Raw genomic sequence first — 60,948 nt, 5'->3', positions numbered from 1 at the left:
TTTTCCCAGTCTGTGGGCTGCCGTTTGGTCGTGTCGACTGTGTCCTTTGCCTTGCAGAAGCTTCTAAGTTTGAAGAGGTCCCATATATTAATTGTTTCTTTCAGTGTCTGTGCCCCTGGAGTTATGTTCAAGAAGCAGTCTCCTATACCAATTTGTTCAAGGGTACCTCCTACTTTCTCTTCTAAGAGGTTCAATGTGGCTGGATTGATGTTGAGGTCTTTGATCCATTTGGACTTGAGTTTTGTGCATGGCGACAGACATGGGTCTATCTGCAGTCTTCTACACACCCTCATCCAATTGTGCCAGCACCATTTGTTGAAGATGCTCTCTTGGCCCCATTGTATAATTTTAGCTGTTTTGTCGAAAATCAGGTGTTCATAGGTGCGTGGATTAATATCAGGATTTTCAATTCGATTCCATTGGTCTACCTGTCTATTTTTATGCCAATACCAGGCTGTTTTCAGAACTATAGCTCTGTAGTAGAGCTTAAAGTCAGGAATGGTGATGCCTCCTGATGTTCTTTTATTGTATAGGGTTGTTTTGGCTATCCTGGGTCTTTTGTTTTTCCATATAAAGTTGATTATTATCCTTTCAAGGTCAGTGAAGAATTGTGGTGGGATTTTAATGGGGATTGCATTGAATCTGTAGATTGCTTTTGGTAAGATTGCCATTTTTACTATGTTAATCCTACCTAACCAAGAGCATGGGAGATCTTTCCATTTTCTGGTATCTTCTTTAATTTCTTTCTTTAGAGTCACAAAGTTCTTATTATATAGGTCTTTTACTTGTTTGGGAAGCGTTACACCAAGATATTTTATGTTGCTTGTGGCTATTGTAATGGGTGATGTTTCTCTGATTTCTTTCTCTGTCTCTTTGTCGTCTGAAAAAAGTAGTGCTACTGATTTTTTTGAGTGTATCTTGTATCCTGCTAGTTTGCTGAAGGTGTTTATCAGCTGTAGGAGTTCCCTGGTAGAGTTTATTGGGTTGCTTATGTAAACTATCATATCATCTGCAAATATAGACAGTTTGACTTCTTCCTTTCCAATTTGGATCCCCTTGATCTCCTTTTGTTGTCTTATAGCATTAGCTAGAACTTCTAGTACGATATTGAAGAGATATGGAGAGAGAGGACAGCCTTGTCTTGTTCCTGATTTTAGAGGAATTGGCTTAAGTTTCTCTCCATTCAGTTTGATGTTGGCAGTCGGTTTGCTGTATATTGCTCTTATTATGTTTAGGTATGTTCCTGTTATCCCTGACCTCTCCAAGACCTTTATCATAAAAGGGTGTTGAATTTTGTTGAAGGCTTTTTCCGCATCTAGGGAGATAATCATATGGTTTTTCTTTTTCAGTTTGTTTATATGGTGGATCACGTTGATAGATTTTCGTATGTTAAACCATCCCTGCATTCCAGGTATGAAGCCTACTTGGTCATGGTGGATGATTTCTCTGATGTATTCTTGAATTCCGTTTGCCAGTATTTTATTGAGTATTTTTGCATCGATGTTCATCAGGGATATTGGTCTGTAGTTTTCTTTCTTAGTTATGTCTTTGTGAGGTTTGGGTACCAAAGTTATTGTGGCCTCATAAAAAGAGTTTGGCAATGAACCTTCTGTTTCTATCTTGTGGAACAGTTTGAGGAGTAGTGGTATTAGTTCTTCCTTAAATGTCTGGTAGTATTCTGCGCTGAATCCATCTGGCCCTGGACTTTTTTTTGTTGGAAGGCTTTTGATGACTGCTTCTATTTCATTGCGGGTTATAGGTCTATTTAAGTTGTTTGTCTGTTCTTGATTTAATTTTGGTAAGTGATAGTTATACAGAAACTTGCCCATTTCCTTTGAGTTTTCAATTTTTGTGGAATACAGATTTTCAAAGTATGACCTGAAAATTGTCTGGATTTCCTCTGTGTCTGTTGTTATGTTCCCCATTTCATTTCTGATTTCGTTAATTTGCATGTTCTGTCTCTGCTTTTTCATTAATTTGGATAAAGGTTTGTCTATCCTGTTGATTTTCTCAAAAAACCAACTCTTTGTTGCATTGATTTTTTTGTATTGTTTTCCTGGTTTCTATTTTGTTGATTTCAGCCCTCAAGTTGATTACTTCCTGGCGTCTACTCCTGTGGAGTGAATTTGCTTCTCTCTGTTCTAAGATTTTCAGTTGGGCTGTTAATTTTCTTATGTGACTATCCTCTGTTTTCTTCATATGGGCACTTAGTGCAATGAACTTCCCTCATAGCACTGCTTTCAAGGTGTCCCATAAGTTCGGGTATGTTGTATCCTCATTCTCGTTGAATATTAGAAAGTCTTTAATTTCTTTCTTTATTTCTTCTTTGACCCAGGAGTGGTGCAATTGCACATTGTTCATTTTCCATGAGTTTGCAGGTTTTCTGCTATTTGTGTTGTTGTTGAATTCCAATTTTAAAGCATGGTGGTCCGATAAGATACAGGAGACTATTCCTATTCTCTTGTATCTGTTGAGGTTTGTTATGTCACCTAGTATGTGGTCGATTTTAGAGAAGGTTCCATGTGGAGCAGAGAAGAAGGTATATTCTTTTGTCTTTGGATGGTATGTTCTATAGATGTCTGTTAACCCCAGTTGAGACATAAATTCTGGTAATTCTTTTGTTTCTTTGTTGAGTTTCTGATTTGTGGTTCTGTCTAGTGTTGAGAGTGGTGTATTGAAATCTCCCACTATAAGTGTGTGAGGTTTTATATGAGCTTTGAGTTTTAGTAGTGTTTCTTTTACGAATGTGGGTGATTTTGTATTAGGGGCATAGATGTTCAGAACTGAGACTTTGTGTTGATGGATTTCTCCTGAGATGAACATGAAATGACCGTCTTCATCTCTTTTGACTAATTTTGGTTTGAAGTCTAACTTGTTAGATATTAGGATAGCTACGCCTGCTTGCTTCTTATTTCCTTTTGATTGGAAAATCTTTTCCCAACCCTTTACCCTGAGGTAATGTCTTATCTTTGAAGCTAAGATGTGTTTCTTGTATGCAGCAGAAGGATGGATTCTGTCTTCATATCCATTCTGTTATCCTGTGTCTTTTTATAGGTGAGTTAAGACCATTAATGTTGAGGGTGAGTAAGGACCATCGATTGTTGATGCTTGTTTGATTTAGGTTTGTTGTTGGCAGTGGTATTGTGAATATATTTGTTCTGCTTCACCCTTGGTTTCTGGTGTAGTTGGATTATCTGTTGCCTACATTTTTGTGGGCATAGTTACCTTCCTTGGGTTGGAGTTTTCCTTTCAATACTTTCTGCAGGGCTGGATTTGTAGATACATATTGGGAAAATCTGGTTTTGTCATTAAATATCTTGTTCTCTCCATCTATATTGATTGAGAGTTTTGCTGGATATAGTAGCCTAGGCTGGCATCCGTGTTCTCTTAATACTTTCAGAACGTCTATCCAGGACCTTCTGGCCTTGAGGGTTTCCATGGAGAAGTCAGGTGTAATTTTGATAGGCCTGCCTTTATATGTTACCTGTCCTTTTTCCTTCGCTGCTCTTAATATTCTCTCTTTATTCTGTATGCTAGGTGTTTTGATTATTATATGTCGAGGGGTCTTTTTTCTTTGGTCCAGCCTATTTGGGGTTCGGTATGCTTGTACTTTCATGGGCATGTCCTTCTTCAGAGTTGGAAAGTTTTCCTCGATGATTTTGTGGAATATGTTTTTGGCACCTTTGAGCTGGGCTTCCTCACCTTCATCTATGCCTATTATTCTTAGGTTTGGCCTTTTCATGGTGTCCCACATTTCCTGGATGTTTTGTGTTAAGGATTTGTTGGATTTATGATTTTCTTTTGTCGATGAATCTATTTCTTCTAGTTTATCTTCTGTGCCTGAGATTCTCTCTTCCATCTCTTGAATTCTATTGGTTATGCTTGTGTCCGTAGTTGCCGATTTTCTGCCCAGCTTTTCAATTTACAGCATTCCTTCCGTTTGTGTTGCCTTTAATTTTCTCAATTTCAGTTTTCAAGTCTTGAACCGTTTCCTTCACCTGGTTAATTGCTTTTTCTTGGCTTTCTGTACTTTCCTTAAGGAATTTTTTATTTGTTTTTTCCTCCATTTCTTTAAGGGATTTTCTCACATCTCCTTTGAGGGCCTGTATCATTTTTATGATGGTAATTTTTAAGTCGTACCCTTCTGCTTCCTCTGCTTTGTTGTTGTGTTCCATTCTAGTTGGTGTAGATTCCCTAGATTCTGGTGGTGTCATGTTTGTCTTTCTGTTGTTAGGTGTTCTCTTGTATTGCCTTCTTCCCATAGCTTCTTCCAGGAGGTGTTAGTGGTGTCTCCCCCCTCTTTCTATGGTACTTCCCCGTTGGGCTTATGTGGGTCTGAGATTCAATAGCTGTAGCTCTGTGTGGTCCAAGCTCTCTAGGAGGTTTCTCCGCAGACAGAGATCCAGGGATGGGGATCCAGAAGAAGATGCCAGCAGGTACTCATCAGTGGTCCTCTGGCCAATAGCTCTGGTCAATAGCTGGCGGAAGAGGGCAAGGGCTGAGCTTGAACTTGAGAAGGTTTTGCAGGATAGTGGGATCTCACTGGAAACTGGCGCTCTCCAGCTGAGACCTCATTCTTTGGCAGAGGCCAGGATTTGGGAGGTCAAGGCAATAAAAAATATTTTTAAAAAAGAAGAAAAGATGGGAGGCTGGAGAAATGTGTGACAATGACGAGAAGCATGGTTCTTCTGGAGGACCTGAGCCTGACTTCCAGTCCTAGAGGGTCTGACACCTTCTTCTGGCCTTTTCACGTACCCACATGTATGGTACACATTCACACATCTAGACACATTTACACATACAGATAAATCTTTAAAGATAGGGCCTCACTGTATAGACCATGCTGGCATGGAGCTTACAGAGATCCATCGATTTCTGACTCCTGACTAGTAGAATTAAAGATGTGCATCACCTCACCTGGCCAAAAATAAATCTTTAAAGCAAACAAAGCAGCAGCAAAATATGGTGGTTAAGCCTGCTGTGGTGACAAGCACCCTTAGCCATGCATTTGGAGGCAGAGGCAAGTGGATCTCTGTGAGTTGTAGGCCATCCTGATGGACTTAGAAAGCTCCTGGTCCCATCTCAAAAACAAAAACACAAACAAAAGCAAACAAAAGATGACTGGAGAGTTGTGTGCTTGCTATTAACTTTGATGAGCTCAGTTCAATCCTTGAGACCTACATATCAGTCCTCTGACCTCTCCACATATGCTTTTCATGGCAATACATATCCCCACACATACATATACAAATAAATAAAAGCAAAACCAAGAAGCAATGTTTTCTAGCACATTAATTTCTCAATTTATTTGAGCACTTGAACACACACACACACACACACACACACACACACACACAAACACACACCATAGAGAGAGAGAGAGGGAGAGAAAGAGGGAGAGGGAGAGAGAGAGGCCTTTTCAAAGGGAAATTTGGATAGAAGGACAACAGAGAGATGATGTAGAGATACGATGGGAAATCATGCCATGTCTAAAAACCAAGAATGCTGGAGGCTTCCTTGATAGAAGCTAGGAGGCAGTTGTAAACAGTTCCCACCCAGAACCATCAGAAGGAGCAAGACTTTATTAATATTTTATAAATACTGGCCTCTGGGACTATGACACTGAAGTTTTGTTGGTTTAAACCACCTAGTTTGTAGTTCTATATTATAGTCCCAGAAAGCTAACGAAGTCTTCTTCTGGTGATGACAAACTATAGTGATACAAGATACAATAGCACAGGCCGAGGAAAAAATGAACAACAGTTTAATCTCTAGGACACCAGACAACAGATGTGTGTGATCCATTCCTATAGGGATGAGCTGTATTCCCTAATATGGTCAGAAAGAGGTTTGTTCACATATAACAGACCTAGCTTAGTAACACATAGTATGTGCTTAAGCATGAGTGTACGCCATACACACCACTCCGTTTTCTCCATGCTTGCAGTAAGTTTCTACACAATCTTTTTTTCCTGCAATCTAGGTGGAGCAAGTGCTGTGCTTGTTAGTTTTGGAGTCTGTTCACATTTCAGGACCACATATTGTCCTAGGGATACAGATGATGCTGAGACTCTCCCAGGAAGTGCTTCTTATGAAGTCTGAGAGGGGGATGGTGAGTTCCTGCAGCCCTGTATTTCAGAGGTTGTTCTCAAGGGTCCGTGAGCCAGGCTTTCCCCCAGGGATTCAGCAGCTAGGACAGGAGTAGAGATCGGTGATGCTTCTGGAGGAGAACCTCATGCAGAACAGTGTGGGATTCAGCAGAAGTTCTTTTTATGTCAAACGCTTGTCAGGATCCAGCTTTATAAATAAAGCTAAACCAACAAAATAGTAGATGATAGTAAGTCAACTGTTTTCCATTTGATTAGACCAAGCAGGAAGACACTAGAAAGGGAGTTCTTGTATCTCTCTATCTTTCTATTATCATTTCTCAGAAGACTTAAGAACCAACTTTTGGCTGGGGGTGGTGGTGCACACATTTAATACCAGCACACGGGAGGGAGGCAGAGGCAGGTGGATCTCTGTGAGTTCAAGGCCAGTCTGGTCTATATAGTGAGTTCTATGCAACCAGACCCTGTCTCTAAAATAAATAAATCAACTTTTGACTGTCAAAGTCATTACCTTCCCTCACCTCTACCAGGTCCTCAACTACTTCATGATTCATTACTACTTCTATCGAGAGGTAGCCTAGGAAATGAGAAGTGCAGTTACACCTGAGTCAACTGATATGGAAAGTTTAGTGAACACACTAATAAGCTTTAACTGTCAACCTGACAGCCTTGGTACCGAAAAAGGGTGTCTCATTTGAGGGACTGCCCACATCAGATTGGTCTGTGGGAGCAGGCAGTTCTAGGTTGTCAAAGGCAGCTAGGTATGAGCCTGCTTACTGAAGCAGTGACCCTCCACAATTTCTGCCTTGAGTTCTTGCCCTGAGTTCCCTTAATGGTGGACAGTGACCTGAAGTATATATAAGCTGAAATAAACTTTTTCTTTCTCTAAACTGCATTTTGTCAGCGTGTTTTTATCATAGCGACAGAAGCAATCCAAAACAGAAAGCCTTGGCATGGAGCTGCAAACTGACTGTGGATTCAGACCATTAATGCCATCCTCCTGCTCCCTTACCCATTGTTCTTGTAAGAAGCTGATGCTAAGGGGGAAAGTGGATTTCTTAAACAGGGTATGAAAAGCACTACTCATAAAGGGAAAAAAATTGACCAAATGTGACTACATTAACATTAAAAACTCCTGTCCATAAAGAGATGCTTTAAAGCAAATGAAACCATCTTACACACTAAAAGATGCATGGAGTTTCTACCTATCCAACAAAGGCTTAACTGAAAATAAGAAAGAAAAGATGAACCAACAAGAATTTCACAGAATGGGAAACAAATGTGGTCAGTGAACATATGAAGGGATATTCAACTCTATAGGTTACCCGGGAAATGCAAATCTAAATGACATCAAGATGCGATTTTAGCCAGGCATGGTGACACAGAACTTTAGTCCTAGCATTTGGGAAGCAGAGGCAGGTGGATCTTTGTGAGTTTGAGATCAGCCTGGTCTACATAGTAAGACTTTGTCTTAAAAAATTTCTATTAAAAACCCATTTATTGGTAAAAATTTAGAAATCTGACTGACAATTGCTAGAGAAGACAGGGATCAAAAGAATGCCATATATTTGGGGACAGTGTTTGAAGTTCAAGGTGGGCTCCTGTGCAAGCACATCTCACAAGCAGAAACTCTGCTTCTAAGCAGATGCCAAGCTTCTGCCATGCAGAGGACATAAGCAAGAATAGGCAGAGCAGCAGCAGAATCAGAACCCATCATCAGGCAAGCAAAGTCACTGTGGTGTGGTGGCTCATGGAGTATCACTTGGAAGCAAAAACAAGAGACTCACACAGCCCAGAATGTGAATGAACCTCAGCAACATGCAGTTAAGTGAAAACCAAACCCAGAAAAAAGTCACATGTCATACTTTCCTACAGGGTGAAAAAAATGAACTGAAGAATATACCCTTAGATGTGTGCTATTCTTTTCTTTTTTGAGTGAGAGTCTTATTATCATAGCTCATGCTGGTCACAGCCTCCCTATCAAAGGGATTATGGGCATGAACCATTTCACTCAACCATTTTCTTTTCTTTCTTTTCTTTTCGAGTCAGGTTTTTTTTTTTTTTTTTTTTTTTTTTTTTTTTATGGCTGTCTTGGAACTCACTCTTTAGACTTAGACTGGCCTCAAACTTACATAGATCTGTCTGCCTCTGTCACCTGATTGCTGGGGCTAAAGGTGTGTGCTCCTACTCCTGACATACTCAACCATTCTTAAGGAAAATTTAAAAATAAAAGCTAGAAGATACAAAATAATACAGACTACTAAATTCAAGATCAGAGTTATCATTAAGCAGGAAGAAAGATGAGGATAGCAGTTATGCAGAGATAAAATATGATAAAGAATCTGGTTCCTATTTGGTGGTAGGCCTTAGGCTATTATTTATTATTTAGTAGATAAACAGTTATATATCAGTGAGGCTCATGTCATAACTCAAGAACTGTGATTAATATAAACATGTACATCTGAGGTACACTAAGTAAAAATTTAAAATGTAACTAGTGCTGTGTAAGCTATCTGCATCTGAAGCTGAGGCTTCCAGGGCTCTGGCCTGAAAAATCCCTGTTGGATGCATTGCTCAAAGTATATACAGGAGACATCTCTAGGTGAGATTTATGGCAAGCTGCCTATAGAGATTTCAGCAGGAAGTTGCATCTCTAAGTCAGCAGAAATAAGTTATGCTTTCTTTTCTTATCATAACTAAGTTTTCATGTTTATAACCACTATTGAATCCTTTTTTTCTTAAATTGGGCTTCTTTTAAGTTTTGGGACTCACAAAATTCAACTCCCTCCTTGGTAATCATTTCCCATGTCTTCACTTTCAGGATGCACAAAGGGTCTACAGTGAACTGCCCACCCAGTTCCTTTCCAGAACAGTCACCCATGCACCTTTCAAGACCTAGCTTATGCATATGCAAAAAATCTGTACACAGTTGCCTTTCCTCCAATTTTGTATTTTTTACTCTGAAATAATTTCAAGCTTACAGAAAAATAGTGAGATTGCTACAATGGTATATCTCTCTCTAGACTATTAGAAAATAACTTAGCAAAGTGTGTATAAAATGATTTCTCAAAAGTTCTTACACTATTCGAAAGAACTACAGAATGGGAAAACACACATGTCTGTGACTGTGTCTGAGTGAGCATGCTCCCATGAATGAGCATGCTGCCATGCTCCAGGGACATCTTCCTTGGGCTTTGGCATCCTGTGGTGGGCTACTCCCTTGTGCATATACCCTCCTTATCCTGTCTAGTCTCTGACACTGCTGGCCACTGCTGCTGCTCTTCCCTGGTGTGTGTGTGGGTCTCCATGTTCCTGGGCTTATCACATCTAAGTCTACATAATGACTCTCACAATAAATACAGGGAGGATGGGGAGGAGGGAGGCAAGTACAGATGAAGGGGAGGAAAGGAAAGAAATGGAAGGACTTCTGCTTTTCATTCTAAGCCAGTGATACATCTTAGATTTCTGACTTGCCCTCTGTAGTTCTCACCCTGTATATGCTAATGAGCTCACTTCACATCAAAGACTTTCCTCACTTTTGCCTATGGCATTAAAACTGTCTACAGTATTTTTATGGCATAAATTACAGAAGAAATATGGTTCTTTTGTCAGTTTTCTACTGAAGTGAGTCAATGCTTTGCTCATTCTTTTGCAATTGCAAGTGAGGGATGCACCAATACTTGAACCACAGCAACCTCCTATGTTACCTATGAAATACAGTTCTGGGATTGGATCAAATATTATCTCACTTCCAATAATGGATATTGGCAAACAGGTCCTTCACTAGCAATATGTAAGAATGCCTTTAGTCATGGGTCTGGGTATGTAGCTCAGTGACAGGAATGCTTGCCCAATGTGTACAAAGTTTTAGGGTTGGATCCAGCACTGACAGCCCCCCAACAAAACCAAAACCAAACCCCAACCAACCTAAGCCAGGTGTGGCAGGATGATTCAAGCCAGTAACTTTAGCACTCAGCAAGTAGAGGCAGGAGGGTCAGGAGTTCAGGGTTATCCATAGTAGTTTCAAGGCCACCCCTGTCTGCATGAAACCTTGTCTCAAACACTCAAACTAAAATCCAACTTCAAAACATTTGTTTTGTGTGTTATGAAATGAAAGCAAATGTAATCCTAACCTAGGCTAACCCCCCAGAAACAGTGAATTTCTCACCTGTTGCCTCCGTGTGTAAAGTCTTCTCATCAACACTCTGAATACTACAGGAAACAAAAAGTTTCCTTCCTTCAGTCTTACTAATTTGGCAGTTTACCACCACAACGGAACAAAGGGGTATAGGTCTGCAGAAGGGAGAAAAACAAACAAACAAACAATTTTTTGTTAAATCTATGTAATACTGAAAGACCATCAGACTTAAGAAGCTAGTGAGTGCTGACTATCTTAGATGGAACACATCTTAAGGGCTCTGACATCAACAATCTCTCCTGCTTCTTTTCTCTCACACTCCTGCCTGCATATGGGCATGATCCAAGAATGCCCTTCTATTGGTGTCTATTCAAAATTTGCCAACATCCTGGGGACATCTGGTGTTCTTACCTGTTCAACATCTCCTTTTCTTTTTAAAAAATTCTGTTTCAGATCTTAAAATTGTGTTTACCTGTGTGATAATATGTGCAGGTAAGTGCAGTTTCCCAACGAACCACAAGAGGACACTAGATCCCCTGGGACCTGGAATTACAGGTAGCCATGTGGATGCTGAGAAGTGAACTCAGATCCTTGGCAACAGCAGTAAGTGCTCTTAATCTTTAAAACTTCTATTTATTTGTTTATCTACTAGTTTGTAAGCATGTGTAGATGTGTAAGGGAGGGCAGAGGACAATTGAGAGTTGTTTCTCTCCTCTTGCTTTGCTAAAGTAGAACTTTAGTTGTTTCTCTCCTCCTGCCTTGTTAAGGTAGAATCTATTCCAGGCTAGTTGGCCTGTGCACAGCTGGGTAAGTATCTCTGCCTCCTGTTTTAATGGAGCAGTTCTGGAATTACAGATGTTTGCCATGCCCAGCTTGATTATTTTGAAGCTGTTCTCTCTGTACCTACTACTAAATTTTTGGGGGTACAAACTGCTTTTTTGCTGATCTGTTTTTCTTCTGGTTGGCTTTTTTTTCATGCATTTTCCTTTCTTTAAAACTTTTCTGTGTCAGGCTAGGCATGGTGGCACATAGCTTTGATCTTAGCCCTGAGAAGGCAAAGGTTGGAGGATCTTTGTGAGTTCAAGGCCAGCCTGGTCTATATATGGTGTTCTAGGCCATCCAGGGCTACAACAGAGAGATTTTTGTCTCAAAAACAAACTTTTTTTCCTATCATTTTTTAAAATGTTTCACACATTTCTCAGCTTTTTACATTAAATTCAATCTTATAATCTGTCTTTGGACTGATGGTTTGGTCAGTGTACTGATTTACTTCGGCACTATCTTACTTTGCTTTCAATTTGATTCACATTCTTGGAACTTATTTTGTCTTAAAAACTGAGTTTTTTTTCTCTTTACTTATATTTTCCTACTGTATTAATTGTGTATTAATTACCATTCATTTTAATCCCCTCCCTACTGAAAAAAATACAAGGAATTCTGTTTGCCTTCTCCCCAACTCTATCATTATTTGAGTGTTTCAGCTTCTTGCTGTTCTCCAGGATGGGGACATTAGCCTTGATGTTGACAGCCATGTTTTGCACACGAGCCAGTCAGTTGCTCACTGCCTTCTTCCATCATCCTGCCTATGATCATTCTGTCATTGCTTTCCTTCCTCTGGCAGTCTGCTCTACATTACATAGGCATTGCCCTATTTTTCTATAACCGTTCTCAACTGTTGGCTCAATGAAAACAACTTGACTTTGCCCCCTGACAGCCCTTCAGCAGGTTGGGAGCATGGTTCCAGGCTGGCCTGGTCTCTGAGCCTCTTCTGCTGCTGTGGAGGTTTATTGCTAGGGTAATGGCGCCCCCTTGCTTCTGAAACAGCTCTCTTATGAATACTCTTTTGTGTCTGATGCTTTTAAGAGCTCTATATCCTCTCTAGAATTACAGTCATTTATACTGACTGATATTTATTGTATTTTATGTGGATTTGTGTTGTTCTTTCATGCTAGATCAGAACATACTTACCCACCATTTTTAAACTATTTTTTCCCCCCACTGCTCTGGGGTTCTTATTTGAGCTTTGATCTATTTCTTTTATATCTCAACTCCTTTTCTCTCTGGATTCAAAGTATCTACCCCCCACCCTCCTTGTTCTCAAAACGATTCCAAGCCACCATTCGACATATTAAATGGTCATCTCTGAATACATCAGTAGTTCCAACACTGTTCTAGAGGAAGTGTTCTCATCTCTTACTGAGCCACCTGAGGGTCAGAGTGTAGTCAGTGCTGTATCACTGAATCCATGTCAATCTGACTGAAATTCTGCTTCTCCTTTGCATTTAAGCTTGGTATATCTGCCATTGGTCTAACTGTAGTGGGCATGTTAATAAAAATGTTGCATATACTTGAATATCTCATTGAAATAATTGAGTGAGCTGGGCGTTGGTGGCACACACCTTTAATCCCAGCACTCAGGAGGCAGAGGCAGGTGGATCTCTGTGAGTGTGAAGCCAGCCTAAGTTCTAGGATAGCCAGGACTGTTACACAGAGAAACCCTGACTCAAAAATCCAATAATAATAACAATAATGATGATGATAATGATAAAAGTAAGAACAACAACAATGAGCAGGAGCAAAGCGTTGCTCTAAATGACTGCAGTGGACTAGCAATAGAGTGATTTCCCAAACACTGAGGCTTCACATTCATAATCTTCATGTGGCAGTGTTATACACATACACCACAGGCGAGGCAGGTATAACAGGAAAATGAAAAGAAAGCTTGGGCCATGGTTTTGAGCTTCCCTTCCTCCTCCTTCCTCCTTCCTCCTCCTTCCTTCTTCCTTTTTTTTGGTGGGGGGAGGGATGTGAGACAGAGTTTCTCTGGGTAGTCCTAGCTGTCCTGAAACTCACTCTGTAGACCAGACTGGCCTTGACCTCAGAGACCTCTGCCTTTGAGTCCTGAGTACTGGGATTAAAGGTGTGTGTAAACTTTTCTGTAGGATAGCCTTAGTACAATACACTTAAGTATTGTCTATAGATAATAGACCTATACTCTATGAAGCATGGCTTCCAAAAACTAGTACTCAAGTAATCCAGGCTTTGTGATATATAAAGTGGAGTCTCCCTTGGAGACTTTATATTTTGAAGCCTTTGTTCTTACACTCTTTTATTTTTTTTTTTCTGCCATACAGTTCATTCTTTATTTCTTGCTAGAAGCTTTAGCAAGATGGTAAAGATCATACTTTTGATGAATATCAAACTCATTTCCACTCTATTTCTGTGTGAAGTTATGAGAAATCTTTCTCTCTCTCTCTTTAAAGACATGTAGGAAATATATGGGCTCCATTTAGTTCTTACTGAATACTTTTTATAACTTAAAAATGTATTTGCCTAGGCCAGTGAGATGCTGAGCTTGATGGACTGTGTTTAATATGTGGGACCCACATGTTAGAAGGAGACAGCTGATCTGTAGGGGTTGTCCTTTGACCCTATATATACATACAACATAGCACATACCCTTCTCTCACATATATACAAGTTAATAAAAAATAAAAATGAATTATTTCCCTAGATAATGCTTTACTCAAACACAGAAATCCAGGGCAGTCCCCATCCTATAACTGGCATAGATTCCAGCTTCCTTACTGATGGAAGAATGACTCTGAAGCATGAATTCACTTCCCAGAATTTCTTTGTGTGGTTTGGCAGAGACTACTCTTTGCAGAACTTTGAGAGTTCAAGCCTGGTGGCTTCCTCACTGTCCTGCTTCTCCATCTCCCTTGTTAGTCCTTTGGGAGCACCTCCTTGACAGTAATAGACACACTCCTTGACAGTAATAGACTCAGGGTCTGCTGCTGGAGAATCTGACTTAAGAACATAAGGAAAACATCTTAGAACTGAGGGTCCGCAAGGAACCCCGTGGCCACTGCAATGCAGAAATATGAGAAACTAGAGAAGACTGGGGAAGGCACCTATGGAACTGTGTTCAAGGCCAAAACCTGGCAAGACCATGAGATTGTGGCTCCTGAAGCATGTCAGGCTGGATGACGACAAAGAGGGTGTGCCAAGTTCAGCCCTCCTGGAGATCTGTCTACTCAAGTAACTGAAGAATAAAAATGTCGTCAGGCTTCATGATGTCCTGCATAGTGCCAAGAAGCTGACATTGGTTTATGAGTTCTGTAACCAGGACCTGAAGAAATATTTTGACAGCTGCAATGGTGACCTGGACCCTGAGATTGTGAAGTCATTCCTCTTCCAGCTGCTAAAAGGCCTGGGATTCTGTCACAGCCACAATGTGCTGCATAGGGACCCAAAGACCCAGAACCTGCTCATAAACAGGAATGGGGAGTTGAAATTGGCTGATTTTGGCAGCCTCTCTTCCCTGGCAATGATGTGGATGACCAGCTGAAGAGGATTTTTCGACTGTTAGGGACAATGGCCTGCCATGACCAAGACGCCAGGCTATAAGCCCTACCCAATGTACCTAGCTACGACATCCTTAGTGAACATTGTACCCAAGCTCGATGCCACAGGGAGAGACCTGTTGTACAACCTATTGAAGTGTAACCCTGAGCAGCACATCTTAGCAGAGGAGGCCTTTCAGCACCCCTACTTCTCTGACTTCTGTCCCCCAGGTGGCCAGGCTGGGGCTTGGCCTATTTAAGCCTCCCTCACAGAAGGGTGGAAAAGTGGGGTGTGGGATGCTGAGCACCAGCTGTATTGGGCCCAGCCACGGTAGAGTTACTCTGGCCTGTGGTTTTCACTCCCTCCATGAACTTTATGTAATTTCATAAATTGGCTCCCCCCCCCCCCACACACAAAAGAACATAAGGAGAATTATCACAGGCTTACTTTTTATAGTCAATATTGAGGTTGGCAGTCATGGCAATTCCCTCAGCAAGTGCACACATGCCAGTCGTGATATCAACGATGGTTGCAATGGCACCTCCATGAACATACCTAGTCACAACAGCAGCAGAAGAGAAAGTTTCAGAAGTTCAGGAAATAGCATCTCAAGATATAGACTATTCAAGTGTCTTTTTACATTTACCTCATGTTCAGTATATTTAATGTTAAATAATATCCATATCCTTAACTTTGTTCACAGCAGAAGGGTTACTTGTAATCAAACTGGGGCTCAGTAGTAATCATATTACAGCATGAAAAAGCTAAAATTTAATTAAGAAACATTATGCTTGTATATATACAGCACCCAAATTCAGTTCCCAGCATCCATGTTGGGTGGCTCAAACCACCTGCAACTCCAGCTCCGGGAGGACCTGACACCTCCAGATTCTTTGGGCTCCGACATACGCACGCACGCACGCACGCACGCACGCACGCACGCACGCACGCACGCACGCACGCACGCAGTTTAAAATAATAATAAAAGGAATCTTTAAAGTTTAGGAAGTACAGACAAATAGAAGGAAGAAACAGTAAGGCCTTTAATACTACCATCAAGTCCTGGCCAAATCACTGCAAACATGTCAATCATACTCTGTTGCTCTATGTCCTATAATAATGTATTATATGCATCATTCAATATTATGTTAAAATATCCATTATCGTGTTATAAACATCTTCCTCAACTAACAAATATATATCTATATTGCCATTTTAATGTTGTCTTTGTAGTCTTTGGATATGTCCAGTGTATTCAATGTTAAATAATATTTATAAAAAGAGTAAACTCTTTGGACTCCATGATGCTAAGATAATTCTTACCCAGGGACCCCTTGCAAGTGAAGACCTGCTTGAAACAAGCAAACTGTCCTCTTCTCCACTTTATTATAGAACATCACATATTCAAAGCCCAAGCCTTCCTCAAAGCTTCTGCTGAACTGTTGGGCCTTTGACATTTGTTCTTCTTTTGTAAAACTGGGGTCTGTATAGAAATAGAGGTATGGGGACAGGAGAGCAAAACACAGATATAAGAAAACGCTATGACAGAACTAAGCATCCGTATCCTGATAAAATCATATGTGGATAGATAACTGATTGAAATGCCAAAGAAAGGAATGGAAAGAAACAGTACAGTGGCTAGGGATGTAGTTTGTCAGAATACTTGCCCGGCAGACACAAAACCCTGGGTTCCCAAGCCCCAGCACTGTGCGTGGTAGTACATGACTGACTGCAATGTTGGCCCTTGGTAGGTAGAAGCAGAAAGATTAGGAGTTCAAGGCCATTTTTGGATACATGGTGAGTTTGAGGCCAGTATGGACTAATGAAACCCTGTTTCAAAACAAACTAAAACAAAACAAACAAAACCTAAACAGAATATGACAGAACACAAATTCTCTAGAACAGCAAAAATACACATGTAAACATACATAGACAGAGGAAAATAAAGTGCCTATATACACATGTGAATTAGTGAATATGGTGTAGGAATGCTAACAGTAAACTGAGTGAAATATTGAGGTGCAGAGAGAAATTCTTCTGGGTATAAGTCTGGTTTAAGTGGACTTTAATGAGAATGAGTAATCCAGTAGTAAGGAAATGGTTTTCCTGGCAGATGTGAATTTACCCTGCTATCCTGAATTAGAAACAGAGCTAGTTCAGCCTAATAAGTTACCATCTTGGGTTAGAACCATTGTGACTCCTGAAATCAATTTAAGAGTTCAACATTTCTTGTCAAGATTACCAAATTGTACTCATAAAAATGAGAAAAATAAGTACAACAAATTTGTTAAAGAGATTTGAGCTTCTACCCCCAGTTAACTGAGGCAGAATATGCTCTTTGAAAAGATTCCCAGGGGTTTAAGATTTGGGTAAAGCCCAAGTCTGGATATAGCTGAAGGCTGTAGAGGAACAATAAGAGATTGGCGTTCTTGGTGGGATGAGGGCTTTGACAGAGGTACAAGAGGTGAGAGGGCTAACTTTACACTATAAAATGAACAATGGCTACCAAAATTAGCACATGGATCAGTAATAGTTTCCATGCATAGATCATTCCAGCAAAGCTGAGCAGGTAGAAGCCAGGTTGCATCAGGTTAAGAATATTCAATGAATTGTATGGTATCAGAATACTTTTAGTAAAAAACCCGCTATTTTTATAGTGCTAGGGATCAGACCCAGGGCTCGGTACACACTTGTCAAGTCCTCTAAAAAGTTAATGCTGTGGACTGGGGTGGGGATTAGTTTCAGTTAGAACAGGGTCTCCCTGTGTAGCCCAGGATGACCTCAAACTCTCATCCTCTTGTCTAAGTCGCCTAAGTATTAAAACTATAGACATCCTTTACCCTACCCAGCATTAAAATATACTTCTAAGTAATTTAATAGTTAAAATTTAATAATGTAACTTAATTAAAAGTTAATTTTTTCCCTTTGTTGATAAGGTAGAATAAGTCTTGGCTCTAAACTGAAGAATCTAAACAGAAACCTGAAAAGGACCAACTATTCTTGGTTAAAATATTTTGACTTTTGTCTCTTTTATTCCTTCATCACGAGAACACTGAGACATGGAAAGGTAAAGTACTTTGCCCAAGCTCACACAGTTTTCTATGCTGTGTAGAACCAGAATTTCAACCTAAACACCTGTGAAACTAAATGTGGTAGCATTTTTTTGTCAATTTGACACAAGCCAAAGTCATTCCGGAAGAAGGAACCTTAACTGAGGGACAGCTTTCATCATACTGCCTATAGTCAAGCATGAGGGACCTGATTAGTGATTGGTTTGGGAGGACTCAGCCCACTGAGGCTGTGGGTAGTGGCACCCCTGGGTCCTGGGTAGTATGAGAAAACAGGCTGAACAAGCCAAAGTAAGTTAGAAAGTAGCCTTCCTCAGTGGCTTCCGCTTTAGTTCCTGCTTCCCTTCATAACTGGTTTTTAAGTAGTAAACATAAAATAAACCCTTTCCTCCTCACATAGCTTTAAGTCATGGTGTTTACAGCAACAGAAAGCAAGACAGGACACTAAGCTCCAATGATTAAATTGAGCAACAGTCAGCTTTTGAATGGCTCCCCAAACCATGAGATTGAATGGATTACAATAATAAAGAGTATTATGTACTGAGAAATGGGTACATCCTATGAGACTCTGATGGCTGTGTGTCGTTGAGTTCCTGAGAGATTAGGATGAGTAATACAATTGTGGCAGGTCTGTCTGCTGCTGAGAAAGATGTGGCAGGGAGCAATGTTATGAGCAGGCCAAAGGAGGGGAACTCTGCATATGACCTTTACTCATGGTCAGTTCATTCATATAGGATTGAAGCAGATCAAGATCAGGTACAGGGAGGAAGGGGAAAAGAGATGGCCAGAACTTGGAAATGCTCTTCTGCTTCTATTTTCATTTAGTGAAATAGGGAGCAAGACCTGAATGGGAATGATTTAGAGGTATGAGTAGAAAGAAAGGCAGGAAGCAGACATCCAGGAGAGCATGAGAGTCAATAGACTAGAAAAACAGGAGATAGGCTATCAGGAAATACTAAGGGCCAATTCGAAATCATCAAATAGAATTAATTAAAATAGTTACTTAATACAAAGTGTGTTAAAAAATAAAACAAAACAAGCCACCCAGAATGACAGGAAGTATAATTTGTGAGTGCTGGATATGATGTGGAATAATGCTCTTGTACACTGTAAAGATTTGTCACATATATTGGCTTAATAAAACATTGATTGGCCAGTAGCCAGACAGGAAGTATAGGTGGGGCTATCGAACTAGGAGAATATTGGGAAGAGGAAGTGCAGAGAGAAGTCGACAGCCAGATGCCATGTAGCTGCAGAGGAAGCAAGAGACATGTGATTCACCGGTAAACCAAGACCATGTAGAGATACACAGATTTATAGAAGTGGGTTAATAAGAGAGCTAGCCAATAAGAAGCCTGAACCATCAGCTAAACATTTATAATTAATATAAGCCCCTGTGTGTTTATTTCAGACTGAAGGGCTACAGGATGGGGCAGGACAGAAACTTCTGGCAACCGCATGAAGTAGATTGTCTTTGGGTTTAAAATGTGAGAGATTAGAGGGTGCACTGGCTAGTTTTATGTTAACTTGATGCAAGCTATGATGTCAACTTGACATAAGCGAGAGTCATCAGAGAGGTAGCCTCAATTGAGGAAATGTCTCTATAAGAGCTGGCTGTAAGGCATTTTCTTAATTGATGATTGATGGGGAAGGCCCAGCCCATCGTGGATGGTGCCACCCCTGGGTTGGTGGTCCTAGTTCTATAGGAAAGCAGGCTGAGCAAGCCATGGGGAGTAAACCAGTAAGCAGCATCCCTCCATGGCCTCTGTTCCAGCCCCACTTGTGTTCCTGTCCTGACTTCTTTCAGTGATGGACTACAATGTGGAAGTGTAAGGCAAATTAACCTTTTCCTCCCCAATTTGCTTTTGGTCATGGTGTTCCATCATAGCAATAGTAACAGAGGCTAATTCAATAATTACAGAGGTTAATTGAAATGTTCTGGTCTTCTCAAAGGGAAGGAGCCAGATTTTCAGAAAGAGGAACGAGATTGGTGATATCAGCTTCAAGCTGCCAGGTTGGGAATCATCTTATTTTTGATGTTTTATGTTCTCCTGCAATCCACAAAATTTAGTGAGATTTCTGGCTTATAAAACTGGGGACTATAGAACCCCAGTACTGTTTTTTCTCTCTCTTCCCCCTCTTCCTAATCTCCTTCCTTTCTTTCCTCTCTCTTTCAATCCCTACTTGCTCTGCTTCCTACCCACTCCTTTTCCCCTTCCTCCCCACTCTGAAAAAGGGTCTACTGTGTAGCCCATGATGTTCATGAACTTGCTATGTGGTCCCAGCTGGCTTTGAGCTCATAACATTCCTGCCTCAGCCTACTGAGAGAGACTATACATATGGAAGAACTACCATGACTGGATCTTCCTTCTCTTTAAGTAATACTTAGTACTTCAGCCTGTTACACTTTACATTGATGTTCATATATTATTTATGGGAAAGTGGCTGTCCTTACCAACAAAGCGGGTTTGGAAGTCTTTAAGGATTTGAGTAGGATTTTGTCTGTATGAAGGCAAACGTTTCCAGGAGCCGTCTTCACATTTCTTCATGAACTGGTCAAAGAGGAGTCTTAGGTCCTTGCTCCAGCTGGGGTTCGGGAGACCATAGTCCTTGCGAATGACTTTTTCAGAAGAAAACAACCTCTAAAAGACAGACAAGAAAGAAAAAGAGGAATAGGAGGTATATACTATTTATTTTCTACAACTTCCCAAGACTACCGTTACTGCTTTTCTTACTGCTAGAAGATGATCACTTTAAAATGGCCAGGAACTTCAGAGCTCATTTGTCCTATACACCTTCATGGAAATGAAAGGATGACAAAAGGTCAATGATTTGTTCATCTTCTCCCTGATAGCTACTGGCAGAGATAGCATTAAACCAGGTGAGTCAGTCACCAGACATAGAGAGATGGATGGGTGAGATGCACATGGTGTGGTAGTTTGACTGTTAATTGGCCCCCATTATCTCATAGGGAGTGGCACTATTAGGAGGTGTGACTTTGTTGGAGTGGGTATGCCTTTATTAGAGGAAGTGTGTCACTGTGGAGGTGGGCTTTAAGGTTTCCTGTGCTCAGGATACCACCCAGTGCCTCAGTCCATTTCCTGTCACCTGCAAAATGTAGGACTCTCAGCAACTTTGCCAGCACCATGTCTGCCTACACATTGTCATGCACCCCATTATGATGATATAGGAATGAACCTTTGAACTGTAAGTAAGCCATCCCAATTAAATTTTTTCCTTTATAAGAGTTACCATGGTTATGGTCTCCTCACAGCAATAGAGAACCTAACTACTATACACAGGAAGCTGGAACACAAGGGAATGGTAGTATTTGACTCTTTGACCTGCACATTGATAAGTAGAAACTAGCCATTTGGAAACACTAGTGTATGTAAAACCAAAAAGAAACAAATAACAACAACAAAATCAATGTGTGCAAACATAAGGAGGCACGAGACAGTTTTGAAGGGCTTTAGTATACCCTATGCAATAGGAACTATTATCCCATTTTATAGATGATGAAATTAAGATCTAAAAGAAGCTAGGCAATATCACAGTGTAACAGAAGGAGCAGAAAGATATAGACTTATAGGCAAAGCCTCAATGCTAAGCTAGTTGGTTTGAATTATATCTGTAGCACTCTCAGATTATTTAAGCAGGGAGCGACATACTCAGGTTTGGCCATAATAGCAAAGAGAATGGTAATGTTCAGGATTGCAAATGGAGGCTTCTACTTGGAGGCTATTGGGTAACTCAGTGAGAATTATGAGATCATAAAGCAGAACACAGAGACTACTTCCACAAGGCAAATGAAGGAATAGGATAAATACTACAACTAATCCCTGGTGTATGAATGGCACCATGGAGTAAATGACAGTTAATTATAAGAAAGAATATAAGAGGGACAAGGGGAGGTTGAGAGAAGAGAGGCTGGTGTCATGGTAACTATGACTTTCACTCACAATACTTCTCTGGAGCACTGAGCATTGCCACCATTCCTGTCAACAACTGAAGTGTTGGAGGAGTAGGAAGACAGAGTGTGATCTCATTAAGGTGTGTATCACGTGGATTGCACCACTAACATCAAAGTACCATGCTGTACTCACTGATGGAAGAATCAGCTTCTGCTGATGTCTGCATTGGCTCCAATCCTGGTTCAATAGGAAGAATAGAGGGAGCCTGCCTCTAGCACTTTATGAAATTAAAAACTGGATTGGTGAGATGACTCAGTGGGTAAAGGCACTGCACCAAGCCTGGTGACCTACATAGATCCCTGAAACCTATATGGTGGGAAGAGAGAACTAACAAAGTTGTTCACAAAGTTGACCCCCACCCCATTTCCATTCACAAATAAACAAAACAAAACAACAACAAAAACCCTTCCATGGAGATAAAAAAGGGAAACCCTGACTTTGTGGTATTAGAGGAATGAAGAGAAATAACATTTTGCCTGTAGCTCAGAATAAGTAACTTTATTTTCTATGCCTCGTTGATCAGTTTATCCCTTTAGAACCTAGATTAGATAATGTGGGAAAGACAGAAAAACTCTACCCATTATTTTTCCTTCTAAATAAAAGTGTAGTAAAATACTTATATATTTTCTCCAAGTTCTTTTCATTCACTGCCCTGCCTCCTGATTTACACTGCTAAGGTAGTTCATTTTACATTTTTCTGGCAAGCTTCTGGCAGCAAAGACCTTGCATTGTTCTAAAAGTGTAAACTTCACTCAGCAGCTATGTCTTCCCTTTTCATACTGCTCATTCCCATTGAAGTTGCCACCTATTTTTTATTTTTTTTCAATGAAACAAGTTTTAAAGGGGTGGAAAGATTGTGAAAGCTAAAGGATCAAGGATTTTGCCATGAGGTTATATTTCCTAGTATGTGGCAGTAAAGTCTCACCAACATGGCTGTCCAAATGTGAGCTGAACAAGGATGGCAGCAACGGACATGCTAAACTACACAGTGAGATGCTTCAACCATACACAAAGAACCACAGGCAACTGAGTAAGACTGGGAATGGAAGGGAGAGGTGGTCCTCCCAGGGAAAAGCACACCAATTGATTGTCCAGTTCCAAACAGTCAGTGCTGAAAATATACATACAATTAACATTATAAGGATGTGACAGTTATATCTGGAATTATGTATGTATATATAAATACATATAAGCATTCAAAACAATTGATGAGAAAAGAGGTACATTTGTTGGCCAGCCAGCCTAGCAAAAATATCCAGTTTCTAGCTCAATGAAAGACTCTGTCTTAAGGCAAAAATAAGGCAGAGTGATAAAGGAGGGTACTTGATAGCCTACCCTTGCCTCTGTAAGCATGTGATGGGATGTGTCACACACAGACACACAAGTATGTATTAGGGCTTGGGGATATAGCTCAGTGGTAGGACACCAATTTGAACCTGTGTTTTTTTTTTTTTTTTTTTTAACAAACAAACTATAACTACCACCTACCTGTGCTATGATGTTTATACCCCATGTGACTGGTTATTCAGCCTCTCTACTTCCTCCCCCTGTAGTTGGAGAAAGTAAGAAACTGACTCTCTAGAAAGTTATTTGATTCAAGAAGTTCAGACACTCAAAGAAACAATGGTGAATAGATTTCAGGCTTTAGAAGACCTTCAGTCTGATACATCAGAAGAAGAACTACAGGTAACAGGGCATGAAAAAGACTTAAAATTTTCCACACCATTTAGAGTCAGGAGAGCTTTCCCTGTATCTATTAATGAAAAACCAGCAACAAAAAAACACCCAAAAGGTGTCATTGCATATCAGTGGGAACCAATACGTATGAAAGATTTAAAAGGTATAAAGGAAGCAGTAGTCTCTTATGGCATGCACTCACCATATGTGAAGCAATTAGTAGAATCATGGGCAAGGAATAACAAGGTAACCCTTAAGGATTGGGATCAATTAATATCAGGTGTCCTTGAAAACTCTCAATTAGAATGGAGGTCTTTATGGAGAGAGAAAGCAAAAGCTCTTGAACTTCAGGGCTTAAAGAAAGGTTATAAAGCTCTCCAAGATAAAATTCTTGGTGAGGGTCTTTATGCTGACCCAGAAACCCAAGCTACCCATGATGAACATATCTTGTTTCTATGCAGTATCACCCCTTACTAGACTCACCCCTTTCTAGTCTCTAGCAACCAGCACTCTCTGCTTCTATGAAATCAGCTGTTTTAGTTTTCACGTATGAGTGGGAGCTCTTGGTACTGCCTTCTGGTACCTCCCTAAAGCTCTTCAAATATTTTCCTCAATATACTCATAGTCTAAGAAATTTTTCTGTGCTGTCATTTAAAATTATTTAATATTCACTTTCCCATGCTTTTAGTCTTAGCCTCTCTCTCTGTGTATGTACAGTATACGTGAATATGTCTGCTTGGGTGTGCTTGGCACACATGTGGAGAATGTCTCACATCCTGTTCTGTTACTCTCCCCTATTGCGGTAAATAAGGATCAGGATAAACAAATAGGCCGAGTAGATATATACCTCTGAGATAGGATCTTTCACTGAACCTGGAACTAGGCTGGTGGCCAGAAAGCTCTGGGATCTCCCTATCTTTACCTGCTAGTGTAGTGTTACACATTCAAAAGGTTATGCTCGGCTTGTTACATGGGTGTTGGGATCCATACTGAAGTCTTCATGCTCATATTAGCGCTAGCATTCTTAGCGCTGAACCATCTCTCCAGTTATCACCATCTAGACACACACACACACACACACAATTATTTCTGTGTATGTATCTGTATGAGTGTAGGCAATGTATGTGTGGGTGGCTGTGGATACCAGAAGAGGTAACTGGATCAACTGGAGTTGGAGTTGCAGGCAGTTGTGAGCCATCCCATGAGATGCTGGGTGGGAACAGAACTTGGGTCCTCTGGAAGAGCAGCATGGTTGTTTGAATGAGAATGGACCCTACAGGCTGATATATTTTAATGTTTGGTTCTCAGTCGGTGGAAATATTTGGGAGATTAGAAGGCATGGTCTTATTGGGGGAGGTGTGTCACTGGGAGAGCACCTTGAGACTTTTAAAGCTTATGCCTCTTTGCCTCTCACGTGTAGATAAGGATATAAGGTCTCAGTTACTGCTGCAGCACCATGCCTGCCGGCTGCTGCCATGCTCCCTACCATGATGGTCATGGACTCACTCTCTGAAGGTGTAAGCACCAAATACACTCCTCCTTTTATGAGTTGCCTTGGTCATGGTATCCTCACAGTGTCTTGGCCCCAGTCAGATCTCTTAAATAGGAAATCCCAGCTTGTAACATCCTTTTATGGGCTAATGAAACATAGTTAATTGAAGACTTAGTAATCAGAATGACTCCCTGGGTTCTCCTACCTAGTTTAAACTTTTTTTTTTTTATTTTTATTTTTTATTTTTGGAGACAGTATCTCACTATATATCTGTTCTGGAACTCACTATGTAAACCAAGCTGGAAAGGAAATCACAGAGTTCCACTTACTTCTGCTTCCTGAGTATTGGAATTAAAGGTGTGTTCTATCATACCCAGTCTGTTTTTAACTTTGAAATAAAATCCAATAAATTTTCTTAAGTTCTATTATGTGCTTTGTTTTTATATCAGGGACAGGAAAGAAAGAAAGAAAGAAAAAAAAAAAAAAAAAAAAAAGACCTAGGCCCTGCCTTTAAGTGTTAGTAGCCTCAGATATGGGAAGTATTACTACAGACATAGAGATACAAGTGCTTTCAGGGAACACTTAAAAACAACAAACACACACCAACAAAAAACCCCAGAGGGATTTCTTGCAGCTAAAGTTCATGAAAATGAGAACTAGGGTTACACTCAGCAAAGGCACAGAGGATAAAGTGACCACACGGCACACTGGAGAATTGCTAGGACCTCAGGCTTCAAGGATAGAAAGTGCAGAGGAAAGAGGCACAGCAAGATATGGTTGACAAAACAGAAAAGGGATCATACCACAGGTCTCAAGTTTAACCTTCTAGGTCAATCAGCTGCTTAAAAACAGTGTGAAAGGTGATTCTGATAGCACAAGAACAAAGATAGATGTATGTTTAATATTATAAATAACATAATTTATAATTATAGTAATAATAAACATCCTTTACATTATATACTTATGGAATTTGAAAGCCATGAATAGCATATCACACTTGTTATATCACAAATGTCTTTACTTAGGATGAAGCTACTTAAAGAGGCAATCATAACTCAGAGTTTAAGAACACTGGCTCTTCTTCCACAGGATGCAGGTTCAACTTCCAGCACCCACATGGCCTCACAACTGTCTGTAACTCCATTCCCAGGAGATCCAACAACTTCTTCTGGCCTCTGTAGGGACTGTCATACATGGTATACAGACATACATGAAGCAACACACAACGATTTTTAAACTATTTTTCTTATTTTTAAATAAAAAGCAGTCATATAAAAAAAATCATGAAAGTGATACTTGAGAGTTGAAATGCCTTTTTCCACAGAGAGCTTTCAGCAAAGTAACAGTGGTTTTCAGAGTTTCATCAAGTGAGTTAAAATGGTGAGAAAAAAGGGAAGGTGGCCAAAGATTGTTAAAAGGTCTAAGTTAGATATGGTTCAAGGCCGAACCAAGTGACATTCAGTGCTAGAACCCAGGGAAATGGGGAGTTACTAACTTCTGGAAAGAGAAAACCCAGGAGTCTTTGATGATTCTAGAGTTGTGGCTTTGATGACATGGTTAGAAATAAAAGATGTCTGTTTGTGTGAAAGTGTGGGTCAGAGAGAACTGGAGTGGAACTACTAATTTTAATTTGAGGCATGTTGAGTTACATTAGATGGACAATGTTATGGGAAATAAAAACAACTCATTTTTCAGTTCAAAGAGGTGAGAACGAAGAGCTACTTGCTTTAAGTGTACTTGTAAATTCATAACACAGTAGTGAATGAAGGATGACTCCTAGGGTAATCATTACCCTTTGTTCTCAGTAAAGGAAAGGTCATGCTTGATCTTTAGTTATACATTTATGAGAGCTGGAGTTGTAAGTAAAGTTATGACTTTCATGCCTCCTTAAAGAGAGGAAAGCCTGTGAATACTAATGCTTAGTTGTATTCAGCACAGACTGTCAGGCACCAACATGTAATTAAAAAAACGAATCCGTATTTGTGGTTGTAAGATTAACACAATGCACTTTCTTTTTTAGTGAGCTAAATGATACCTGATTAATAATCAATCTACATTCTCTATACCTCTCTGTCCAGCTGGAAGCTGCAATAGCTTGAGAGAGATGCCACAGTCACCAAATAACCAAAGTTCTCCTTTGGTTCTTGCTCAAAACAGAGTTATTCCCTGTTGTTTCTTAGTCATTATTATAACACAAAGGATACAGGCGTTTGCATTTGGCAAACTACCCCATTTTCCCAAACTAGAGCATACACTCCTTTGGAGGAAAGTTTTATTCTTTTTCTTTTTCTAACAGTAATACGTCTTACTTACCATCAATGGACAATGATGCCTGGAATATTGTTGGAGCTCAACAAGTACTGACTACATCAATGAAACAAAGTAGGGATGTAAATACGGGCAGGGAATTATTTAATACTTACATTCCAGGAATGCTAAACGCTTCCCTTGCGTTATCTTATTTAATCTTATCCTCTAAGATGATGAAAATGGGCGAGAGAGGGCATAATTGATTATCTCACAGTAAGAAGCCCCTTCCCAAGTTGGTTATAACGAATTAGAAAACATTAGATCCCTGGAAAGGATAAGTGCTGGTTCATTCACGGGTTTTCTGGGTGACCTTGTAGTGGCGGTCCAATCCTTGCTGACCTATTTCAGCCTTAAGTTACGTTCCCTCCAGGTTCCTCCCGATTCGAATCTCAAGGCTGAAGAGCCCCTGCTCCCCGTTACAACCGAGGGTCGGTGTTTGCTTAGCTTCATTCTGGCTGTCTCCCTGCTCGCACCACCACCGCGTCCGGAGACTCACCCACACTGGTCCGGGCCGCCTCGCAGGCGGAGCCCCAAGAACGCGCAGGCGCGCAACGCAGCTTCTCAGCATCGCTCAGGCCAAGGACGGGACGCTGCTTTCTCTTCTCGTCCAGAAAGCGCCGCATTACCACACAATCGGACACGCTGGCTCGGGACTATTAATTGTAGAGGCGGGTGGAGGGCGGAGCCGTGTGCCGCTAGGGATGCTGGCGCCTCCCCTAACCCGGGTGGACCAACTCCTCACCCGCCGGCTTTTGGTTCCGGGACACTTTGCGCCCGGCTCCACAGTAGCGGTAACTGCAGGCACTGACCCCTGCACACGCGCAGGGAGAGTCAGTTGACATCTTCAGTCCCTTGTCCCCCCCAGGCAGTTAGCTCTTCACCCTTCGAAAGACTCAGCACCTGTGGCGCACAAGAGCGGAACAGGTTGACGGTGTTGATACATGGCCTTCTGGGTGCACAGCACTTGCCCATTTAAAATTATCTGTCGGCCAGGCGGTGGTGGCGCACAGCTTTAATCCCAGCACCCAGAAAGCAGAGAGCAGGTCGGTCTCTGAGTTGGAGGACAGTCTGGTCTACAGAGCGAGTTCTAGAATAGCCAGGGATACACAGAGAACCTGTCTCAAACAAACAAAAAGCCAGTCCCTTCTATTTAATATATACACTTTTCAGTTACCCCCCCCCCACGTGTGTGTATGTATGCTATGCTTCTATCCATCCCTGAACGTCTGTGTACTGAAAATAATGTGTATCAACTTTTACTTTACCAATATCCATCTCTTTCAAAGAAAGTGCTACTGAACTAGTTTGATAGAGTTAGCCTGAACTGTCCGATGGGAACCTCTTAATTTAAAGAATATGTAATGATCCACTGATTTGTTGTTCATTTCTGTGCTGGGGATTGCTAGACAAACAATAATCTCACAAAGGAACACAGAAATAAGGGGAGCAGTTTAGCAAGACTCCCCCCCCCCCCGAAGAGTGCATCAACACCCAACCAGGGTTAGCAAGCACACAGGGACAGGTGGCAAGACCCATCCACCCCCCACCGTTGCCTGGAGTCTATCATGATTTGTTAGTTTTAAAATAATAATCACGAAGAAAATGGAAGGGTTGGTTACTTAAGACTTAAGTCGTTTAAGCTCAGAGAAGGCTGCAGTTTTTATGTAAACAAAAATTTTATCTGGTTGGGGATATTCTAACATTTGGATAATGGCACATGCTTTTAATATCACACTCGGGAGGCAGAAGCAGGAGGATCTATCTCTGTGAGTTCTAGGTCAACCTGGTCTACAGATCGAGTTCAGCTCAGCCAAGGCTACCTAGTAAGACCCTATCTCAAAACAAACAAACAAACAAACAAACAAACAAACAAACAAACCCCCAAACCAAACAAACAAAAGAACAAAACTCTGCATAGAGCTGGAGACCTGGTTCAGAGATGGGTTCAAAGCAGTGACTGTTCTTTCAGGGGACACAGATTTGATTCTGAGCACCCATATGACAGCTCACATCTATTTGTAATTCCAGTTCCAGGGGATCTGATGCCCCCCTTTGGTCTCAAGGCATGCATGTGGTGCACAGACAAAACACCCATATAAAATATTTTTTCTCTACCCTGTTGGGTAGTTACATGCCTTCAAATACCTAAGATAAAACTCATTTTTGTTTGAAAGTTTTCACTTTTTTTGGAGCTAGAGCCAGAGATGCCTGACTTGAAGGCTCCTAAAGGACTAGAGTCGAGTTGATTACTTATCATAACTACAAAAGAGAGAGAGAGAGAGAGAGAGAGAGAGGGTGAGAGAGAGAGGGTGAGAGAGAGGGTGAGAGAGAGAGGGTGAGAGAGAGAGCGAGAGAGATAAAAGGGATTAAGGAATTTTCAAGTTTTCAAGGTGAGAAGGACAGTAGTTTAGTGACATCCTGAGAACTACCTTCAAGGTACTTGAAATAGCTGCAAGATTGTATAGGGTAAAAACCATATTGTAGTGGGGAAAGGTATGCAAGTTCTCCCAGAAATTTGTAGCATTCCTTAGGCTCTGGTCTGGCAGATTCTTGTCTTAGTTTCACCTGTCAAAATCATTCTCTCTTGCAGGTTAGTTCCAGTTCCCATCATAGGATGAAAGCCTTCAGGGTTCACTGTTTCTGGAATTTGAGGTCAACCTGGGAAATAGAAATAACACCGAGAATGAGCAAATCAGAGAAACAGAATGTAAACAATGATTTGAGGAGCAGATAGAAATTGCTACTCATGGCACAACCATAACTTAGGTTTTCAGCCTGGATGACCTGCAATCCCAGCAATCAGAATGTAGAGTTAGGAGTTTAACGTTATTCTCTATTGATGTTTAATAAGGATCAGGAGAAACAAATAGGCCGAATAGATGTTTATTCAGGGAGAAATAACTCACAACATAGACAGATGAACACCAGCAGGTTTCTGGTCCCAAGGATGCCTCCGGATGTACTCCTGTCCTGGTGCTGCAAGCAAGAGAGCTCCCAGAGCCCCCTCCTCAGCCTTAGTTCCCCCAGGTCAAGTCCGGCCCTGTCTCCACCCCAATGGGCGTGGTCTATGCCACAGGTGTGGACAAGGTGAATATCTCGCTACAATTCTCAGGCATCTGTTGGGTTTGAGTCCACCCCGAGATACATGAGATGTGTGTGTGTGTGTGTGTGTGTGTGTGTGTGTGTGTGTGTCTGTGTGCCTGTACTTTTCCTCCTCACTAATACTTGTAGCACAAGGCCTTCATGTATCTTGTCTGTCTGTGCGGCAACCAAGGCATTCTTTCAGATGAGAGGCTAAGCTAAATAGCCATTACAGCCCCTTTACTGTTTCTTTCTGTACTTCCTTTGGATGTGTTCTCACCGGACTTCCCTCAGGAAGGACGAACCCTTGAATTGTTAAGCATGGGGAAGGCACCGAAGTGAGATTTTGGGTCAGGGAAAGGCAAATCTTCCCTTGAGTGATGGGAGAAGGTGACAGTTGAAGAGGTTGTTGGAAGGAGGAAGTGTATGCTCATTTTTAGGTCACCGCAATTTATTTGCATCATTGGTATTTTGGTTCAGTATTTAGAGATGTATATTCTCAGTCATTTTCTTTCTTTCTGGGGTAGTCTGGTAGGTGGTGACATTAATTGGTATATGTCTTGGCTTTCCAGGTCTCTTTTGAATATCCCATGGTCTGTCTGTCTTGGTGTTTTCAAGAGTATTGGTTCTCTGCTTGCCACACTTTGACCCAGCTTCTCCCATAGCTAACCCCTCGCATTCCTTTGGTGTCAGTGTAGCTTCCCATTTCTTGGTAAGGTCTTTCCTGGGCAAGGTGTTTACAATGTGACAGTCATTATGATAATTGATTTGTGTACAATTCATTTAATCTGAGTTAGACCTTCATTAAATTTTCCTTTGTAATTCAGTATAAATTTGTAAGCTGCCTGTTTTCTTCAGGAAACCATAGGGTTATTTTTGTTTTGTTTTTTTAATGTCTCTTGGCTTCCTTCAGCATTTGTAGTACCTAGCACAGATCATAGGTATCTGAAAGCAGTTACTGAGAGGAGAAAAAGGAAGCCCTACCCTAGGCAGGGTCTCACTAGGTCTAAGTTGACTTTGAACAGATTATATAGCCAGGGTGTTCTTCGACTATTGGTCCTCCTTCCTTAGCTCTTCAAGTGCTGGGGTTACATGCATAAGCATCTGGTTTTTCTTGACATACATGCTTCAGGTGCCATAGATATGATCTTTGTACCAGTCCAGCAATAGACAGTCAAGTCAATGACACTGTGTTCCAAATCTTTCAAGACTGAAGAATGGACAAGAAAAAGAGGGAGTTATAGCTAGGTCTTACATTCCAGATCACTCTAATAGTAATGGAATGGGGTCTGATAAGATGGCTTAGTGGGTAAGAGTACCTGTTGTGGGACCCACAGGTGGAAGAGAAGGACCATTCCCTTGGGTTGTCCCATGTGTGCTCTGACATGACTGTAAATCAGTAAGTGCTTTATAAAAAATAGAATTATGGCTTGATGATGGGGATTTGAAATAGGGTCCAAGTACTGATCTATAAAATTCCACTTTAGACTTTACCTTATTGCTTTCCTTTAGAGTTCTGAATTCCCCTGAGCCGTTCTCTCTGACAGTTACCTTTGCTCCCAGGAACTACACACCCAATTGCTGAACAAAATCAAAGGTCATAACTTACTTCTTAAGCAACAGAGACCTTCCTGGAACCAACATATCTCTGCAAGGCTGATCCTCAGACAATGGGCCAAGCTAATGATAGGGTAGACCACAGCCAGATCAAGAGAGCCTGTATTGCTATGTATAACCACAATGTCCTTGCCCTTGTTTCTCTTTTCTAGATTATGCTGAGTCTGCTGTTTAATACTTTGAAGATGGATTTTGGTCATTTACTTGGTCATAAACTTGGTCCTTCCTGGTGTGGTTATATTTCTAATAAAGCCCTCCTCCTCCATCCTCCATTTATAGCATGAATGAAATGAGGGGGAAACATTTGGAAGGAGGGCTAGTATCTTTTCTTGATAGACTTTCTGTAACATATGGCTTTAAGTCTCATTTTTTAAATCATTAGCTCAAAGATCTATTCATTAATCACTTAATTATGTGAGGTATCCATTACAATCTCTACTTTACAGTCCAGGCATCTGGGGAAAAGCATACATTTTCATGGAAATAGAAAAGCTGGGTAAACAATCTGGAACTACAAATGCAAGCATAACCAACAGATACAAGAGATGGAAGAGAGATTTTCAGGCATTGAAGATACATTAGGAGAAATATATTCATTATCCAAAGAAAATCTTAAGTACAATGAATCCCTAACACAAAATATCCAGGAAATAATCAGACACCGTGAAAAGGCCAAACCTAAGAATAATAGGTAGAAGGTGAAGAAACCCAACTCAAAGGTGCAGAAAACCATATTCAACAAAATCATAGAGAAAACTTTCCCAACCTAAAGAAAGACATGCCAATGAAAGTACAAGAAGCTTACAAAACACCAAATAGAGTGGACTGATGGGAGATGTCATTCTGTTAATATGTTTCTCTTATTGGTTAATGAATAAATCTCTGTTGGCAAATAGGAAGGCAAGATAGGCAGGACTAGTAGACAAGAAGGATCCTGGGAGATGTAGGAGGAGTCAAGATGTAGGGACTTGAGGGAAGAGGTCCAGCACCTCTCTCTGGTAAGATAAGACCATGTGGAAATGCTTAGATTGATAGAATTGGGTTAATATCTAAGACAGAGCTAGCCAATAAGAAATGCTAGTAACAGGCCAACAGTTTTATATTTAATACAGTGTCTCTGTTGTTATTTGGGGCTGACGTGGCTGTGGGACCAGGCTGGAGGGAAAACTGCTCATAACAAAATGACACCTGCAACGTGGGTACTTAGAACTTCCACTTAAAACTTGACAAAAGCTTAAAAAGGGATTTGAAAACAAAACAAAACAAACAAACAAAAAAACAGAGACAAGCACAGCTTCTTGGCAGCAGCATTTTTCTCAGGTGGGCTCTGTTTTGCTAGAGACAAGCAGAGACTCAAGGGAGGATTCCTGACTGGACATAATTGGCAACCCCTGCCTCCCTGAAACGCTCTTTTCCTTAACAGACCCTTCTAACAACTGAACAGTGTGTAGGACAGCTGGCAGTGGGGCAGTGATGACATCTCCAAGCTGGCAACATGCTGCTTAATGGTAGCATAGACCAGGGCGGTGAGCACAGCTTTCAGTGCTGGTGGTAAATGAACTCCCCCCCCCCACCTTGGAAAGACAGTGGCTAAAACACTGTTTTAATTTTAGCAATGCTGTTTAGCAGATAAAAGATTCCTGGACAGAGAAAGATAAAGACTTACAGTAAAGCCAGATTCAGATAAAGAAAAACCTCTAAAGGTTTACAATGTGTTTAAAAATATACATAGTCTTGGGGAAGAAAAAGAAAGCAGGATAGAGTGGTTTAAAAAATAAAAAGAGAGTACCTGGATGTAGTAGCACACACCTTTAATTCCAGCACTCCGGGAAGCAGAGGCAAGCACATCTCTGTGCTTTCTAAGTGAATCTAGTGTATAGAGGGAATTCCAGGGCAGCCAAAGTTACACAGAGAAACCCTGACTCAATAAATGAAAAAATAGCAGTAGAAGAAATAGAGTAATAAAAAAGCAATGTAAAAGTGGAAAATACACAGAGAGTTTGGATACTTTATGCTATTGTGTTGTCTTTGAATTGCTCAATTGCTAAGGAAGCAATAACTGCTAAAATACAGTTGTTAATCAATACAGTTGAATTAATCCAGTTTATATATTTTAAAAATGCTTTGACTTCCGAATTTAAGTCTAAGGACAGGTTACTGGGAAAAAGAATTTCTATTTTTGTTTCCACAGAAAATGAAAAGCTGTGGATTCCTTCCAGACTAACATGGTTTAATAAAGCAAGACCCCCTGAAGCAGTGTCCCACGTGATCCAACATTCAAAACAGCTGGGACAAGATAGCCTTGCAGACCACTACAGCCAGGATTTCTTCGTCTTCTTAGGATTCCCCAAGACAGCGCCCCCTACCAGCAGGAAGCAGTTTGGAAAGAACAACTTCCAAATTCCCAAATATTGTGTATAAATGTTTGTTTTCATTTAAATGGGGTTGGTTATAAATGGTTAATGACCACAACCAATCATTTTAAAGGTAAAAAAGGGGATTATGGTGTAGGTATATATACTTTGTTTTGTAATGGATTTTCATTGATATAAATGTAAGGTCAATTTGGTGATATGTATATTTCTCCTCTTGTTTAGGTATTGTGTTTATATAGCTCATTTTAAAAATGTAATGAATAACTTGGTAAAGATTATATAGTTACCTATAATAGTAATACCCTATAGTTATGTTAGTTAGGATTTCTAGATATTCAGAGATATATTTGAGATGAATAAGTATTCTTCAAACCTTTCAAAGACCTACAGAATATGGCATTTAAAATGGTTTAGGGTTTTTCTTAACAGTGAGGCACTGCTAATACCAACTGCTTCAGAAAGGAAGATGGACATTGAAGAAACTCGTTATGGAATTTACTTCCAATATGGCAAGACTAGGCATTTGGGCAAGATACGGTTCTTGTCTGGTCTGCTTGACTTTATGTTGTATAAACTGGACATGCAGGATCCACAGGAAAGTGACTGCTGATTCAAGATGGACATTGCTGTAGGGTTTCTGCTTCATGGAAGAGTCTGTCAGACATTCTGCAGGACACAGAGAAAAGTGACTGACAAACTGCCAATACAAGAAGACAGTTTAAAGTTTCCTGCTTTGCTGAGGAGTCTGCCAGACACGCTATGGCCTATGGGCTGAAGATGGAAGATTACAGAAGAACCTTGTGTGACTGACCAGGCAGTGAGTTGTCTCTGTCATTTCTAGAGTTTAAATATTATCCTTCTGTGGTCTTTGATGGAGCTGAAGACTGATAGTTATGGTTATAGTTTTCCTTAGTTAGGCTTAAAGACATATAAGACTTTAGACTCACAAAGATAGGATAGGTGATAGAATATTTTCTTTAAATCTTGCTGAATGTTAATGGACTAAATATTGTTAACTATAGTTCTTATTTGATAACTGTTTTGTTATATATTTTACTATGTTTAAGTTAAAACTCTTCTTTATGGTTATTAATTTGATCAACTGTTTTATTTGCTTCATTCATACAATTATATATCATTATATGCTTAGGAGCTTTTTTCTCTTTTTTTCCCTTTTTATGTTTTTTCTGTCTTTTTCTTTTAAATTTAATTTATTATTTTACATGTCGATCCCAGTTCCCTCTCCCTCCCTCCCTCCCTTATACTCTTTCTGCCCCTTCACATGCACCCGACCACCCTCCCCTCCCATCCCCGAATTCCACATATAGGGCAATGCCATCCAGGTGGGGTCATGTAGATCTGACAGGTCATTGAAGTAGGGACTAGGACTTCTTTCCTGTCTCTAGGTTAAGGCAGTTATCCCTCCATTGGGGATGTGCCTGCAAGGTCCTTTTGTGCACCAGGGATACATCCCGGTTCCACTGTCTGAGGTCCCTTAGACAGTGAGGTCCTTCTAGCTGAGAACCATATTCAGGGCGCCTGAGTCAGTCCCATGCTGGCTTCCCAGCTATCAGTCTGGGAGCCAGTTAGCACCTTCTTGTTCAGGTCAGCTGTCTCTATGTGTTTCTGCAACCTGGTCTTGTCCTCTCTCTGTGCATCTGGATTCTAGTTTGACTCAGTGTTTAGGTATGGATGTTTGCTTCTGTTTCCAACAGGTATTAGATGAGGGCTCCATGGATAAGTTAGTTGTTGATCTCACTATCCAGGAAGGGCATTTATGGTAGCCTTTCCATGTTTGCTCAAATTGTTAGTTGGTGGCAGTCTTGTAGGTCTCTAGATCTTTCTTTAGGTTCAGTTTTCTCTTCAAACCAATATTGGCTCCCTCTTTTATGTTCTCTCTCTTTTCTCTCTCTCTCTCCTGTCTTCTATTCCTACCCTGACTCAATCTTCCTAGTCGCAGGCGTTTTCCTTTCCTCCCCCTCTCTCCTACTTCTCTCTCCATTAGCTGCCCCCCCACTTCCTCTGTGCTCTGGGGGACTTGTCCCTTCCCCCTTCTGAGAGGGACTTTATATATGAATCTCTTAGAATACACCTTGTATCCTAGTTCCTCTGGTTGTGTGAATTATAGGCTGGTGATCCTTTGATCTAGGTCTAAAATCCATATATGAGCGAGTACCTACCATGTTCCTCTTTTTTGTGACTGGGTTACTTCATTCAGGATGAAAACCCTTTTTATTTCGACAGAAAAGAGATGATGGGAGATGTCATTCTGTAAATATGTTTTGCTTATTGGTTAATGAATAAAGCACCTCCCCACTCCTTTCTGCCCTGTGTATTATATCCCGCGTCCTCTAAAATCTCTATGGCTAATTCTGGTCCTATAGTCACTGAATCCACCCCCTGATTCAAAGTCAACTTTATTAACAGTCTCAGAGTGTTACAGTGTGATCAATTATCCTGCAAAAGAGAATGGGGCATTGAGGAGAAGGATAGAAATGGCAGACAATACCTCTGAGATCCAACTTTTAATTCAGAGAAAAGGAGAGAAAACATGATTCATCATAGATATGGGGCCTTAACAGTGACCCAGTCAGGGGAGGAGAGAGGAAGTTAGGAGATAGAGAAAGGGAGAATAGGATGGGGGATGAGGACAGGAAGGAGTAGGAAGATTGACTCGGGGAAGAATAGAGGAGAGCAAGAAAAGTGATACCATAATAGAGGGAGCTATTTAGAGATTTAAAGAGAAATCTTGTACTAGGGAAATGTCCAGATATCCACAAGGATGACCCCAACCAGCAATCTAAGCAATAGTGGAGAGTTTACCATAAATGTCCTTCCCTTATAATGAGAATGACTACCTTAAATGCCATCCTAGAACCTTTATCCAGTAGCTGGTGGAAGCAGAAGCTGATACCCACAGCTAAACACTGAGCTGAATTCCTGGAATCCAGTTGCAGAGAGTGTTCACACCTACCTCGGCCAGCAAGGAAACACGACCACGACTCTTCTTCAAGCATTTTATTCAGGAACCTTATACATGAGCTTCCGCCCTGCTTCTGCTCTGCTTCTCCCAGCCCAGCAAGCCCTTAAATGTGTGCTCACTGCCCAATCAGCTCATGCCACCTGGTGATCCCAGATAGGCCACAGAAGGAGGAAGCACACCAGATCCATCAAGCACTTCCAAATAAGGCTTGTTTACAGCTAAGATGGGACTACCTGGCATCCAGCCAGGCACCATCTTGGGGCTGTGGCTTCCCACAGTTCTCCCTTTTTTTGTTTTAAAGGCAACAGGCAAGGGTAGAGGTCTGATCTCTGATGAACAAGGGACATTGTAATGGCCCCACGCCCAGTTATCAGCCAAGCTGGTGCCATACCCGTATCTTTTCTCAGAGATGGGATTATGATACCAACCCATGTGCAGACTTGCCCTCCATGAAGCCGCTAGAAGCTGACCTCAAGTGCAGTACTTCATCTCGCATCCTGAGCGTGATGAGTGCTTAGCCTTTTAACACAGTTAACCAAGCCTGAGGTGATTGCCCTGCCTCCAGGGCTTCGAAGGCTTGTGCAATCATGGCATTACTTCTCCGCTGTGTAACCCTCATCCTGCAGATACACCATAAGGCAATGAGACTGACTAGGATAAGCACCCCTCCCAGGGCACCCATTCCCGCCCATTCTTTCAGGTGGTTCATGGCTTGAGTGATCCATGAAGATAGTCCCTCTGCAGCCAAGACGATGACTCAGGTGGAATTCACATGCATGGTGGAAAGTCTCAGGTCCTGCATTAACTTATCGAATTCACTGGACCAATTGCCTAAAAGATACTGAGAAAACTGGTTAGACATATTGGCAGCCACTGAATACTTTTGATATGGCACAGAGGTCACACATAGAAAGGTGCTATTGCTAATCACAAGCACAAAAGGAGGCCAAACACACACAGGGGTGGGTGCAAAAGACATATTCCTTCCTGGGGCTATCAACTTTACTGTGCTTTCAAACAAATCTGATGTATTCCATTGAAAGGAGGCATTTCCTACCATTCCTCCTTTAATCATAGCCATGGGGGAGATGTCAGTGCAGCTACCATTAACACCACAGAGTAGCCAATGATCAAAAGGATTAGAGGCTCCACGTTGAGCTGGGTTTTGATTACAATAAGGAGCCCACCTGGGTTGCTGGGGACTAGTCGAGTTACCCATCTCCCGGACTCTAGGCCATCAACCTCGAATCCAGGTGGCATTACTCTTTAAAATGGTTTCACCACATGACGATTAAGAGCTTCTACCTGCGCTATTGCAAAAGCAGCAGTTATCCCATAGGTGCGGACTGACTCAGCAAGTGCTTTAATCGTTTTAAAAATCAATGGGCTCATGATAGCGTTGTCCTGCATTATCCTAAAAAACTGAATAACATAATTCATGTCTTACTTCCTTCCATACCTCCGGGCAGAACGACTACCCTCCAGAACCTCCTGAAGAGGAAATTACATTATACAGAGGAGGGAGTGGTCCCAGAGCGGTAGGCTCCACCTTACGGGATTCAGAGCGCTTCCACAAAGATGACTTCTTCTATATTTTCTTTACCAGCATTTCTAGTTCCTCTTCTGATTCTGAGCTACTCTCCTCTGAACTTTGCTTGGAACTTTCCTTTTCTGATTTCATGGAACGCTCTTCTTTCAACTGTTCTAACACCCCCTGCCCCTTTTCAACAGCCTTGCAACATCTTTGATCCTCTAGGCAGCTGCGAACAAATTTCCAAATAGGCCAAGCCCCTCCTTTTAGCGTTCCCTGTTCCCAGGCAAAATCTAGATCTCTCCCAAGCTTGTAAGATTGCCCGAGACAGCATACCAGGGGTCCACGGTCTCAGCCTCCCCTAGAAACATTTCTAATGTACTCTTCTTTAGCTTCCTTCTGCTTTGTCTGACACCCGGAACTTTATTGCTCCCCACTGGAGACCTTATTGCCTCTTTACCGAGGTCCTTATCGTCCCACTCTTCCTGGGAACCTTATTGCCGCTTTTTTCCGTGGTCTTTATTGTCTCACCTTACCTTGAGAACTTTCCAGTCAACTACCCTGACTGCAGGAAGTTCTGAGCTGCTCACCCACGGAGAGAGGATCCCCGTATGGGCCACCACTTGTTCGCGCCTACCTTACCCAGCAAGGAAACACGGCCACGACTCTTCTTCAAGCGGGTTATTCAGGAACCTTGTACATCAGCTTCTGCCTCCCCCAGCCCCAGCAAGCCCTTAAATGTGTGCTCACTGCCCAATCAGCTCATGCCACCTGGCGATCCCGGATAGGCCACAGAAGGAGGAAGCGCACCAGGTCCATCAAGCACTTCCAAATAAGGCTTGTTTACGGCTAAGCTCGGACTACCTGGCATCCAGCCAGGCGCCATCTTGGGGCTGTGGCTTCCCACAAGAGAGGAAGGAGTGATGAGCAAAGGGGTCAAGATCAAGCAGAGAAAACCCACAGAACAGCTGACCTGAACAAGGGGGAGCTCATGGACCCCCAGGTTGACATCCAGAAAACCAGCATAGGGCTGAACCAGGCACCCTGAATGTAGGTGTCAGTCTTCTTATAAAAGGCAACTCTTATAAAGAAAGTATTTAATTGGGGCCTGCTTACAGTTTCAGAGTGTTAGTCCATTACCATCATGGTGGAGAGTACGGTGGCTTGCATGGCAGACATGGTGCTGGAGAAGTACCTGATGGCTTTACATCCTGATCCTCAGTTAGCAGGAAGAGAGAGATCCTGTCTTGTGTTTTTGAAACCTCAAAGCCCACCCTTAGTGACATGATTTCTCCAATAAGGTCACACCTCTTAATCCTTCTAATCATTTAAAAGAATTCTACTCCCTGGTGACTAAGCATTCAAATATATGATCCCGTGAGAACCATTGTTATTCAAGTCACTGCAGCAGGTAACCCGGGCCAACAATGACAAATGGTATATGTTCTCTTTCATCTGTGGTTCCTAGCCCCAAATGTTCAGATATGGGTATATATCCTAGAGTAACCTCAGAAACTAGGAAAGCAAAAGGGACCATGGTGGTGGGAAATGGGATTCAAGAGAAGAAAATAGCAAGACAGAGGTAATATTAAAGGACTAATGTGGTGTTTTACTTGGGGGGAGGGAGGTTAATACTGAAGGAGAGGCAAAGAGGAGGGATAAAATAATGTTAATGATGTTATTTTTATATTTGCCTAAAATTATATATAGTACATATACATGCATGTATGTACACATGTACATGGTTTAAATGAAGTCATGCCATTTGGAGTGATAATAATCCACCTAAGACCTATAGAACATCTAACAAAAACTACAGTGTTAGACATGAGAGACCTCCTTTCAAGCATTTGGTCAGTCTAAAGAGGATCTCCTGTGTAGCATGTCATAAAAACCCAGAGGCAGATATTGGGGTTAAAGCTGAAGATCAGAGAAACACGTGGCTAGCCACGAGAGAGTGCTCACCTCTACCAATGCTCAGACGGATGGGGCTATCATGTCCTCAGACTGCATCTTCACATTGCACTGCTCCTTAGCCTCGCCGAGACTGCACTGAGTTCCTGTCTCCTCCACCTCATAGTCCTCTCTCCACCCAGCCACATCACTCCTGTCTCCACCTCCCTAGTGATGGGATTGAAGGTGTAAGCTCTGCTTTTCTTTTAAACTGATTCGCTCTCATGTAGCCCAGGATGGCCTTGAACTCACAGAGATCCACCTGCTTCTGCTTTCCGAGTGTTGGGATTAAAACTGTGGCCACCACTGTCTGTGGTCTATGGCAGTAGCTAGTTTTGCATTATGACCTATAGGCAAGTTTTATTATATCATAAAATTATATCAACACACCCTTGTAACTAGTCTTTTTCTGTCCTGCCAGCCCAAATCATGACAGAGGCTTATCATTAATTACGAAACCTCTACCGATAGCCTAGGGTTGCTTCTAACTAGCTCTTATAACTTAAATTGACCTATTATGTTAATCTATGTGCTGTCCTGAGGCTTGTTTACCTCATCTATGTACTGCCCGTTCTTCTTGCTCTGAGTCTCTTGGAGTCTCTTTGTGTCACCTCCCTTCTTCTTCCTAGCATCCCTTGCACTCGGAAACCCTGACTAGCTATTGGCTGTTCAGCTTTTCATTAAACCAATCACAGTGATATATATTTACACAGTATAATCAAATATTTTGCAGCACTCCCTAAATAATATAGGCTATTACTGATGCCCTTGGTGTGCCTCTGAGAAGTTGCAGGTGAATTTCTATTGTTGAAGGCACCATGCACTTCACACACAGGATTTGGAGGGACTGTTTACAATTTTTAAAAATTAAAATATAATTTCATCACTTTTCCCTCCTTCTCAAGTGACTAAACTCATCAGGTGGTACACATATGTTTATATATGTGTATGTATATTAAAGTAAATATATAATTTATAATTTAAAGTAAAAGAGGCCATGAATTTGAGAGGGAATGAGGTGGGAGTTGGAGTGGGGGCATAGAAGGGTTAAAAGGAGGAGATGGAGGGAGAAATAATGTAATTATATTTAAATTCTAAAAGTTTAAATATAATTTACATCATAAACTAAATGAATTTACAAAATATCTATAGAATAGTCAGTCCATCTAGTAGTGACAGAATGCAAGCTCTTTTTTTTTTTTTTTTGTTAACACATGGAAGTTTTCCAAAGTAGACATATTATACCACAAAGCAAATCTTTTTTTTTGTTTGTTTGTTTGTCTGTTTGAGACAGTGTTTCTCTGTGTAGTTCTGGCTGTCCTGGAACTTGGTTCTGTAGACCAGGCTGGCATTGAACTCACAGAGGTTCACCTGTCTCTACTTCCCAAATGCTAGGTTTGAAGCAAATCTTAACAAATTAAAAGAAAATTTGTTGAGCAATAACTGGGAAGCTCAATCAGTAAAGTGCTTGTATTTCTAGTCACAGATACCTGGGGCATTAAAAGTGCTGAAATCACTTTAAAGTAGCTGCTTATAAATGTTCATTTAAAAGTGTATTGCTAAAGACCATGGCTTTGTTAAACTAGGAAAAGATACCTGTGGTGGTTTGAAAGGAAATGGCCCCCAAGGGAGTGGCACTATTAGGAGGTGTGGCCCTGTTGGAGGAAGTGTGTCACTGTCATTGTGGGGGTGGGCTTTCAGGTCGTTTTTGCTCAAGCTGTGTGACTTGTGTGACTGTCAGCCGACTTCCTGTTGCCTGCAAGATGCCGCCCTCTCAGCTCTAGCACCACATCTGCTCGCGTGCTGCCATGCTCCCTGTCATCATGACGATGGATTAAATCTCTGAGACTGTAAGTCAGACACCTTAATTAAATGTTTTCCTTTAAAGAGTTGCTATGGTCAATAAGACCCCCCCCCCAAGCTCTGAGAAAGTCATCAGAGATTATAAACTTAAAAACAAAACAAAAAATCAAGTCTTGCCCTCCAAGCTAATACATTTTGTAAATGTTACCAAGGGCAGAGCATTAGCCTCCAGAAAGCCTTGCTGCTTCAGACATAAGAATTAGGTTTCAATTTCACACCGATGCGTCAAGTTTTCACCAGAGAAAAACCCCTCGATAAATTTACATTTAAAAATATCATAATGTTTTTAAAAATAATACTGATGAGCATAAAAGTTTTCGGATTTGGGTTTAATGGGTGTTATGATCCTAACGGTTCCCTGGGGGAAGGGGTTCAGAAGGCTCAAAGTCAACGATGCAGACCACAGACCTCTCTAGTCAGGTGAAAGGAAAACATCAGACTCCTTTATTTAGCAATGAATACAAAGTTATATACTCTCCCAGCACCTAGACGTTCTGTCTGATCCATTGACATTGTGAAGTTGCCCCTCATTGGCTAGGTATGGTCAGGACAACTAACAGGCCTCTGATGATAGCTCAGACCTCATCTCTGCAGAGGTTGAAAGTTTCCTGACAGCGAGGTAATTTAGTACATAGCAGGGATCTTCATTGTGGGGAGGGAATGTGCCACTCTGAGGTTGTTGCATCATTATACTGGCAGCCCTCTGATGGCCTGAGTCTGTAAACTGCCTTGGGGAAGTGAGAACGGTGTGTGCCATTCTTCTGGAATTCAGGCACCTGGCAAGTCTATTAGAAGGGACAGAAATTCACATACGGGTTCTCTGTAGCAGGATTGGCATTTCCTTTACAAGGGCTATAAGAAAAAGGGGTGGCAAGTGGGTGTGGTTGAATTACCTTCTTGTTCAAAACCTAACAGATCATAAACAGGTTTATTACCTAGTGTAAAAGTGTATCTCACATACATGATAGCCCCATCTAACTAGAGCTATGAAGCTGATAAGGACTTTAGCCTAAACATAAATGTTAAAAGACACACAACTAAGAGGAAACACAGACATTAAATTCCTGTCTTTTAAAGTCAGATCCTTTCCTATTTTACTAAAAGTAAATCAACTTTTTTTTTCTTTTTTCTTTTGTTTTGTTTTAGACTTGGTCTCACTATGTGTTTTTGACTGACCTGGAACTCTATGTTGAACAGGATTGGTTTTCTTGAACTCACAGAGGTCTGCTTGCCTCTGCTTGTCAGGTACTCGGATTAAGGACTATATACCACCACACCTGGCATAATCAACATTTTAAGAAAAGTGTAATTGTTGTGAATATAAAGCACTAATATATCCACAAACCTTTATAAACAACATTTTAGTTATGATTAACATAAACTGCTTATAATTTTTTTCTCATATGATTTATGTTTTAATCTATTTTATTAGTATGTGCTATATAGATAATAATGTATTTTTAGGGCATTTTCATACATGAATATAACACATTTCAATCATATTTACTACCTTACTTCCTACTTACTTCCTATTTCTCCGCTCTTCTAGCTAACCTGCTTTCTCTTCTCACCCAGCTCTTTCTAATTTAATATCTTTTTAAAACATACAATGATTTTACTAATTTTTTGATAATTTTATACAAGCAAACAATGTATTTGATCATATAACCTCATTCTTCTATTTTGAAAAAAATAGCTCATAGAGTCTAATTTGTGCTATCCATTGACTTGTGGGTTTGGGGACAACTACAGGAGCATAGGGTCCATTGACTTGTGCATACGGGGCCAACCACAGAAGCGTAGTTAACCTCCAATGACCGTAACTCTAAAGAAAAGAGGTTTTCCAAGGAGGAGATAACGGCCACTAGACTAATAGCTGGGAAGCCAGCATGGGACTGACTCAGGCCCCCCTGAATATGGGTCTCAGCCAGAAGGACTGAGCAGTCTAAGGGACCTCAGACAGTGGAGCCAGGATGTATCCCTGGTGCACAAAAGGACTTTGTGAACATACCCCCCTTGGAGGGATAACTGCCTTAACCTAGAGACAGGAGAGAAGCCCTAGTCCCTACTTCACAGGACCTGTCAGATCTACATGACCCCAACTGGATGGCATTCCCCTACATATGGAATTGGGGTGGGGGATGGGAGGGGAGGGTGGTTAAAGTGCATGTGAGAGGGCAGAGAGGGTAAGAGGGAGAGAAGGAGGGAGAGATGGGGGGAGGGAGGGAGGGAGGGAGAGGGAACTGGGATCGACATGTAAAATAATAAATTAAATTAAAAAAAAAATGCTTTGACTCCAAAATTTAAGTTGAAGAACAAGTTACTGGGGAAAAGGATTTCTATTTTTGTTTCCACAGAAAATGAAAAGATGTGGATTCCTTCCAAACTAATGTGGTTTGATCAAGCCAGACTGCCTGAAACATAGTACAAGGTGATCCTACATTCAAAACAGCTGGACAAAACAGCCCTACAGACTACAGCCAGGATATCTGAATCTTCTTCGAATCCCCCATGACAGTGCCCCTTACCAGCAGGAAGTAGTTTGGAAAGAATGACGCCCAAATTCCCAAATATTGTGTATAAATGTTTGTTTTCAATTAATTGGACTTTGTTATATAAAATTAAATAAAATAAAAAAAATGAAAAAGCAAAAAAAAAAAAAATTAAAGAGGTTCTCTTTCCTTTAGCTGGTATCATATGACAACTATGAAGGGACACTCATAATTATGATAATACTTATAAATTTATATCTATACTCAAGACAAATTATGAGTGTCATTAATAGATATACTCATGATATATTCATCAAAATATCTGAAAGATTTAAAAAATGAACAAGAATTTTAGCAATATTTCATCGTGTTTCCTCTGCTAAGAGTTATATAGAATTATGCTACATTTAATATAAGAACATTTTCTGATACAAAGAAAAAGATGGAGTTTAACAATCCTATGAATAGAGACCCTGAATATAACATTACATTTTTGTGGCTAGAACCAGATTTATCTTAATGATTTTATAGTGTACATAGATACAAAATTAAATACAAAAGCCATTCAAATGACATTATTTATATCAAAACATATTATCTACTAGCAACTATGCCAATAGAGAGGTAGCCCATCTCAACATTTACAAAATCTTTGTATATTTCATATGGTCAAGAGTCCTGAAGTCCGATCTTAAAACTCACATTTTAAATTAAAATTAAATTTGTCAGCAGCAAAACATTTAAATTTTTTTCTGAGCATTTAACAGAAGCATTAGCAATTTGATAATTAAATAATGATGTTGCAGAATATTTGTTTATGCTGTAAAGATATATCTCTGCCTAAGGTGCATTCTGCTTTGTTTAATAAAGAGCTAAATGGCCAATAGCTAGGAAGGTGAGAATAGGTGGAACTTCTTGGCAGAAGGAGAGAAACTGGGAGGAAAAATCTAGGTGGGTGGATTATACCAGAGGGATGCTAGGAGACTCTGAAGAAGTTGGACATACAGTACAGAGTAGAGGTAACCTAGTCAAGTAGCAGAACACAGATAAACAGAAATAGATTAATTTGAGTTATAAGAGCTAGATGGGCATAAGCCTAAGCTAAAGGTCAAGGTATAATTAATAATGAGTGTAAGGAGTACGGTTTTTTCTGCCTGCCGCCACCCGGTCTTGTCCTGCCACTGCGCCAGCCCCAAATAATACACAGAGACTCTGTATTTGATATTATACTGTTGGCCAAGTACTTGTTTCTTATCGGCTAGCTCTGCCTAAATTATTAACCCATTTCCGCTGATCTACGTATTTCTCTTACCGGGGAGCCGGCGGCATACTGCTTTCTTCAGACTCTCCATCTTGGCTCCTCCTTACTACTTCCTATTTCCTCCTTGTCTCCTAGTCCCTCCTATCTTCCTTTCCTATTGGCCAACAGTGTTTTATTATTAACCAGTATGAGAAACATACAGAATGACATCTCCCATCAAATGAGTGTCTGTGTTGTTACTTGGGGGCTGGTGATCCAAATATAGTCTGAAAAGAAAGCTTGCTGCCAAACAGCATGTGAATACACATAGGGCTTGAGAAAGCCTGAAAAAAAAAGTCTCAAATAATCTGAGTCCTTGTGGCATGCAGAGGCATTGCTCTTTTAGTTGACCCTGCTATTGAACACTTAAATTTGGTTTACGAGTAGGGGAAGTGGGCAGCATGGTACTCAGTAGCAGGGTTCTAGGTAGAAGTGCCTACTGGAGCTAGGGTGGATAGACTGGTTCCAGGCTGGGCCCACAAACATGAGGTTCTTCTTTCACCTACCTGAAGGGGTGGAACCAGATGCCAGGCCATTTGCTAAGTGGGACACACAGAGGAGAGAGCCTAGTCACCACTTAGCAGTTTAAGGTTTGCCTCACATAGTCAAAGAAAGATGCAGATGTGCAAAAAAAAAAAAAAAAAAAAAAAAAAATCAGGTCCAGTCCTAAGGGAGACATGCATCCTTCCCCAGAGAAGGGGAAAGGGACAAGATCTCCTGAGCATATTGGGAGCTGTGTAGGGGCACCGTGAGAGGAGAGGGAGTTAGAAGAAAGAGAAGGGGAGAGGCAGAGGGGAGAACATGAGGGAGGGGGAAGGTTGAGTCAGGGGAGAATAGAGGAGAGCAAGAAAAGAGATACCATAATAGAGGGAGCCATTATAGGTTCGAAGAGAAAACTGATGCTAGGGAAATGTCCAGAGATCTACAACTAACATCTAAGCAATAGTGGAGAGGCTACCTTAAATGGTCTTCCCTGATGATGAGACAGATAACTACCCCAAATGCCATCCTAGAGACTTCATCCAGTAGCTGATGGAAACAAAAGCAGACATACACAGCTAAACACTGAGCTGAACTCCTGGAATCTCATTGTAGACAGGGAGAAGTGATGAGAAAGGGTCAAGACCAGGCTGCAGAAACCCACAGAGACAGCTGACCTGAACAAGGGGAGCTCATGGACCCCAGACTGATAGCTGGGAAATCAGCATAGGACCAACCCAGAGCCCCTGAACATGGGTCTTAGTTAGGAGGCCTAGACAATCTATGGGACCTCTAACAGTGGAACCAGGATGTATCCCTGGTGTATGAAAGGACTTTGGGAGCACAATCCCCATGGAGGGATACTTCTTTAGCCTAGAGACACGAGGGAGGGCCTAGATCCTACCCCAAATGACTTGACAGATTTTGATGATCTCTCCTGGAAGGCCTTATCCTTTCTTGGGAGTGGATGGGGAATGGGATAGGGAGGGTGTGTGAGGGGGATTGGAGGGAGAGTAAACTGGGATTGATATGTAAAATAAGAAAAAAATATAAAAATCCCCTGTGGCCCCACTCACCTGAAATGCTGCCTATACTGGTCCCTCCTGCCCCAGAAAAGCTCTATGTACCCATCCAAGCCCACCAACATCCACTGTCTTGCCACCTTGCAGCTTTTGCATAAACAGAGAATGCAAAGCTACAGAACCAGGCTCAAAGCCAAGGAGCCCAGACCTCCCAGGAACAAGCACATTCTCACAGAGGCCAAGCAGGCAAACAGGTCCCAAACACCATCAAATAAGACGTTCTCCAAACCGCTCTTGCCATCCCTCACAGTGAGCAGGGTTGTCATCCCGTCTCTACTCACAGAGTCCTCTGATTTATCACAATATAATTTCCTGGGAATAAGTGCTGCCTGGAGCTCATTTGTTTCCCCACTCCCTCTCTCCCACCCTTTTTTTCTCTTCTATGCTTCAGCATTTTTTCCTTTCTCTTCCCTTCTTTCTCCTCTCCAATCATCACTCCTCATCCATTCCTTTTTTTTTTTTTTTTTTTTAATAGCAGAACCAGGGGAAATTGAACAGATTTGAATGGGTTTGGATTCATTCTCCTAAAATAACCTCTTGAGCTATGAGCTAGGTGTGGTGACATAGACCTATAATCCTAGCATTTAGGAGACTGAGACAGGAGGTTGCTAAATGTTCAAGGCCAGCCTGGGCTATACAAGACTTTTTTTTCCCATTAAAAACAAAAGAACACAATATATTCATGTTAACGCTTCTGCTGCTAAACCAATTACAACATTAAGTTGGGCCAGCCTGCATTGGCCTTCTCCTTACCCTGTGGCTCCCATGGTGAGAGGTAGAGTGTTGGAAAGACAGTCTGTGCTGCTCCCACTCTAGCAGCCCAGGAACCACCCAACAGGGCTTCTGCCCTCAACAGTGCCTTGAGCTTAGAGAGGACACCCAGTGTCCAAGGTGTTTTATCTTTGTATTGCATTCAGAGACATACATTGTCCAGTGCCTCAGCTGCCTAGGAGGTCATGTCCTCATACTGCAGCCTTGGGCTAATCTCTGTGCCTGAAAGACTTAGTCACAGATTAATAAAATCCAGCCTGGGGAGCAGGTTAGGATTAACTTTGTTTGGGGAGAAAATTTCACTGATCATTGTGACCTGGCCTGACCTGCCTTCTCCAGCCTTAACTTGCCTCTAATATTTGGGAACCCTTAGCTTTTAGACAGTTAGGGAGTGAAGCTGTTACTTTTCTCCTTCTGTCTTCCCTCTGCCCTCATCTTATTTTCACCAGTGCATAGATCCCTAAATTGTATATTAAATGTAGATGGATTATATTTTAATGACAAATGGTACTGCTATGTGGACAGATGCTCTGACCATTTTGTAATCATTAAACTGCTTTGAAATAAAAATAAAAGATGGGAAGTACATAAGATATCTGGATCCTGTATGGTGCTTTGTTGACTATGAATTTTTAAATGCTAATAAACAAAAAACAATAGCTGCTGAGAGACATTGGATTATGGAAACTGCAACACTAAACCAACCTATATATTTTAGGAATGTCTTGACTTCAGAGTGGAAGTCAGAAAATATGTTGCATCGGGTAAGAATTTTTGATTTTGTTTCCAGAGGAAACAAAAAAAGCTATTGATCTCTCCAAAATTAATAGAGAACAGATTTGATTGATGAATATATTCTGAAAATCTTGGCTACAGACATAAAAAAGAAAAAACAAACTCTACATATGTGCTGATCCCTTGACATGGGGGAGCAGGATGAGACTGCATGAGACATGCTAAATCTTGTTGGCTACAGAGTCCTCATGCTTTATTATTGCATGCCATCATATGACATGGATAGAGGTCTTGTTATATAGTCCAAATAGGCTTATAAAGTTAACAGATGCCTTTTAACTGCTCAAAAATAGAACAAAAATTACCATTAGTTGACTTATGCACACTGCACATTTCATTTTTAATACAGATGTATTTTACCTTTAAAAGTTTGTGTGTTTTCAGGAAAAAAAAAGGACCTGACATCAATGAAGACAAGTAGCCCAGGTTATCCACCATCTTAAAGTGCCTCTGTTGCAGTTTTCTCAAAATTCTGCATCCAGCAACTTCAAAGCTGCTAGATGAGATGGTCCAGCCTCACAAACTAGGACTTCAGATAAGCTCTACACAGAGACTGGACCACAAATGATACAGCTAGCACTCCCAGGACTTGATCATTATTTCGTTTTTTTTTTCAGGGTCCCCTAAAGATGCCATAATTCCCATACAACAGGAAGTAAATTTAAGAACATGATGCACACATTCCCAAGAGGTGGGGTGGATGATTTTTGGTCACTTGGTGGGTTATAGGTGTTTGCTTGTATAGATGTTGTTTAAGAGGTTGTTTGCAAATTGTTACTGATTATGGTAAGGGAGGAAACTAAGCAAGGGAGGTTGGATTCAAGGATCTCTTTCTGAAAATAAAGAGGGAAGATATGGGGATGATAGGATAAAAGGGTAGATTATTGAATCTACTTTTATACTGAAAAAACTACTAGTCTCAAATATTTTACATTGCTATGGATTTTTGTATATTGATACTAATTTAAGGTTATTTTTAAGGTTATATTATGTATATGCTCCTACTCTTGTTTACCTTGTGTACCTATGAAGCTCATTTTGAAATGTAAAGTTCTGGTCCTTAAAGGCTATTATTACAAACTGTTTAAGATATTTAGGAAATATGTGTTAGTAATTAGTTATCTATAACAATCAAACTTATAGTCATATAGGTATGCTTTCAAGATCAATCAGAGACCTACAAAATGTTGAATTTAAGATATTTTTCATGACAGTGAGACATGTCTGCTCTTGTCAGCACCAGTTTAGTTCAGAAAAGGATGATGGACATTGGGGAACTTCCATACAGGGTATGCTTTCATTGTGGCAAAGCTAGCTATTTGGGCAAGAAACTGACTTTGTGTGAACTGCTGACAGTATGCTGTCCAAACTGGACAAGCAGGATAAAAGGAAAGTGACTGCTGAACTTTGCCAAGACAATGTAGGACAGTCCTTAAAAATTCCTGCTTCACAGAAAAATATCTCTCAGATATGCTAGGCCTTTAGGCTGAAGATGGATGCCACAACATTGCAGAGGAACCTTGTGTGATTGCCCCGGATGCCAGCTGTCTTTGTTTTTTTTCGATAATTTTGAAAGTTGTAACTCTGCATGTCCTGTTTACTCCACTAATATTTTGCCCTTTTTTGGTCTCTGGTTGGATCTAAAGACTAGATAGTAATACCATTTCCTTTGTTGCCAAATTAAAAAAGATTTACAAAGAAGATGTAAAGTTTATAAATGATGAGAGACATAAAAGCTTAATTTCTTTTTTTATTATTTTTCTTATTTTACATATCCATCCCAGTTCCCTCTCCCTCCCTCCCATGTCCTCCAACCCCCCTCACATCCCATCCCCCCACAACTCCGCAGGGAGGGTGATGCCTTCCAGGAGGGATCATCAAAATCTATTGTTTGGAGTAGGGACTAGGCCCTCCCTCCTGACTCTAGGCTAAGGGAGTAGCCATCCATGGTGAATGTGATCCCAAAGTCCTTTTGTGCACCAGGGATACATCCTGGTTCCACTGTCAGAGTTCCCTTAGACTGCTCAGGCCTTCTAACTGAGACCCATGTTCAGGGGGGTTGAGCCGGTCCCATGCTGGTTTCCTAGCTATCAGTCTGGGGATCCATGAGCTCCCCCTTGTTGAGGACAGCTGTCTCAGTGGGTTTCTGTAGCATGCTTGTGAGCCATTTTTTTTCGTTTTACATATCCATCCCAGTTCACTTCTCATCCCTCCCATCCTATCTTCCTCCCTCCCTCCCATGCCCCCTGACCACCATCCCATTCCATTCCCCCTCTCCCACTCCACAGACAGTGTGATGCCTTCTAGTTTGGCTCAGTGTTTAGCCGTGGGTGTCTGCTTCTGTTTCCATCAGCTACTAGATGAGGGCTCTATGATGGTAGATAAGCTAATCATCAATCTCATTGCCAGGCCTTGGCTAGAGGACCACTCTGAGTTCCTGCTGGCAGGATATTTGACCCCCATCTCAGGGCCTCTGCTAAAGAGGCCTCAGCTGGAGAGTGCCAGGTTCCAGCTAGATCCGCCTATCAGAGCAGAAACATCCTGAGTATCAGCCCAGCATTTGTCCCCCATCTCCAGGCCTTGGCTAGAGGTGAGTCTTGGACCAATTCAGGTGGACTCTCCCCTACACCATTCTCCTGGAACTCCCTGGGTTGGTCCCGGATCTCGCTGCCCCTGTGTCCTGTCCCCATCTAGAGTGCACTTGGAGCTCTGATATACCCCACCCACCCCCACTGAGACCCTATCCTCCCCCTACCCTGTGCCCTACCCTTCTCTATGTCCTACCGCTCTGGTTGAGTACTGGGACAGTGGGTGGAGCCATCAATACAGCCATCTTTGGACAGACTCACCTCTAGCCAAGGCCTGGAGATGGGGGACAAAGGCTGGGCTGATACTTGATGGGAGATGTCATTCTATAAATATGTTTCTCATACTGGTTAATGAATAAAGCACTGTTGGCCAATAGGAAAGAAAGATAGGAGGGACTAGGAGACAAGGAGGAAAGAGGAAGCAGTAAGGAGGAGTCAAGATGGAAGACGGGGAGAGCAGAACACTGGCGGGCTCTCTCTCCGGTAAGATAAGACCATGGGGAGATTAATAGAAATGGGTTAATAATTAAGACATAGCTAGGTGATAAGAAACTAGTACCTGGCCAACAGCATTATATCAAATACAGAGTCTCGGTGTGTTCTTTGGGGCTGGTGTGGTGGCGGGACAAGACCAGCGGTGAGCAGAAAAACATTATTCCTTACATATGGCTCCCACGTGGTTAATAAGAACTTCCACTTAAAATTTAATAGAAGCTTAAAAAAGGGTTTTAGAAACAAAAGAACAGAGATAAGCAAGGTTTCTTGGTAGCAGAAGTTTTCTGGGTTGGACTCTGTTTTGTGTGAGACAAGCAAAAATTTCTACAGCTCCTTTAAGGGAGGTTTCCTGACTCAGTATAAGCGACAAAAAACCACAAGGCTTTTAAAAAACTCTGCTAACAATTCATTGATGTGTATCAGAGCTGGCAATGGCAATGACCACATCTCCAAGCCGGCAACATGCTGCTGGATGGCAGCGCAGACCAAGGCAGTGAGCACAGCTCTCACTGCTGGCGGTAAAGGTACCCGTAGCCATCTTTGATAAGCTGCATCAGAAACAGCTATGACTTTCATTTTAGCAATGTTGTTTAACAGATAAAGACTTGTGGCCAGACAAAGATAAACATTTACAGTAAAGACAGATTCATATTAAGAAAAACCTCTAAAGGTTTACAGTGTGTTTTAAAATATACGTAGACATGGGACAAAAAAAAAAAAATGGTTTTAAAAAGACAAAGAGGAACTGGGTGTGGTGGCACACACCTTTAATCCCAGCATTGGGGAGACAGAGGCAAGAAGATCTCTTGTGATTTCAACATAAACCTGGTATGCAGAGTGAATTCCAGGAGGGATAAAAGTTATACAGAGAAACCCTGTCTCAAAAAATAAAAAAAATAAGTAAAAGAAACACAGTAATAAAAAAAGCCCGGATGGAGAGAATCTGGAAAGTGCATGGTGTTATATTATCTTTGTATCTTTTGACTGCTGAGAAAATAACAACTGTTAAAACAAATGCTACTGGATCAATCCAATTTATACATTTTAAAAATGCTTTGACTCCAAAATTTAAGTCTAAGGACAAGTTACTGGGGAAAAGATTTCTAATTTTGTTTCCACAAAAAATGAAAAGCTGTGGATTCCTTCCAGACTAATGTGGTTTGAGCAAGCCAGACCCCCTGAAACAGAGTACCAGGTGATCTTACATTCAAAATAGCTGAACAAAACAGCCTTACAGACTACAGCCAGGATTTCTTCATCTTCTTAGGATTCCCCCATGACAGCGCCCTTTACCAGCAGGATGTAGTTTAGAAAGAACGACACCCAAATTCCCAAATATTGTTTATAAATGTTTGTTTTCATTTAAATGGGCTTGGTTATAAATGGTTAATGACAACAACCAATCTTCTTTTAAAGGTAAAAAGGGGATTATGGTATAGATATGAATACTTTGTTTTGGAATGGATTTTCATTTATTGATACAATTTAAGGTCAATTTTGTGATATGTATATTTCTCCTTTTGTTTAGGTATTGTGTTTATATAGCTCAGTTAGAAATGTAATGTATAATGTAGTACAGATTTTAGATAATTACCTATGATAGTCAAAGCTTAGAGTTAAGTTAGTTAGGTTTTTCAAGATACATAGAGATGTATTTGAGATAGATAGGAATTCTTCAAACCTTTCAAAGACCTACAGAATATGGCATTTAAATTGGTTTAGGGTTTTTCTTGACAGTGAGACATAAGTGCTCCTGACAACACCACCTGCGTCAGAAAGGAAGATGGGCATTAAAGAAACTCATAATGGACATTTGGATAAGATACTGCTCTTGTCTGGACTGTTTGACTTTATGCTGTATAAACTGGATATGCAGGACCCACAGGAAAGTGACTGCTGATTCAAGATGGACATTGCTACAGAGTTCCTGCTTCATGGAAGAGTCTGCCAGACAGTCTGCAGGACACAGAGAAAAGTGACTGACAAACTACCAATAGAAAAAGACAGTTTAAAGTTTCCTGCTTTGCTGAAGAGTCTGCCAGACACGCTATAGCCTATGGGCTGAAGATGGAAAATTACAGAAGAACTTCAGGTGACTGACAAGGCAAGATGTCTCTGTCATTTCTAGAGTTTATATACTATCCTTCTGTGGTCTTTGATGGAGTTGAAGACAGTTATGGTTATAGTTTTCCTTAGGCTTAAAGACATATAAGACTTTAGACTCACAAAGATAAAATAGATGATGGAATATTTTCTTAAATCTTGCTAAATGTTAATGAACTAAATAATTGTTAACTGTGATTCTTACTTGAAAACTGTTGTGTTATGTATTTTGCTATATTAAGGTTAAAACCATTCTTTTTATTTAGACAGAAAAGAGGAGATGAAGGGAGATGTCATTCTGTAAATATGTTTCTCATACTGGTTAATGAATAAAGCACTGTTGGCCAATAGGAAAGAAAGATAGGAGGGACTAGGAGACAAGGAGGAAAGAGGAAGTAGTAAGGAGGAGTCAAGATGGAAGACAGGGAGAGGAGAACACTGGCGGGCTCTCTCTCCGGTAAGATAAGACCATGGGGAGATTAATAGAAATGGGTTAATAATTAAGACATAGCTAGGTGATAAGAAACTAGTACCTGGCCAACAGCATTATATCAAATACAGAGTCTCGGTGTGTTCTTTGGGGCTGGTGCTGTGGTGGGACCAGACCCGCGGTGGGGGTAAGGAGGTAAACCTTACTCCTTATAGATACTCAGGACGTTTCCATACCAATAGGCGGATCTAGCTGGGACCTGGCACTCTTCAGCTGAGGTCTCTTTAGCAGAGGCCCTGTGATGGGGTCAAATATCCTGCGCAGGAACTCAGAGTGGTTCCGCAAAGATAGGTGGATCTCTGGGAGGGGCCCGGAACTCCAGTAGAGGACCAGCCCCACCCACAGGTCAGAGACCAGGCAGATGGAAATTACAGGTGGTCCTGTGTGGATAGGCAGGTCTAGTGTGTTTAGAGTAGCTCGGAAGTACTGTTCTAATCTGTGTGGGTGAATCCATCTCTGTTAACCAAAGACAATATAAAGAGAATAAAAATTTAACAGTCAATTTGTTGATTCCATGGATGCAGTCCTTTGCAGTCCATCTACCTTTGCTCTGCTCTGAGTGTTTAGGCAGCATCCTCAGTGCCACACCAGTCCCATGAGCCCTCACTCCTCTTTCTTTGCACTTACAGTTGGCTGGGGCAGATGACATCCACCTCTCATGCTCTTGTTGTAAATGAGATATGGATGCCAATGTGGAAGAAGACAACTGCATCTGAGAGTCTTTCCATAGACTGGTCTTTGCAAAAGACTTTATTGATTTTAAAAAAGGAAAAGAAATTGATTCTGTGGGAATCCATATTTTCTCCACCTTTCTCTGTCTTTAGATATGGGGAGAATCATTCTTTACTCCCCACCATTATCAAAAATGCATTCTTTTCTGGAAAGAGGTTCAATGGCTGGGTCTTTGCCTCTCCTCACTTGTCCTCCTCTGCCTGACTCTTTTGGTTCTCCTTTGACAACTCTTTCTAAATTAGACTGGAGACATAGATGTAGAAGTTAATCCCAACCAAGCTCCTTATTGAGTTAGGTATCATAGATTAAAGACAACATGTCCATGTGTAGGTTGTAGCCAGGTTAGTGCCAAATCACAACCAGTTTGCAGAACAAATTTGCTTTCCTTGGTTTCTTTTGCTATGTTTGTAAGTTGCTTTAAGGGATATGGAGATTACTTATTTCTAACACTTCCAATTAAACCAAAATCAGGGATTCGGATTAATTGTTTTTTTTTTTTTAAAGAAAAAGGAAATTATGTCATAATACCTTTGTGACAGACAATTCATACCCTATAATCCACAACCCTAGAGAACCTATTGTTCATGGTGGACTTTGAGAGAGGCATACATGTATCATCCAGGATGTGGAAAGGGACAATGTCTTCAGAGGAAATTGGGAGTCTTGGGGAAGCATAATGGAGGTAAGAGAAAGAGTAGTGAAGATGGAGAGCAGGAAGAGAACATGAGGGATCAGGGAGGCTGAGTTGGAGAGAACAGCGAAGGAGGGCATGGAAAGAGGTACCTTAACAGAGATAGTCATTATGAACTTTACTAGAAAGCTGGCACTTAGGAAATCTCCAGGAATCTGCAAGGAAGAACCCAACTAAGAGTCTAAGTAATGGTGGAGAGCCTACCTTAAAAGCCCTTCTTGTAATGAGATTGATGACTTTTATGTTAAATGCCATCCTAGTGCCTTCATCTAGTAGTTGATGGAAGTAGAAGTAGAGATTCACAGTTATGCACTGAGCTGAAATATGGCAGCCTGTTGTAGTTAGGGAGAAGCGATGAGCAAAGGGATCAAGACCACACTGGGGAAACCCACAGAAACAGGTGTCCTGAGCAAGTGGGAGCTCAGGGATCCCAGTCTGACAGCTGGGGAACCAGTATAGGACTCAATCAGGCCCCTTGAACAGAGGTGCCATTTGGGGGGCTATGGCACTCTGTGGTGACCTCTTGCAGTAGAACCTGTATTTATCACTAGTGCAGGGAATGCACTTTGGGAACCTATTTCCTATGTAAGGATACTCTCAACCTAGATTCTCAGGGAAAGGGCCCAGGTCCTGCTCCAAATGATGTGACAGACTTTGTTGATTCCCCATGGGAGGCCTCACCCTCCCTGTGGAATGGATTGGGGGTGGGGTGGGTGATAGTGGAGGGTAGATATTGACAGAATGGAGAGAGAAGGAACTGGGATTTGTATGTAACATAATACTGCTTTTAATTCAAATAAAACTTAATTAAAAAAAGAAGTTTCTGGGGCATGTTTTTAGGGGGACTAAACAAGAACAATGTAAATGTGCTGGGATGTTTACTCATGTTGACTGCACAAAGCTATAGCAGTGAAAAGTAAGAACTTTTCACCAGAGCAGGAGGAGATTTTTTTTTTTTCTTAGCAGAAGTAAAGTCTTGGGCCACGTAAGAAGCAGTTAGTTGAACTAGGATGTTCCCTTGGAGGAACAGAGCAGAACTCAGTTGTAACAGCTCTCTCTGGAAGAGGAGCAGGGTTGCTATAACCTCCAGGGAGACCTTGTCAAACCCCCACCCCCAACCTCAGGTTCAAGTAGTCTGGCTTCTTGAAAAGTCAGGACACATTTATTTTCAGGGCTGAGCTTTCCTCATGTAGCTCCATTCTCCAGAACTGTCCTGGGTTGCCTGGATTCCTGAAAATTAGGTCACTTTTCCTTCTTGGGCTGAGCAGTCCTGTTGCAGCTCTTGTCTCCAAGCTCTTCTAGGTAGCCTGGACTCCCCATGAGTCAGGGAACCTTTGCAGCCCGAGAGCTGATTCAGCTCACATTCGATCACATTTGTACTGAATGAAAATGCTAAACTACTAAAGGGACCATACCCTCACTCAGAAACCTGCTTTTGCAGCCATGACAGGGTACAGAAAAGACATGTAGGCCTCTGACACAGCACATAACACAAAGAAACTCCAGGTCTGCTGGCCTCCTGGAGCCTAGGACCAAAACTGATCACAAAGAAACTCCATAGGCCCCCTAGCCTCCTAGATTCTTGGTTCCTGGGAACTGTTTGGTCACAAAAGTAATCCTGGGGAGACCCAAACCTCCCCTGCGGTCTCCAGGATACAATTCTAAAAACTATTGGTATCTATGAACAACAGGCCACCTGCAAATAACAAGACAAAGCCTTAGAAGAAACAGAATGTTCCCTCACAGCACTGACCAATGAGAATAATTGGTCCACAGGCATTTCATGCCAAAATATGACTTTGAGAATTTCTTCTGATTATTCCACAAATGTAAGCTAATTAATAACCAGCCAGTACCTACTGATGTAATCTGTGATTTTTGCCTTTAAAAACAAGACAGTTGACAGTGATCTCACTTTCTCTAGTGGCTGCTGAGTCAGCCAGCCAGATGAGGTTCCCGTCATGGCTGGATGAACAAGAAACCTTATGCATGTGCATCAGTGTGTCCATCTCTCCATGGTGGTCTATGGGGATCTTTGAGACTTGGGCACAACACTCACATTTGCTTACAAGTGGAATCTTCAGAAATGCAGGGTAGCCAACAGAGAAGAATGCTGGCACATGGATTTAAGTCAGTGAAAGTCTGTATTACTAGGATGACAAGTCCACTGGGTGTCCAGAAACTCAGTGTACCAGGGAGCCTTTCTGGGACAGCTTTTAAGCACAACTACCATATTCTGCATTGATAAAATTCTGTTAACAAGAAGAGCTATCCAGAAGCAGAAGTATGCCGCCAAACAATAAAGGTAGAACATTTACAGTTTCCTCATCACTATGGACATGGTGTTTTATTTTATATTTGGCATCTGGTAGTAGCCTGAGTGGTACTTCCAACATGGAATCTGGTGAAATCCCACAATATTCTGGACGTGGAAGTGGCATGGCAAACTTCTATGTGCCCAAACAGAAAGTTTCAATCAGATCACTCATGCAGAGGTGACACACCAGGCACAGGTGTCATATTGCTCCAAAGCATTAGGCAGAAACCCATCAGAGGGACTCTTGGGGATCCAGAATACAGGTTGTGTTATTCCAAGACTTCACTGACAAACACACTCTCTTTCCTCTGACTTGCTCTAAGAATCTTTGTGTCTCAAGGTCTTACCTCTAGAATCTCAGTATAACCTGCAAAACTATTGTGGGGCAGCCTGAGAATTTCAGGTGTTGAAGGTACTTTAAAGGCCAAAAGAACCTATATAAATGTGAAGTAAATCGCCCAGATTCCCTTGCTCCTGTGTCCTGCCCCAGTGAGAGCACCCTTGGAGCTCTGACACACCCCCACCCATTCCCACCACGAGCCTGCCCCCCCTACCCTGCCCACTGCCCCACCACTATGGTTGAGCACTGGGACAGAGGGTGGAGTCAATAGTCCACACTACTTCCGGGGACTTCTTGGAGCAACTCTGAACACAGGAGACCTGCCTATCCACGCGGGACCAACCGTAATTCCCACCTGCTTGGTCGTCGGCCCCCACCACTGGTCCTCTGCTGGAGTCCCGGGCCCTTCCCAGAGATCCGCCTATCTCTGCGGACCACTCTGAGTTCCCGCCGCCATCTTATACTAGATCCTCATCGCTGACCCCATCCCCGGGCCCTTGTCTGTGGAGAGACCTCCTAGAGAGCTTGGACCATCCAGAGCTACAGATATTGAACCTCTGACCCACATAAGCCCACGGGGGAAGTACCATGGAGAGAGGGAGAGGCCCCACCAAAACCTACTGGAAGAAGCTATGGGAAGATGGCAATACAAGAAAAACATCTAACAACAGAAAGACAAGCATGACACCAACAGAATCTAGGGAATCTACACCAACTAGAACAGAACACAACAACAAAGCAGAGGAAGCAGAAGGGAATGACTTAAAAATTACTGCCATAAAAATGATAGAGGCCATCAAAGAAGATGTGAGAAAATCCCTTAAAGAAATGGAAGAAAAAACAAACAAAAAAGTGGAAGAAATGAACAAATTCCATAAGGAAAGCAAAGAAAGTACAGAAAGCCAAGAAAAAACAATTAAGCAGGTGAAGGAAACAGTTCAAGACTTGAAAACTGAAATGGAGAAATAAAGGCAACACAAACCAAAGGAATGCTGGAAATAGAAAAACTGGGCAAAAAATCAGGAACTACAGATGCAAGCATAACCAACAGAATTCAAGAGATGGAAGAGAGAATCCCAGGCACAGAAGATAAACTAGAAGAAATAGATTCATCGACAAAAGAAAATCATAAATCCAACAAATGCTTAACACAAAACATCCAGGAAATGTGGGACACCGTGAAAAGGCCAAACCTAAGAATAATAGGCATAGAGGAAAATGAGGAAGCCCAGCCCAAAGGTGCCGAAAATATATTCAAGAAAATCATTGGGGAAAACTTTCCCAATCTGAAGAAGGACATGCCCATGAAAGTACAAGAAGCATACTGAACACCAAATAGGCTGGACTAAAGAAAAAAGACATATAATAATCAAAACACCTAGCATACAGAATAAAGAAAGAATATTAAGAGCAGCGAAGGAAAAAGGACAGGTAACATATAAAGGCAAACCTATCAAAATTACACCTGACTTCTCCATGGAAACCCTCAAGGCCAGAAGGTCCTGAATAGATGTTCTACAAGTATTAAGAGAACACGGATGCCAGCCTAGGCTACTATACCCAGCAAAACTCTCATTCACTATAGATGGGGAAAACAAAATATTTAATGGCAAAGCCAGATTTTCCTAATAAGTATCAACAAATCCAGCCCTACAGAAAGTTTTGGAAGAAAAACTCCAACCCAAGAAAGGCAACGCACACAAAGATGTAGGCAACAGGTAATCTCACTACACCATAAACCAAGGGTAAAGCAGGA

General features: G+C 41.4%; 1 protein-coding gene across 1 annotated transcript; it reads right to left on the bottom strand.

Annotated features, from left to right (window-relative positions):
* Positions 1 to 5,746: 5,746 nt before the first annotated feature.
* Positions 5,747 to 27,739, bottom strand: Them4 (thioesterase superfamily member 4). The gene is made up of 6 exons (XM_051198953.1): positions 27,610 to 27,739; positions 20,116 to 20,302; positions 15,916 to 16,075; positions 15,040 to 15,147; positions 10,276 to 10,400; positions 5,747 to 6,311 (listed from the first exon to the last, which is right to left on the bottom strand). Exons 1-6 carry the CDS (start codon positions 27,679 to 27,681, stop codon positions 6,271 to 6,273), a joined length of 693 nt encoding a protein of 230 aa, XP_051054910.1. The 5' UTR covers positions 27,682 to 27,739; the 3' UTR covers positions 5,747 to 6,270.
* Positions 27,740 to 60,948: the final 33,209 nt, after the last annotated feature.

Source organism: Phodopus roborovskii, unplaced genomic scaffold (assembly GCF_943737965.1).
Source record: "Phodopus roborovskii unplaced genomic scaffold, PHOROB, whole genome shotgun sequence".
NCBI classification, from domain to species: Eukaryota; Metazoa; Chordata; class Mammalia; order Rodentia; family Cricetidae; genus Phodopus; species Phodopus roborovskii.
The sequence above is the reverse complement of the archived record's forward strand: the minus strand, read 5'-3'. Positions and strand labels throughout refer to the sequence as shown.

Excerpts from the sequence above, each read along its gene's own strand:
- Them4 (XM_051198953.1), bottom strand. The coding sequence starts at position 27,681 with ATGCTGAGAAGCTGCGTTGCGCGCCTGCGCGTTCTTGGGGCTCCGCCT. Across the intron at positions 20,303-27,609 it reads GGCGGCCCGGACCAGTGTGG|AGGTTGTTTTCTTCTGAAAA; the intron begins GTGAGTCTCCGG and ends TCTGTCTTTTAG. Across the intron at positions 6,312-10,275 it reads TTTACACACGGAGGCAACAG|CTTTATTTATAAAGCTGGAT; the intron begins GTGAGAAATTCA and ends TTGTTGGTTTAG.